The 68,115-nt window shown below is 45.1% G+C and overlaps 1 protein-coding gene across 7 annotated transcripts; it reads right to left on the bottom strand.

Annotated features, from left to right (window-relative positions):
* Window positions 1-7,920: 7,920 nt before the first annotated feature.
* LOC149329812 (uncharacterized) lies at window positions 7,921-50,871 on the bottom strand. Of its 7 annotated transcripts, none has more exons than XM_089560488.1 (10): window positions 50,788-50,871; window positions 38,710-38,870; window positions 37,081-37,193; window positions 35,836-35,880; window positions 26,431-26,475; window positions 24,686-24,724; window positions 16,287-16,334; window positions 14,268-14,406; window positions 14,100-14,158; window positions 7,921-9,855 (listed from the first exon to the last, which is right to left on the bottom strand). In XM_089560488.1, exons 2-10 carry the CDS (start codon window positions 38,771-38,773, stop codon window positions 9,601-9,603), a joined length of 807 nt encoding a protein of 268 aa, XP_089416614.1. In that variant the 5' UTR covers window positions 38,774-38,870; window positions 50,788-50,871; the 3' UTR covers window positions 7,921-9,600. The 7 variants fall into 7 exon arrangements, with proteins under 7 accessions (XP_089416614.1, XP_089416615.1, XP_089416617.1 ...); XM_089560489.1 differs by having other exon boundaries at window positions 16,287-16,328; XM_089560491.1 differs by lacking the exon at window positions 26,431-26,475.
* Between the last annotated feature and the right edge of the window lie 17,244 nt (window positions 50,872-68,115).

The following is a 68,115-nucleotide window of genomic DNA, read 5'->3' as shown; positions in this document are numbered from 1 at the left end:
GTAAATAAAGAAAACACAGATAACAATGCATTACACACATTTTCCAAGTTATCTCGCTATTTAGGGGCTGCTGAAAATACGGAGGTGCGATGGCTAGCGAATGAAAAACAGGGAGACAGAAAGGTGGGCTTGTTTTTAATTACCACCTGATACAACTGCATTGCAATTGGAGGAACGTGGTTTCAGTCTATGGTCAACAGCCGTGCCGACTTCTACACTAGCGCTAGAAATATTACCAAATAAAATTCATAGTGACAAACAAAAACAGACATAATGAAATGCAAACGACATCAGCGTTTTTGCGGGGTAATTGAAGCGTGACTATGACCCCCTGTGGACAAACAATAGGAAAAAAAAATAATCGAATGTCTGGCATTTTAAGCTCAGCCATCTGCAAATTTACAGCTGCGACCTTAGAGCGAAATCTTCTGCTGCACTGAAATTAGCCCTGGCTTGCACATGCCGCGATATCTTTGTTCCAGCACACTTTGAGACATTCCCTTCGGAATTTCTGCCCCTCGCACAAAAATCGCTCTCTTCTTTTTGTTACCTAAAGTCGGAGCACAATAGCCTCCCATTATCTATGCCCGACCGTCGGAGAGTAGAGTGAAGGATGCCAGTCGATGTTCTTGCAAACTGAGAAGCGGGTGCCTGATCGCAGCAAGAGGCGAAATTAGGTGCAGAAAATGCTCGCTCTGCACAATGAGTGTGGAGCTCACCGCGAGGAGGCGCTCTCATCGTAGATTGTCCGCTCCACGCATGGTGCTTGTATCTGCGTGGCGAGCCCAGACTTTCTGGGCTTTGCGCATTTTAGCGAGGAATATTACCTTACGTAACGGTACCCTAGTAACACTTCACCTGAGAGCCGTCGTATACTGTCTGATTGCAATATTCATTCATTAGCGGGTTGTGCTCGACTGCTCATGTACCTTCTATCATCTCTATCTTCTATCACCTACGACCTCCCACGCTTTTTTATATAGTTAACGTATTATTCTGCACTGCAGCTCAGGGCAAAGTGTTTAAATGAACCGGCAGCACGCGCCCATAGGCGCATGCTGAAACTCCCTCTGCTGAACTACCCGCGCCTCACCCGCTGGGTGATTAATTGATTACAAACTTTATTTAAGGATGGCAATGACAGGAGCCTTGGGTGGTCCACCTTATCCGGTAGCCCACTAGCTCGCATCCAACAATGGTAGACAAGAAAAATGTAAAGGCTAATTTGTAGCATATTACCGGGAGTGGATAGTATAGGATCCTATGGTAGCATCAACAAAAACGCGTCTATCAGCCGTTTGTAGAGCGTGGCTTGCCCAATTTAATGCGCTCCTACTGATTCCTGTACGAACATAACGTAAACATCTTACCGCGAGTGAGGTAGTGCGGAGACCCAGGGGGCCTGCGCGCCTCGAATTTCGTTGCAAAAAAAGTTTTTGCTACTCCTACTAATACAGTTCTGCAGAACTGCATTTATGACTAAGTTTTGTAGTTTTGTTTCGTTGCCCTTGTTAAAGTTTCACACGGCTCTCACGCCGCTCTTCTCTTTGTTTTGACCATGCAGATCACCTCTGCGAAAACTCTTGGCGAGAAAACTTGCGCCAGCTTCGCCACCTATCGTTGCGAATGCTAAGCACACCCAATGTGTAATTGCGACCCGTTTACAGGAAGAAATGTGCTTCGCTTCCCGGCCGTGAGGTGACGCAGTTTACAGCTTTCTCCAAAACCATTCTGAAGCTCGTTATGAGGACTTCGTATCAACTCTAGATCTTAATTGTTCGAAAGAATGGGATTAGCTGATAGCCACTCGCTCCATCGAGAGCGATGTATTGAGCGAGGCTCAGACGGTAGTTATGTCGATGTCCATTAAAATGTTCCATATAGCCACCATTAGCTAACTTCAAACCTGCAAAGGGGCGCTTCTGTCTCCTCACCCTTATAAACCTCGATATGATGGCACGCATTTATCCCGATATAAAATTCTAATCATTTGCAGCGTGTCAATGAGCGCATAATGCCCTCAAGTCAGCCGCACAGCTTACTACGCTCTAGGAGCGCTTCGTGCACGCCCTCGCATATTATCCATGCCTGGTTATCGTCGCGAGATTAAATGATTTCGGCTGTCCCACTTCAGTATGGGATGCGAGCGCCTCGTCGCGGCGAGCGCCAGAAATGGGCGCTTGCTGCGATTAGGTTCTGGCTGCGATGAGGCGCTCGCATCCAACACTACGAGATTACACACTCCGAGCGTTGCACTTGATCCACGCAGATGGCGCGGACAAAGTGTTTCAACTGCTCGAGCAAGCAGCACGCGCTCACAGGAGTCCGGTTAAACACACCCTCCTGATCTCCTAGCACCTAACATGCAATGGGCGCTCTCACTCTCAGTCCAGCAATGGTGATGGCCGGTCGCGAGGGGAGTGCGCGCGTTTTGATGGCAGATGAGATTATGTGAAACGGCCACTTGCGCGGTAGCTTTGACTCAGTTTTAAGACGAAAGCCTTTATTGGCTCATACCTTCGTCCGTTAGCAATGCGTGTCACACGGAAACTGAAAAAAAAGATAGAAGAAGAGAAATGGTTGCTTCAGATACAGAAGGAACAAATAAACCTAGAAGCTAGTTATGATGACTGCAAATTAATTAGTTAATTAATCATAGGCAAAAATGTTGAAATTGCGTTGAAATAGCGCGGACACCGATATAGCCATGGGAACGCTGTGACGTCACATCCACCGGAAGTCGTCACGGCATAGTAAAAACTGTCACAGGATGGTCAGAAAAACGTCGGATTTGTGTCAAATTACAGTGCGAATGTGTAATTAAGCGTAAGTAACACTTAAGATACCCGAAAAATGTACAATTTGGGTATCGATATAGCCATGGGAACGGTGTGACGACGCATTCACACGAAGTCTTTGTCACGGCGCAAATATGTCAGCTTTAGGTATGTGGAGCCACTGTAAGAGCGGCTGCGCTACCGATTTCTGCGACTGCTTGCTGCAGCTAGCAGTTGCTCAAGTTCGTGCAAGTTCCGTTGCAGGGCGGTACCTAGACAGCTCTCCCCCACACGCGTTGGGCAGGTGAGAAGGATAGCCGAGGTTACAGAGTATTAATGGAATAGACTAAAAGGCCTTGATCGGTCGGATGCGCCGTATATGGGCGGCGTTGAAAAAATTGGGGAGGCGCTGAGTGAGTACACGAGAAGGTTCTGAACGCGTCTAAAAAGTGCCGCTTGCTGCCCACGTTGCCAGGAAAGCTCGTCTCTAGGACGGAGTAGGCTTCTTTCAAGCCGGTGGTAAAGCTGCGCCAGCAAAGCGGTCCGCGCCAGTAAAGCGCCATCTTGCAACACATTACTGTGGCAGCAGTTTTTCCTGAATAAACCGTTGATGAAAAAAGCTTGAGTTTGAATCCCAAAACCTATGGCATAGAAAATAACTGTATGAAAGTCTTCTGTGCATTTTTTACGTATTTACTGATATTTCGTAATGTTGAGCATACTCATTATGGCCCTTTGTTTTAACATTGGACTACTGTGAGCAACGTTCACGAATGAACCAGTAAGCGGGCTTGGGCTCTAAATTTCCCTCTTCTGCTTTCGGGTGTGGTTTCGAATTTCTTAAGGGAATTAACTATATGATTAATGCACTTAAAGCACGGAACCAAATATGACAAAGAGCCAGCCACTCGCGCTTTCATGCACCGCGATGCCACATTCGTGCTTTGTATGCAAGGCAAAAGATCCAAAAAAGATAAGGCAGATCGCATCACCTGTGAGAAAACGTGCCACATGATACATGTGTACATTTCCCGATAGGTTTTTCCTTACATATCGAAACCTACATTAACTATGTACTGCAAGGCGCGTGAAATAAAATTTCCCGGACTTAGAACTCTTTCTAAATGGGGATGACTCCAACTGAATGAACATTGCTGCTGCTTGCTTCACTGTATTCGCTGTTCTAATGGCAACTACCTCAATCTGCTGCACAGAGTACATATTGGTGCTACTTATAAAATGCTAACGGGTGTCCTCAATACTGCCTAAATGCGTCTAGGATTGCGTTCTGCAGCACAAATGCATGGGGCAGGTAAAGGTAAGAACATTTCGTTTCGTGCATTTCTGCTTCCGCTAGCCTGCTGTTCAACGCATACCACCCTACTGCTGTTACTATCGTTCGTTATAATGCTGCCAGCGTTTCTGTGGGAGAGGAATCTCATAATCAGCTCGTCCCGAGCAAGAAAATACACGGCACGGGGTCCTCGGCGAAAGACAAAAATAAAAGATAAAAGAAAGATAAAAATTTGCAGTGGTTTAGCTCTCGTTAAACCTGGTAAATTGCGTTAGCAATGGCATCCTCGGTAATCCGCTGTATTTCGAGTCTTTGCGCGCGTTCTTCTGGCGTTTCTTCGGCGCGTTGCATTCGCCTGGTAGCAATGCGGCGTTCCTGAGCAGTCAGGTGTTGAGATTCATCGGTGACCGATGACGTGGAACCACTCTGCGAGGTAGAACGTTCTCGCCGAGCTGCATCCTTAGCACGACGCTTTGCAAGACGTTCTTCACGCTGTTCCTACGTCTCTTGTGCACGTTGTCGCTTTCTCGCTTCTTCCTGTCACTGCCACTTCTCCTTAGAGGACTGCATAGCAAAGCATTCACGCCAAGGCAAGTGCGCATTTATAGACGCTTAACAGCGCGCGAGCATGGGCGCCACCATATTGGGTTACGTGATCATTCCGCCATGCTGCCAGGGAGTCCATTTATGGCAGGGAATCGAACCCGCAGAGGCGGGACTAGATCAGCTTCGCAGGCAGCTGATGAGCTACCTGATGAGCTACCAAATGCTAAACGTACACACATACTATTTCACACGGCAGACGCACATTCTCGTGCCTTCGCGCCCTGCACTCCACATGGACGTCAAAATTGAGGGAGACATACACGTCCGCCAACAACGGGCAACCATTCAGGGGCAGGTCCTGCCCACCATAAACCCCTGACACCGAGGCTTAGTGTTCACTGAACAGAGACTCGATGAACGAGGTAGTTCTGCGTGTCGATCCATTATGTGGCTCTTCTAGAGGCTAAAGAGTCCAATTAGCATTAACAGATCGCACGGAAACCCGGCGTCTTTCAGGACAGGCAAAAACCTCATAGATTACAGTGGTATCTCAATGACCTTTTTGATTGTCCGCTGTATTATTTTCTAGAAATAGACCGCATCACGGCACCACACAAAAAATTACCGAGGGTCTCTGATTGGCAGCACTGGCGACAGTTCACCGATCGTAGCACAAAAGTTCCCTTGGCCCGAAGCCAAGCCTTGACGGGCATAGTCGAAGTGTGGATCTTAGAAAAAGTTTTTGCTGCTTGTTGAGTATACATTCGCGGAACTCGCTTCGATACACTTGAATTCATAAAGCCAAGGGAAGGCTGCCGATACGCGGGCATAGCCAAAAGAGATTCTATTAGTACTTTTTCATCTCCCTTTTTGACAGCTCGAATAAATATTGCAAAGAGAAGCGAACAGTCAGGAAATCAAACGTATGAGCAACGTCCCTCAGAAAACCACGCAAGCTCCGTCACGGCCATCACCAGTAAACACAAATAGATAACGCAGACGACAACTCAGTATCCTTCTAAGGACCACTAGGAGGAAGGGATGGCTTGCAGCTTTGAAGAAGAAAAACCGTGGAACCAGCCAATGAACAAACAAGTGAACAAAGCCATTGAGAGCCATTGAACGTTGAGAGCACCAAGCAAATGTCGCGAATGGTCTGTACGGCGCTTGTTCCTTCTTTTTTGCACAGTGTGCTTGCAACGCATAGACAAGCTTTGCTTCAAGGAAGATGTTGGAAACTTGGTCCCGAGCCAAAATCGAGAGCTACCAATCCATCTACGCCTGCACGCGACGCTTTACAGAACGAATAATTTTGTGATTCCCAGTAAACCCATTATTCATGAAGTGAAGAAGGGAAACCGCGACATACTGTAGGGAATCAGAGTCCCAGCCTATAGAGACAAACCGAATAGGTTTAGTAGTCCAGTAATGCAATCATAATTCTTTATATTTTTCCAAATCTACAGCCGCGCCAGAGATGTCACAGAACTGTGCTGGTAAACGCAAAGCTTCAAACGCACTCTTTCTCTCAGAACAGCGTCATCACCATAGGCTACAATCCGAATTTCCGACTGATAGAGTGAGACTCATCGCATAGCTTGGGATCTCATGATACTGAGGCACCAGGGTTCGACTTAAAAAGCAAGCAATAGAGGTGATAATAAGTAACCCTGCTGGACAGACGAGACTAGCGGAATCGGTTTGGCAAGTTCATGATTTGCGGTTAACCTTGTACGGGAGTGTTTTTAGCATAGTGTAATGCCCTCAAGCAATACATCCCCAATGTTTGCCCGTTCCGAGACTGCAAACAAAAAATCACGACGCACCTTTTCAAAGGCCTTCGTAAGATCAATTTTAATTAGAGCAACCTAACCGGCCTCATCTGCTACTGACTCCAACAGCGAACATGCTGGATACTGCAGCTTCGACTGCCACATGGTTGATATGGACCAATTAAATCCAGCGCCATGAGCTGCAAGCGGGAAGCAAAGGTTTTAGCAAATATTTTATAGTTGACATTGCACAGTGAAATAGGACGATACCCTTCGATATTTCTCAACCGGCTCTTATCAGCGCTTTCATCTGTACAAGGAAGGTTGCTACAAGTTGTAATCAAGGGTTCAACGGAATCCCTGTCTTTTGAAGGGTAAGCACAGTGGTTGAAGGAAACATAGAATCACCAAAAGTTAAGAGGTCTTAAAAAAAAGTTTCTGTACCGCTACGGGCCCTTATTCCGCAGTGAGGATGAAAGAAAAACGATCTTGAGAGCTCAGTGAGTGGGCCGCCGTTATCGGGGTGCATGCCCTTCATCTTGTTTGATAATATTTTTGGTAGTCTGATTGTAAAATGATTAGATTACAAAGGAAAACGGGGCAATAAAAATTTCTTTGTGTCCAAGATTGTGGTGTTTTTCTAGTCAATGGCCTCCTTATCATATTAGCGTGCTCTGCAAGATTGCAGAGCTCGGCTAGTTGGTACAGGGTTGGTCAAACGTTTCCAAGCACTTCTGGCTCTTCTGATAAGGATAAAGATGTCGGGGTTGTAAACTGTTAGAACGACGCTTATTTTACCCTCTAGAGATGTTGGAGCTTCCCGATTGTCGCAACGGCCTGACTATACTGCTCCAAAACAGACAGGGGGGGGGGGGGGGGGGGGCTTAAAAACTTTGAGCGACCCTGTACATATTTGGAACAACAAAAACAGCAGATAGGACGCGTCGTCAAGTGTGTTCATATTATGCGCACTTTCAACTGGATTTATTCTTCCAAATGTACTCTGCTAGGGCGTTGGAAGACATGTGGCCGTGGTTGACGTCGTTTGTTTGTTTTCTGAATCTTCTTACAAAATCGCCTGTCTCGCCAATATGAGAAGAAACACGGTTCTTACCGAAGATCTGATTTACAACTCCGGGGTAACATGGGTATTCCAGACGATCTTTCGCTTGACAGAGCTGTTGTTTCCGCTTGCTGGATGACACCGGTGCTATGCGAACGTGGTGTTTGGCAAACTTCATGCTTGAAAACCGTTTTTTTTGTTTTTTGGCGAGTGTATAGTTTCTTCAACCACCGAGATGACTACAGAAACGCAGAAGCGAATATACAAAACCAACAAAATGCGTCGTTGCCTCTAATAACGCTGACATTATAGTACACCTTCAGATGGAAGGAGCTGAGTACTTTGGAACCAGTACAAATTTGCCGCTCGCTAGCCTACAATGTTTATTTCGGCTTCGAGACTGTTTTTAGTACGCTTGCCGGTGAAAGTAGCTGCGTACTTTGGAACCAGCAAAAAATTATCACTCACTTGCCTACAACGTTTATTTTCTTCCATTTGCAAATAAAACAGCAATGATTAACTGCGACTCTTGAGCCGGTACCTAACAAGAAAATATTGTTTTTCTGTACCATACCTTAAGTCAAGCATGACAGCGTTTAACAGCGACATGCCTTTGAGGATTTTAATTGAGCGTTTGACGACTAACAACAATAGTGGAATCTCAGCCCTTCCGGCTTTCGCGCACCAATATATTCTACTACTTCTAGCGGCCCATGGCATGATACTAACGCGTTGTTTTTTTCACAAAGATGACCTAGGCGCCTAGTTGCAATTAGAGATTTGTAGCCGGTCGTCAGTAATAGCCATATGAGTTGTTTAGGATTTCAAAACGCGTTTACCCTTGGCGCCGTGGCTCGACAAAATTGAGCTTTTTCGAATAGTTGTGTGCCATGTAGGGGTCAGTTTGCCTCCATACTTTCCAAAGCGGAAGTACTTTCGCACGATGCAGCCAAATATTGTCAGGCCACAGCGACGAGGGTAATCGTGTATTCGAAGTTCTAAAAACTGATATGGCTATTACTAACGACCGGCTGCAAATCTCTAATTGCAACTAGGCGCCTAACTATGCTAGTTGAAAGCATATTGTTGTATGCTTTTACCATGTATTGTTGTATATATATTGCTCACAGCTGCAACACCTTCTGGGACAAGGGTGTTCTCCTACCGTTTCTTTCAGAATTTCTTTGAAAGCTCTGCAATTTGCAAATATAACTTCAATGTACCCCTCGGGGATTACAGAAGTTGTCTGTCCTCGAGCATTTAATTTACCGGTCCATGTAAGTTATATTGAATAACTGAGGGGCTCTAGAACGAAGGTCGGGATTTCCGAACCCGACTGCTTTACTTTTGCTACCAACGCACGTGACGCTACCAAGATGGCACTCATTTACGTGGCAAACTGCGTTCGCGTTCAGGTAGTTCCTCCGGAACAGGTAGCTGAACACGCGTCGTCTGACGCGCTGGGAAATAAAGTAAGGTTGGCCACCCACGCTCGTCGTCTAATTTACTTCTGCGGTGAAAGCAATCACTCATCGCCATCAGTCACTCAGGAAAAGTGACATTATTTTTCGACGTCACTCAGCGTGCTTGTCATGTGCACTGCTTTTTTCGCGGCAGATCTAGAGCTGCCCCTACTTTAAATGTTTTTCAATATGAATTGACACCGAAACGGTTACCTTTGCAGTCACCTGACATTTTTTCGTGTACCTCTTGGTGTTGGCGTCGTAAGCTGTTAATCCAGCACCGGTAAATTGCGTGAACGCCACAAAAACGGTGACTTTTAGGCATGACCAAGCACAAGGCGCGGAGTGGGTAGTGAAGGAAAACACAGCCGCACCACGGCGAGCGCCGTAACTAGGCTTAGTGTCTGCATCCTTTGATGTTGCCACCGACGACCAGTCATTAAATTATAGAAGGCTTTGGAGATAGTGCAAATTTCACTGAAGACTCTTCAGGAAAGCTAAGCAGATAAAGAGGCATAATTGCGCGCAAGGATCGCCACTTTCCTTCTTGTAGATTTTTTTAGGAGTATTCTACTTAATGCAAATAAGCAATTGAGGAGGTTCTTCGTTTCCTTCATTTGCCTTGCTTTCAGAGCGTAATTTGTCGGCAATATTTGCTGCAGCTGAGGTGCTAAGCTTCATTTTCCTACTTGCAACAGAACAGGCAGGCAAGTGTCTCGTAAATCAACCAGCCGGCGCATACAAATGGGCAACAAAATACAAGGCAGCACATTTTGCAGCACTTTTCGCAGTCTTCATCAGCGCCCTTATCAATATTTTGACTGGTGTTTTGGATGAAGCTGTCACTTCCTCGCTGGTATGCGCCGTATGGATCCTGGATTGATGAATAATTCCATGGAGGCATTTCATCAAGGCTGGTTCCGGGTGCTCTGGTTTCCTTCTGAAAGTAAAAGATCATCGTCATCATCATCAGCCCGACTAAGGCCTACTGCAGGGCAAAGGCCTCTCTCATGTCCCTCCAATTAACTCTGTCCTTCGTCAGTTTCGGCCACCCTATTCCCGCAAATTTCTTAATCAAATCCGCCCACCTAACTTTCCGCCGCCCCCTGCTACACTTGCCTTCTCTCGGAATACACTCCGTTACCCTTAAGGACCAGCGGTTATCTTGCCTTCCCATTACATGCCCTGCCCAAGCCCACATTTTCCTCTTGATTTCAACAAGGAAATCAGGAGGAAGAAGGATTAGGAGGAGGAGGAAGAATCACTTTTTTGATCCCCTTAATATGTCGGAACAAGGAACACTGGAAATTAATCTCAACAATGCTGTACTCCTATAGATTTAGTGGGTGCTACGAATCTGAAGAGCAAATTTGAAGAAATGCAGTCAGGAGAAAGGAAATAGCGAAACAGGAATGAGGAAAGTAAATTGCAAGTTCGCTCAATTATCATCACGCGCGTTAACAGCGCAAAGACATGTGGGCTCCACATGTCTTTCTTAGCCATCTTAGCTCAACGACGGAAGCTAGCTCATGCGCTACAGATATTCGGGTCCTCTGTGCACAATTACACAAAGTACTCTTTTGTCTCGCGCGTGTGTGTGCTGGGCGCTGGAATTTTAACACAAAGCGAGCAAGCGGAAAGTGGAGCTTACGTATTGGCGCTTCCGTGGGTTCGAATAGCACTGGAACGATTTTAACGCGTGGCGTTAAGGGCCCCATGTCGCGGAATGGACCGTGTCGGAGTTGCCGTCGCCGTGACAGAAGAATTAGGACTAACTGACAGATTCTTGACGTCACAACCGCATCACATCACGGGGTTCAAAGTCGCTGGAATATCCTTCCATCGCTAATTACCGTATATTGCCGATTATAAGTCGACCCCAACTCGCGGCCCCCTTTGAGCAAAAAAAGTTAGAGACCGAATTTAAGTCGACGCTGCCACATCGTGCGGTCCTTGCTCGCCCGAAAAGTTTTTCACAAGGCCGAGTCATAGAGAAACATTTATTTGTTCACGAGACATCTCTGACTCGTCGTCGCTTGTGAGGACACAGTCGCGATCATCATCTTATGAGCCACTGCTGCCGCTGGTTTGTCGATAAGAAGTTGCTATGGTATTAAAACAAACCTTTGGTGCATATCTCAATAAAATTCAAGGTTTTTTTTAAGCAGATCCACTTTCGCAACGTGTATGAGAACTATTATGGAATTACGAGTGCACGGGGCATGATATTATCCGCGATATGGCCGAAATTACTTTTGACGCCGCATATAGGCCGACTTTCAGACTCCACAAATACGTCGACTCCGATTATAAGTCGACACCCCCACCCCCCCCCCCCCCCCCCTTTGGAAGAACATTAAAAAAAAACGTCTGCTTATGCGCGGCAATCTACAGTATGAGTATGCTAACCATTAATTAGGAAATTCCACCCGACTATTTCAATTTCTGAGATAGTTCATTGCGCTTGAAGGATTTTATGCCTTTTTATTTGTTATGTATGATTGTGTAAGGTGTGATTCGGGCATTACTAATCGGGCAAAGAGAGAGTGGTAGAATCAAGACGCGGGGCCGCCAATGTGCCTGCGCGTGGTGATACGAAACTACTTTGACATTAGGTCTCGTATGTCTAGCGGAAAGTGTCCATCCGTAGTCGGGGAGTCCGCCGACAGGAGCGGTGATTCCGTTTTTCTGCAGAAAAAGAGGCACTATTGGTACTGACGAAAAAGGTGTACTATTGGTACACGGCTGCTCAACAGCTGAGGTCATACGAAAAATGCACTCCACTCCAATCATATCATATTTTCCTCGTTTTTTTTTAACACTCGACCCACAGATCTGCGCTAACTGCCTAACCAAGGTAGATGCATTATTTTACCATTGCCAGCGCTTCGCTACCTGTCGCAAACCGCTTTTCTCTACTGAGGTAGATCAACGCGCTAGTCTTAGTTTTTACTGGTGCTAATCAATGTCTTGTTAACTGGTCGCAGCCAGAAAAGCAACGGTGCATTTCGCCACGGAGATCCGAAAATGTCTCGCCGACGAAACTTCATGCCCTTCTCCACTGTGTTTCCTCTTGCAGCCGGAGAAGTCTCCGCACATGCTGCACCGTGCTGTGAGATACACGGAATTTCGCGGGTATTTTTCATAAATTTGTTCCCCTCCAGACAAACTGGTTACACTTGCAGCATAGGCATCGCGAAACGACTGTTACGGAGCTCGGTACTAGGTGTCAGCTTTCGTTTCTCTCACGGTACGTTTTGCAGTCTAAAGCTGGTGCTTGCGCTGGAGTAGTTCGAAATGCAAACAAAATACTGCAGCCCCATTCTAGGGCGTATAGCAGGAGTGGGTACTTAAAATGTGGAACCATTCCACACGCATACAAGGGTGCATGAAAAGCATTACAAATATAAACGCTGAAAACAACAACATACAATGCTTCGACTCAATTGCTGACACAAAATCAGAAATTGACAATGCACGATTGCTGCCGTGCAAAGAATTCCCACTCTCCGCAGTGCGCGGAAAAAAGCTATATTTGAAAATATTAGTGCGGGCAAAAAAAAGGTTGAATATTAAGATCGTGATGACTGCTGGTTGGAGACGGTTTTGAAAACGAGATATGCTTACCCTCTGAAAGGCAATTAGTAGAATGGACTATATAGTGAAGAAGTTTTAAGAACTAAGTTTTCCGGCGGGATGCGAGTGGGCTTAAGTTTAGGAAAGAAATCGCAGATGAGGGTGGAAAATGAAAGTCGTAGCGGCGGAAAATATATTTTACAGGTTTTCGTTGTACAGATTCTATTTGATCAATTTCGCATTTCATTTATGGACTCAAATTATTAGAAGAAAATTATGTAGAGAACGGTAACAAGTAAATATTTATGCAGTTGTGTGCACGTCTCTTTTTGCGCCCGTTCTCACGTTTGTACTCTTTTAGGCATTGGCAACCACCAACTTCCGCACTTACAAATTTAAACGTTTTATTCACTTCTTTGTTATATCCTTGCACGTCTTATGCTCTACACACCGAAACGGCAGCATGCTTTCTGTGCAGTCAAAATTATGGACTTTTTTTCTTAAATAAGAGTGTTCTAGAATTACATTCTTGCGGATTTTCTTTTATCGCTCAGTGTTATTGAAAGCAAAAGGAAGTCTAGGGACGCATGCAATGAACGCCGGTATTCCAAAGGAGCTAGCAGGGTATGTGACTTAGTCTACACCGGCGAAACACGAATACAGGTGGCGCAAGCAGTCACCTGTTTAAGTTTCTTATCAACTAACGCATATCTGCTTCGCTCTGCTGCGTGGGTTTAATAAATCGGCCGAAAAGATGCCACGAAAAGCCGGAAATATGGCTATAAGTGCGAAAGCACTATTCCAATGCGTAAACCCCGAGCAAGACGTTGCGATGTTTGTGGCTTTGTGTCAAGAGCAATAAAGAAATAAAAATAAATGAAATAAATATCCGTGACTCGAGTTACAACCGGAGGCGATGCGAACAGATCAGCTTCGTTGCTCATTGCGCGACAACACTAGGCTATCAGCGCAGCCGATCACCCCTCGTGTTAAACTGCAAGACACTCGCGCTGTGCGTTGCGCATCGTCTTCTCCATAAAGTAATACTACTCTCAAACTAATTATCGCGCTTTGAGCTATTTTGGTGGTAGTGATAGTGAGATGTGCGCCTCATGCGTTGGCGTGGACAACGCAGTGGCTTAAACACGACACTAGAGCAATACGCGCGCACCGAACCATGGGAGCAGGAGTACATAGGGTTAATTGGAATTGTCGATGAAAAAGTTGGAGGTGATCTTAACTGCCTTCCTGGATATGTGGACACCTCTTCATGCTTTCAAGTACCTGGCGATGGTGTCTGCCTCCAAAAATCTGTGCTTACGCAAAATATTTCGTGCTTAGTAATGCTAAATCGCCACACTTTTTTTTCAGGGTTACATCACTAGTTATTCGCGGATTCTTCGGCTTCGGTTCATATAGCGCCGAACAACTTCATATCCAAGCCCAGACCTGTTCATAGTGTTTCTCTTTGGATGATAAACTCTCTTTCTCTCTCGGATAATCTCTAATGAGCAAAGCCTGACAGCAGATGCCTTGGAAGTGGAGTGATACCCAGATATATTACAGTATTACAATAAGCCAGCATTTTCTAGGCTGATTCTTACATACCTTTCTTTCTTCCATCAGAGGCTGCCTCATAACCACGATATTCAATTCTCGGTGTACGACTACGAGGAAGGTAAAAAAAAAAAGAAAAAATAACAAGTTATGAGTGAACGGCTCGTTCCTTCTTTCCAGGCAGAGCCAGGGAGGCTACATGCATACCGGGATGCCTACCTCTCGTGGTCCTCGCGCCCAAGTTGATTGGTTTAGCAACGTTCTCCTGGCTGCTCTTGTTTCCGGAGGTTTCGAGTGGGCTTGACAGTGGTTTCGGCGCCGGTAACTTGCGTTTTTCTTCTTCTGAATTCATTTGCTTCTGGAATGCAGTGAGAACCAGAAAGATAAGACGTTTCGTTTTTGTATTTTACATCGATGGAACATATAAAGAAATAATCGAAAACAAAGCGTCCCGGCCCGTTTTAAACACAACATGCTGAGTGGTTTTAAGTCTTCATGTTCCTACTCCCCTCAGGTGCAGGGTCCAAGTTTGTGGACACCACCTGAGCGCTATGAAAACTCGAATATAAAAAGCGGATGATTCGCAACTGTAGATGAAAAATCTATGCTTACTTCTGAACAATCTTGTACAAAAGATATGAAGTTAGGGACGCGAAACGAGCACTTAATTCAGTTTTGCCTAATGCATGTCGCATCACGGCCTGTCGCGCTTTTTACTTTCTTCTTCGTTGGACCGCGTCTTTAGCTACAGCTCATGTCGCCCTGTACACAAGGTCCACTGTGGCTCCAGCGAGTGTACTGTAATGCTACAGCGTTAATGCTCCAGTTGATGATGATGATGATGATGTCAGCAGGCTTAAAGCGCATACCAACGGTGGAGGATCGGCCAGGGTGCATAGCGGATACAAACGCACTCATGTACAGGGAATGGAGTTTTTTTGAAAATTTTTGGCCGCAGAGCTAGAATTGCTCCAATTGGGCAGAGAACGCGTCGTCGTCGTCGGTGCTGTGAGCGAAAAATTTTCGGGGAAGCAACCTCCTAGGTCACGTGACTTTGTGGCATCGTCACAACCTGTCCACCGGATTGTAAGCAAGCTGACTACCGTTGAAGGTGGCAGCTAAATTATTGTCTGGTAGCAAGGGGTTTCTCGAGTCGTACCAGCAACACCTGTGGCAGCACCTACAAACCTGCAAATCTGCATAGGGTCATTCTCTTGAGGTGAAGCTTAAATGCCTCCTCGAATTTCTTCTTTTGGTTCTTATTGCAAGCACAGATTCTTACTAAAGTGCGCTGATTTTCCTAAACAACTAACTAATATGGAAAGAAAATGTAAATAAAAGTAGCCCGGTTCATTTGTAATTCGTACAGTTCACGTATCTCAGCTACTGCTCTCGTGGCGAAAGTTAGTTTAGAACCATTACAGCTGCGACGGTATCAGTAGCAAATTAAACGTACGCATTTGATCTACAATCTACCCGGGACAAGGACGAATTTTTCTTTACGATGTTTCTCAGGGAGCTGTACAGCTGTGCATAAATTTCTGAGGGTGCTGCCGAGTAATTTGCTCCTTTATTACAAATTTACTGCACCTTTGGGGAGTCGCCTAAATATTTGACCAATTGTAAATTCGGTAAACATATGAAAATTTATGTCGAGTCTTTTGCATGGCGAACTGCAAGCGAAAACGATTTTCAAAAAATTAGAAGAATTCGTGTGCAGAATAAAAGCCTTAAAGATTTCTTTCTACTGCGCTAGCACTTATTGAGGTTATTCCCTGCATTTAGCCGCTGTTTGTCTGTGAGAGAATGAGGTGAACGAAAGAGAAGGAGAGATGGAGAGGCAAGCTAGATGTGAGAGTGGAGAGAGAGGCCAAGTTAGCTATAGGCGACGAGTGGCGAGAAGGAAAATGCGGTTACAAATCAGAGACAGGAGGCAAAGTGGCGCGGCGGTACGGAGCAACTGTGCCCTTCAAGGAGGGAGCGCTAATGTGACACACAATCTGTCCTATGAATCTCATTGATCCATCCGTGAATTTTTGTACCTTTATTACCATGGCTGTGTGCCGGTAGTGATAGTGGTTTATTGCTTTGTCCGTTTCTCCTAGCCGGGAACTAATCAATCTTTTGTCTCTGGCATCCATGTGTTACTCGCTGGGTAATATCATGGGTCACGAATTGCATTAATGAAAGGCTTGGCGTTCAGTTTTTTCAGTGTAAAGAAATGATGTTATGACTCACCGGAGCGTGGGCTAGAGGTTTCATTGACTGCGCACTTTGTACCTGTACCTGCAAGGAAAGGTTTCATTTTAGGGCATGAGTTGCTCTTAGGTAATTGAGCAGTGTAATATGGCGTACAATATTTTTTCTCTGATATCGCGCCGGAAAAAAAAAGCAGGGTAGTTGTTGCGGCCTTCAGTTGAATGAGTCATAGGTTTGTGTCCTTTGGCATGGTTCACTGCACAAAGTGAGGGCTCACTGGTGCTTCGTTACAAATACGACGGGACATTATGTTGAGCGAACAAAGATAGCGCGAGTCTCGTTGGTTATTCTTCAGTTATCCATGTTACCACGGGTAATGACAACTAATTAGGAGTAATTATGAAGGCTTCTATTCGTGGCACTGCCAAAACAGGTTTAATAAAACCTATTTAAATTCATAGGGCCTAAACAGAAAACTGGGAATCGTGTTGTTCACTGCACACCGCTGTATATAAGTTACATTTCAGGATGACCAGATAAAAAACGCAAATATATTGTTACGGGGATGTTACGGTATTACCGTTACGGTAAGTCTATATTGGCGGCTGCTCTGAGATGGCCAGCACTCAGCTCAGACTCCAGGGCCCAGCTACCCACTGTCAACGTCGTCGTCGTCCAGCGCACCGCCACTTCTTCGTTCACGATTCGTTCACTTATTGAGTAACCAGTTCACCGGTAACACTATCCCCCTTGGCTGATGGCAACGTCCCGGTGCGTGTTAAGCGTGCGATGTCGAGGTTGGGTGATAGGGTTTGAGGCGAGATACATGAACGACTTGGGATGTCAGTGGAGCGGACGGGGACTTTGGGTGGAGCGGTGTGATCTCGTACGTTACGTCGGTCACTGCCCGTAATACACCATAAGGACCTGTGTAGCGCGGCAGAAGTTTTTCACATAACCCCCACGACGGGATGGGAGCCACAGCAAGACGAGAGATCCGGCAGGGTAGCGCACATCACGGTGCAGGCCATCGTAGCGGTGTTTTTGAGCCTCTTGAGAAGCGGAGAGCTTGTGACTAGCAACCTGGCGGGCGACGTCTGCTCCGGCGATAGGATCTCGCGCATATGTAGTGACATGGCCGGCTGTGGGCAGCAGAGTGTCGAAGGGCAGTAAAGGGTCTCGTCCAAAGAGAAGACAGAAGGGCGAGTAACCAGTGGTATCATGGCGCGAAGAGTTGTACGCGAAGGTGACAAAAGGCAAGCTGATGTCCCAGTCTCGGTGGTCGTCGCATACATACAAGGCGAGCATGTCTGTCAGCGTGCGGTTGAGACGCTCCGTAAGGCCGTTCGTCTGCGGATGATAAGCCGTCGTGAGCTTGTGACGAACGGAGCACGAACGAAGGATTTCGTCAACAACTCGGGAGAGGAAGCAGCGGCCACGGTCGGCAAGGAGTTGACGGGGAGCGCCATGGTGTAATATGACGTCGTGCAGAAGGAAGTCAGCGACGTCAGTGGCGCAGCTGGTTGGAATGGCGCGAGTGATCACGTACCGCGTGGCATAATCAATGGCGACGGCCATCCACTTGTTCCGTCAGGAGGACTCCGGGAAGGGCCCAAGTAAATCGAGCCCAACACGAGAAAACGGGTCGGTCGGGATGGGAATCGGCTGCAGGTGTCCAGATGGCAGAACTGCGGGTTTCTTTCGGCGCTGACAGAGGTCGCAAGCGGCCACGTAGCGTTGGACGGAGCGGTACAGACCAGGCCAGAACAAACGCCGGCGCACGCGGTCGTACGTACGGGAGACACCAAGATGACCAGCCGTAGCTGTGTCATGCAGTTGTTCGAGGATAGTGGAGCGGAGGTGTCGGGGAACAACTAGCAAGTGCTCAGCGCCATCAGGTCGCATGTAGCGGCGGTACAGCGTATTCCCGTTCAGCAAAAACCGGGTCAGAGAAGTGTCGCGCCGGTCTGTGCTGAGGCGGTCGGTGAGAGAGGTGAGGGTGAGATCCAAGCGCTGTTCGTCGGCAATGTGGGAGAGGTCGGAGATGGAGAGGACAAAGGCATCCGACTCACAGTCTGTAGAAGAAGGAGGATCCACGGGATAGCGTGACAGGCAGTCTGCAACTTGATGGAGGCGACCTCACTTGTCAACCACGGAAAAGGTGTATTCTTGCAATCGCAGTGCCCACCGGCCAAGACGGCCAGTAGGGTCCTTGAGAGAGGAGAGCCAACACAGGGCGTGGTGGTCGGTTATAAAAGTGAATGGTCGACCGAACAAGTATGTGCGAAATTTTCCAATGGCCCAAACAAGAGCCAGGCACTCGTGTTCTGTGATGGAGTAATTCTTGTCGGCGGAAGAAAGAAGACGGCTTGCGTACGCAATCACGCAGTGTTGGCCGCGTTGTCGCTGAGCAATGATGGCGCCAATTCCGTGACCACTTGCATCGGTGCGAAGTTCAGTCGGGGCAGACGGGTTGAAATGGGCCAATACAGGAGGGTTGGTGAGGACGGCGATAAGGCTGGAGAATGCAGTAGCCTGCTCTGGTCCCCAGGAAAAGGAACGCCTTTCTGCAACAGATTCGTGAGAGGGCGAGCAACGGCTGCGAAGTTCGGGACGAACCGGCGAAAGTAGGAACAGAGACCGATGAAACTGCGGACATCGCTGGGCGAGCGGAGACAGGGAAAAGCACTGACGGCACGAACTTTATCAGGGTCAGGTTGTATGCCACTCGCATTCACCAAATGGCCGAGGACTTTAAGTTCGCGGAAGCCGAAAGTGCATTTTTTGGAGTTGAGTTGAAGACCTGCGCGGCGGAAAAGTGACAAGATGGGTGACAGGCGAAGCAGGTGGGTTTCAAATTCAAAAATGGGCGAGAAAACAATTACATCATCTAAGTAACACAGACAGGTCGTCCACTTGAAGCCGCGGAGTAACGAGTCCATCATCCGTTAAAATGTGGCAGGGGCGTTACAAAGGCATGACCTTAAACTGGTAAAGGCCATCAGGGGTGACGAAAGCTGTTTTCTCGCGGTCTCTTGCGTCCACAGAGATTTGCCAATACCCGCTACGAAGGTCGATGGAAGAAAAGTAGCGGGCGCCATGTAAACAGTCCAGGGCATCATCTATGCGCGGAAGGGGATAAACGTCTTTCTTCGTGACCTTGTTGAGATGACGATAGTAGACGCAAAACCGCCAACTTTGGTCTTTCTTTTTCACGAGCACGACAGGAGATGCCCAAGGGCTGTTGGAAGGCTCGATGATATCGTTGGCCAACATCTTGTCGACCTCCCGCTAGATGACCTGGCGCTCTGGTAGCGACACACGATAAGGCCTCCGGTGTATAGGTCTTGCATCGCCGGTGTCAATGCGGTGAGTCACTACCGATGTTTGACCCAGAGGAGCAGAAGCAAAGTAAAAAATGTCGGAGTAGGACACCAAAAGGTTGTGAAGATCCTGCGCATGCTCGGGGTTCAGGTCAGAAGCAATCATCGCAGAAATGGATTGCGGAACGTTGGCCGGGATGTCGGGCGCTTGAGAAAGAGTAGAAGGCGGTCCAGGAGAGAGTGCAGTGACGGTACAGTCGGTGAGAGAAGACAAAGTAGCAAGCGATATGCCAGCAGGAAGAACTTGTGTTGACAAGCTGGAGTTGAAGACAGGAAGGCTGGTGCTATTCTTGGTGACACTCACAATGAGGTGCGGAAGAACAACATTGCGGGAGAGAACGACATCGGCGAGTGGGCAGGCAAGATAATCCCCATCTGGAACCGCAGGAAATGGTGACATAGGCAGATAAACGGCAGAGTCGGGGTGCAGGCGAGCGTACTCGGTGGAGCGAAGGCGGGGCGTGGAGCTTGAGGGTGTGTCGACTGAGCAGAGAGGCAGGTCCAATCGTAGAAGGCCGCTGGAGCAGTCGATAAGGGCAGAGTGAGCGGTGAGAAAGTCAAGACCAAGGATCACATTGTGAGGGCAGTGTTCGAGGACGGCGAACAAAACTGGGGGTGATGATCGTCAACAGTGACGCGGGCAGTTCACAGGCCAGTGACTGCAGCAGTGCTGCCATCGGCAACGCGAACTGTGGGCGATGCGGGAGGGGTCTGCACTTTTTTGAGGCGACGGCAAAAGGATGAGCTAAGAACCGCGACTTGGGCACCAGTGTCAATCAGGGCAGAAACAGGAACACCCTCCACAAAGACATCGAGGAGATTGCAGGGCGAAGGCTGGGTCGGTAGAGGATTTTCAGCTAGGGGCACCAATGCAGCAATATGCAGCCCTTCAAGACCTACGAAGCTAGAAAAAAATCTATACAATACAAGTGCGCAATAAGTGCAGTAATCTTCTACATAACTAAACGGAGCAACGTAGACGCTCCGAAGGAATAAATAAATTGTGTTTAGCGTGGCGGCTGTTCGAACGCTCGTTCTCTGTGCGACACCTATCCGATGGATTCGGTACAGAAAGGATAAAGGTGAATTTCTGCTGTCTTTGAAAGCATAGAAGATTTGCATTTAGTACCTTGGCCATCATTTGTTCCTGGAAATATTTGCATATCGGTATATCGGCAGGTAAGCGAAGGCGCTTGTAAGAAAAGAAGAAGGTGACTCCTGAAGCAGCCGCTACTTTTGATCGTTCAGTATATAGAACTTTATATTATTTTTTTTTATCTCAAGAGCGCATTTGGTTCTAAATAAAGGTGATGTCAAGTTTCAGATATCTTTACCGTTATAATATCTGGTGCAACCCATCCAGGATTCAGTAACTGCTTTCTCACAGTCTCGGTTACTTGTCCTGTCTTTACTGGCCTTGTTTCTGAAGCTAACTACTCCAAGTCCTTCATGATCGGGAGTTTTCCTAAAGTAAAGGTGAACATCGACGTCCCTGCTGCTGAAATATTCCAACGCTCAGCGACAACTGGCTACGCCTTAGTCTTTTTTTTTTTTCAGGAAAATTTGAACGCGCTTTGAATACAAAGTTAACTGTCCTGAAGCAAGCCGAGGCAACTATTTTTGAACTGGCTCTGGACTAACACCCCAGAGCATACAGACGCCTTGTGCGGTTCGCCTGCAACGAAACATGTACGCCGCTGCCTGAATACCCTCCACTTCAGCGGGTTCAGCAGCCGAGCATATCACCACGGAGCAACCACGGCGGGTGCGCTATTTTGAGGCAGGAGGCGAATATCTAAACAAAAAAGTATGATTTTTTTTTTAGTTTTTAAGGAAAAAGAAAGGTCGCGGTAAAATACCTTTGCACAAAAGGCTTTTATGAATCCTTAAGTCATCAAACCGACAAATACTCCTTTCTGGCATCACAAATTTATTCTAGGTGAAACTTCCAAAGCGACATTCGCATCGCGGCTCTTTATCGCGAGAAACCACCGCGCGCGGAACATAAATTCAGATTGCGTACGGCGGAAGCCCGAGATACAGGCCAGAAATGCACTACCGCACTAAAAACGTTCGTGGTTGACATTTCGCCCGATGGTCTAGAAGTGTGCTCGACAGTGTCTTTCCTCTGCAGATGACGCTAGCTTGCTGTTGAGCTTGCAACAGTCAGCTGAAGCGAAGCACGGCGCGCCGTTAAGCTAAGCCGATGCTTTGCACGTTGGCGGAAGCTCACACTGTTACCACTAGCGGTTGATGCGATCGCTATCGGTTTCACGTGCCATAGTGCTGAGCCTCGTGCGAAGAAGATCAATGAGAGGAGTGTTTTAGAAAGCTGTACAACAAGAGTAGCCTGAATGTATTCCGTCCGTCCGTCTTGTTGTCCGGAGCACCGGCCAATAAACTAAAGGAAGGAACCTTGCTAGGCACCGGTCATAAAAGGTAGATATGACCCCTCACCCACACTCACAGACGTGAGTGTGAGTGAGGCGATATGAGTGCACGTTCCAGATCCTGGCTCGAGCCGAGCAGAGTCAGCAAAACCCGAGTCCGCCAAGCGCAATACTTCACAATGCAGGGAGCCAACCACCATGTAGTAATATCTTGAAGGTCACTATAGTTCAGTACGAGGGAGAGTTGGCTCTGTTTTCGAAAATCACATTTATATCTTGGGGATTTCATCCCGCCGTGCATTTCAGCAGCTCATCGAAACTTTTCTGCTGCCTGAACAGCGGTATATCAACAATGGCGAGGACAACAATTTTCGCCATTTCCAAGTGGTCCTCGAACTGCAATGTCTTTTTCATTGGCCCTACAGTTCTATCGCTTGCAATAGTATTAGGTCAAGGTGCACAGAAAGAGGCGGACGGAGGTGTAAGCGGAGTAGCTTCGACACCACCACCAGCATCGGTGCGTAACTGTCGAGATAACAGGCTGTGCCTGCTACGAGAATCGAGCACTAAACCGAAAATACTTGGAATATGCGTGAGATAAATTTATACATGGATATTAAATACCACAAGACAGAACATCGTGGGAAGGTCGCAGGGCCGGCAGTAATGTGAGGTTTGGCGCAAAATGAACGACAGCGGATAGAAAGCCTTCGAAGTGTAGAATGGCAGGTCATGAACGAAAATTCAAGTAGTACGCTCTCCTACTAAAAGCGCGCGTGGGCATTTAGGCTATTATGAAACTCCCACGAAAGCTGTTTACGGCTCCTTAAAATGCCACCGTTGGAAATTGCAGGAAATTCGTGAGAAGTGGCGTGACCGGGTTACTCCGTGACAAAAAAAAAAAAAATTGAGCGGAAAGACGCGTATCACAGTTTCAAAGATCCAGTAGTTTTCTGTGCTCACAAATGGTGCTAACAGAACTATGTCCGCGGCGAATAGAAAGAGCGAACTGAATAGAATGCTAAGCATGGTTAAGGTAGAACCCTTGTTAAGGACTTCTCACGATTTTCATCTTGGGGGATTTTCGAATGCAAACATAAAAGTCATAATTTAAAGTATCTTTGTTGGCGAGAGCAAGTGAAAGGACCTGAGAATAACACAGTAGGCTTGATAACTCTCCACTGATTCGATTGGGAAAATGTGGGACCTATAAGTTGCCCTGTCTTGGTGCAAAACAATGTGGCTTTTTGCAATGCACACGTCAAATAAAAACTATGATAATCTCTAACCATGTTGTAAGTTCGGAACTTTTTACTACAAAAGCAAAGTATTCTGGCTAATGAAAGAGAAGCCTGTGAGGAATGCCTTCACTAATGGGCTTCCCCTTTGTCCGCTTTGGGTTTTTGGTGAAATAAACACTGTATGGTGCGGGAAGACTTCAATGTCACCTTCTTTTTTATATCTCCATGTTTTTGTTTTATTTTATATGCATTGCGCACCTACTCAAGATCATGAAGCAGTTGGCGACATCCTGTCGGTTGCTCTTCATTTTGAAGGGAAATAAAATCACAACGAGAACAAGGACGCTGGAAGAAGAAAGAGAAGTACGCAGTACGAGCACTGTCTCGTAGACTAAATTTTCATTAAATGATGTCGACAAAGGGCGTCGTGCAGCAGACGGTTAGTGTGAATAAGGACAAGGTCAGACTTCCCATACACTACATATGTTTTCATAGCCGAGGGTACCTGCCGTGATTTGGAGCCGAGATAAAAATTTGTAAACGTAGAGTGTGGGGCTTAGCTTCGCTATGCGACAAATGGAATATTAGGGACGCCGTAGTGGACGGCTCCAAGCTAATTTCGATCATCTGGGGCCCATTCACGAGCGGTGACATCTCACAGCACACGGGTGTTTTGTATTTCGCTACCATCGAACTGCGGCTGCCGGGGCGTGCTACGGATTGGTTTATGAGGTTTTAACGTCCCAAATAAACGCAGGTTGGGAGCGACGCCGTAGTGAAGGGCTCCGGCAATTTCGACCACCTGGGGTTCTTTAACGTTCACTATCATCACACAGTACACGGGTCTCTAGAATTTCGCTTTCACCGAAATTTGAACAACGCGGCCGGGATCGAACCCGCGTTTTTTAGGTTATCACTCGAGAGCCATAACAGGTGAGCCACCGCGGCGGCCTGGCGTGGTTCGAACTGGCAACTTTAGATCGAGGAGGTGAGCACAAAAGTCACCTAGTTACGGCGGTGAGTTCGACTGGAATGAAGTTCGACGGCTGTAGCTTTAAAATGCTCTTAAGTGAACACAATTTCCGGTTTTGTTTCCTGGAAACCAGCTACCATGCAATGAGCACGCGTGAAAACATTTATCTTGGACAGTATGCTGGAAAGAGACGATAAATTTATAAATAGTTAAAATAGCTAATCAAGAACTTTTAAAGCCATCCGACCTCACTGTTTTTCAGCTGTGGGAAAGCGGCAGTTTTCAAGCTTGCAATTTCGAACCAGTACAGAAGTAGCTAACCATCTACTGCCCTTCATGCAATTTCGGCTGACACAAATGGACGAATACGTAAGATTACGGCCTTTTGTGTTCGCGATATTACCCCGGTTCTCTGTCTTTTAAACTTAATGAAATAATTATTTCGCCTTACCGCAGCGAGTGTCTGATGCTCTTTCTGGTTTTTCTGTACCTGCAAATGCAAGGGAAGAGCTCATTAGAAATGAGAGAGATGCTTCAGCACTGTGCAACGTGAATGTATACAAACATGTTAAGCCTACAAAAGAAAACTGCTAGGACGCTCTGCACCGTGTGATAAAAAATAATTCAGCGAAAGCTCCGTGAGGTGGTGACTATATTTTTATTCATTTTTATTTCATTTCATTTTTGATAGATTGTGTGCTATGTTACTAAAAATATGCACGCGCCGTCACTAATTCGCTAGTGCCTAGCGTGCTGCGTTGTGTTGGACTTCTGTACTGACGTCACATTGGATGTTACCGCACGCTGAACAATGAACAAGGCTCGTTGCTGTGCTCTCTAGTGGGAGGGTGCTCCAAGCAGTGCATTTACCAGGGAGCGCTGTTACGCCGGCGCTGACGAACTGAGGAACGTTCTATTAAAAGCTAAGCCATGAAAGATTTGTTCTGGTGATGCCTTGTTATAAAAAGAAATTACCGAAGACACTTTGGAAATTCTGAAGTGTGAATGGCGAAAGCCTTGTGGTCAACCCACTGCATATACCATGTTGTACATGGCACCCCAGTGGAATGGCCACAGTCTTCGCCGATATCCTTTTGATTTACCCAAAGGTGCTTGTAGTAAACGAGAGACTCTCTGGGCCTCTTCGGAGCCATCCGTCTCACTCACTCGACTTCAACTAAACGTCTGGCGAATGAGCGGCGGTGCAGCTGCCACCGCCGACGCGCGCGCGCTCGTTCTACCGCACCTGTGTGACGTCACAGTTGCTATGCACAGCTGTGTCCCCCTCCCCCGGCGCGCAGGTTGCTAAGGAAGGGAGGAGGTGCGCCGCTGCGTGTAGGAGAGTCCACAGTTGGCACGATTACAGCGCACGGACGGACACCGCAAGCATGACCCATTAAACGCTTTCGCCTTAATATCCAGATAGCCGCGGTATGCGGTCTCAAGCAGCGATGTACATAAGTTGCTATAATAGTACTGTGTCACTTTAACGAACTTGTTTTTAAAGTATTTTACTTGACACCGAGTGAGGAGTAATCAATTGTGTCGCACTTTCTGACAAAGAAGTGCTGCTAGTCTGACAGTTAGATTGCCACGTCTGAAGAAAAGGATATACAGGCGAGGTGCTGATAAATGTAGAGGCCTGAAGCTGAAGCATGGCAGTGTTTAGTTCGCAGGAAACTACTGGAATACAACGAAATTATTTTAGATGGAGCGCTAGTATCTGCGGGAGCGCATCATCTAGGACAGAAAAAAAAACACAGTAAAGAATGATCTTCTAGAAACCTGTCACAGAAAATGCATGGAAATTATATCTACACTGAATAAACCATATACTCTCAACTAACGGAAGGAAAAATCAATGCAGTCGCGTCTAGGTGGCCCTCAGTTCTTCACGTAACATCTGACGATAAATTGGCTAAAAAAATGTAAAGATGGCTTCTTCTTCAACTAAATATGTAAGCTGGTTGTGACAACTGCTTTAAACAAATTTTAGAGCGCTATGTTATAGAATAGGCGAAATTTCTGCAATGTTAAAGTCTAAAATTTTATAGTAGTATGCAATAATTAAGACACTGGCAGTGCTCTATTTTTGCTTTCCCCTAAAACTGTCGCCACCATAAGCTATCCAGGCCTGCTGTCGGGTCCTCCAATGTGAGACAGTGGATTGTAGGCCAATTGAAAGCTCCTTATCACCTTGTCCTTTTTCTCGTGGTTGGATTGGCAACTGTTTCCGTGCATCTGCAAATAAAAAAAAAAAAAAACGTCTTATGGTGACTCATTAGCTTCAACCTCTCTTTAAAAAGGCTGACGCACTACACAGACAAACTTTTCTTCCCTACTCAAGCTGCCGCAGAGTAGCATGAATTGGAATCACATCTGTTGTAATACCTAATGATGCGCACTCAATCCGAAGGTAAATGTAGTTAGAGAAAATAACACCTGAGTTTATATGTATTGCAAGGTATGTTGAGGTACGGGGTTTAACTAGAGAATGAAATCAAGGTTCTTATCGTGTTTCTAGGAGCTTCAAACGCACACGACTTGCGCACTTATTTCGTCGATTACAACTCAAGAAAAAGCGGAGTTACCCCTTCGAAGAACCGCCTACCAACCAGTGCCGTCGGACGATTCTTATGAGCCTGCTAGTGGGTGTAGCCGGATAATGTTGGGAAGCTACTGTCTCTTTTCATCTACCACTATCTGCATTGTCACGCAGAAGGTTAATAGGAATCTGCCTACGCCATTGGCATGAAGGAGTCCTTTGACAGTTATAAGCCGCTTCTTTTCTTGCCCTGTATTAGAACATAGTTGGTTTGATGGGAAGATGACGCCTTCTCAGCGCATTTTAGCGTGACCCCTTGCTGAAGACTGCATTCCTTGCTCGGGCGTTGTTCATTTTGCTTGTTAATTTCTTGTTCGCTTGCTTGGACCAGATATATTGTGTATCAAGATTAGCGAAAAGATCAAGCAAGTCAAATGATAATTCGGTACCAGCCAATTGTTTTGTCCAAGAAATATATATTTCTGCTTTACGGCCGGCATGCATCCGCTCCCATCGACACAGTTCTCCTATACCTACCTTCCGCATCTGAGTGTACAACTGTCTCTGAGGCGGCCCAGCACTCCGGACATTGCCGCCAGAGCGTAAGGTCACTCACAACCGACACTCAAGGGCGCCACAAACATCGCCATGACGAAGCGCAGCTTGCACCGGCTTTTCCATCCGGTTCACTCGTGGCGCTGTGGATACCCTCCAGTACTCGCGACCTCTCCAAGAAACTTATTTCGAAATATTGCAACGGATATTCACAGAAGACGATGTGAAGGAAGTGCCTGTCTGGTGTGCGCGCTCTATTGTTCGTTGCCTCCTGTGTTGTTCGCTCTGCGCTCCGGTCGCCCTTGCTTGTGACTAGCCTTCGGGCAACGTAACAATATCATGGCCCCTGCCGCGTCCTGGAGCGCACATCGCCAGTTAACCACATCATTGAGTCACTCGTGCCGTCTACCGACCTCCGCCGCCGTGTCCGCGAGACTGCGCATATTTACGCCTCAAGCCGTTCTGCAACCCGGTTGTATTGTCGGCACCATGAGTCGCCATGATGGATGCTTTCCTCCCAGGGGCCATGGTGAACAAGAAGAAGGAGCTTAGACCAACGGAACTGCCTGCCAAGCCTGACCGACGGCGCGCAAGCACTGTATGCTGCACCACTGCTACCATCGTCCTCGGTGTGCCGAAGTATACCGCTCTTACAAAAGGCTTAACTCTAAATATACAAAAGACGCCGTAGTGGAGGGCTCCGGAAATTTCGACCACCTGGGGTTCTTTAACGTGCACTGACATCGCACAGCACACAGGCCTCGAATTTCTTTGGAGGAGAAATTCGAGGCCCGTGTGCTGTGCGATGTCAGTGCACGTTAAAGAACCCCAGGTGGTCGAAATTTCCGGAGCCCTCCACTACGGCGTCTCTCATAGCCTTGGTCGCTTTGGGACGTTAAACCCCATAAACCAAACCAAACCACAAAGGGCGTTCACTAAATATTTCCCCTGACTCACTTCTAATTATTGCAGGATGCTGAAACTGCGCATGTGTAATGACTTAAGTCATTATATAGGTTACGTGCCAATATGCAACTCGGAACTACTAACGGCCTTTCTTTTACAGGTGCTGAAGTGATGTGAGGTGTGATAATGGGTGCAATGGAATACAGAGCAGTTATCGAGTTCATGTACTTGAAAGGCCGCACTCTAAGGGAGACATTCGATGAGAGAAAAGAGGTTTATGGGGAGGATTCCCCGTCATATGATGTAGTGATGAATTGGCATCGTCAATTCAAATGTGGTCGCACTTGGTTGGAAACGGCTAAGATTGCAGGGCGACTCCACTCCGCTATCAATGAACACACCATCCAGCAAGTGGAGGTCGTCATTTTGAAAAATCGACACGTAACCATTCGGGACCTAGCCCAAAATGTCATGATTAGTGTGGGGTCCGTGAAAAAAAATGTTCAGGTCCATCTTCATATGCGTAAGGTATCCGCTTGCTGGGTTCCCCGGCTGCTCAAACCTTTCCAAAAGCAGGAACGAGTCGAAAGCCCCCAGGCTCTTTGACGATGTGCCATGGAAACCAGGAGGACTTTTTCAACAGACTGATTACACAAGATGAAAGCTGGGTCCATCACTGTGATCCGAGGACTAAAGTCAAGTCGATGCAATGGAACCACTAGCACTCACCGCCTCCAAAGAAGGCATGCGCCTAGCCCTCGGCCGGCAAGGTCATGCTCACAGTCTTTTGGGACCAACACGGAGTAGTCTTGATAGATTTCCTAACAAAAGTTGCCGCGATTACTGGGGCATACTATGCTTCCGTGCCGCGAAAACTGCGGGAGGCCATCAAAAGCAAGAGACGTGGCATGCTCACCAAAGGTGTCCACCTTCTGTAAGACAATGCCCCAGTTCGCAACTCACATGTTGCCCAGATGGAAGCACGCTGCTGTGGTATTGAAATTCTACCGCATCCCCCTTATTCACCCGACCTCGCATCATCGGACTTCCACCTCTTTGTAACAGTGAAGTCATATTTGAAAGACAAGCAGTGTCCAGTTGATGAGACTCTGATTTCTGAAGTCACAACATGGCTTTTGGAGCAACGTGTCGTCATCTACAAGCGAGGTGTTTACGGTTGCATAAAAAGATGGGAGAAGTGTGTGTCCCTGGGTTGTCCCTAGGTAGAGAAGGACTAATAAATATGCAAAGTTTCGTCGCTCTCCATCCACAGGAAGTGGGTAAGGGGGAATCCTTATTTAACGCCCCTCGTATAACTTGATTTGATGTGTTCACGTATCTGAATTTAAAGTGGAAATGACGTGCCTAGTTCAGGATTTCAGAGGTTTATGAATTGTCTGAGAAATCATTCAAGTATTGTCGCTGCTTTTGTCCTGGCTGTTCGCGCCACACTTTCTTCGCAAACTGCTGAAAGGTTTATGTAAAAGACGTTCACCCAGTGCTAGATAATGATTTATTAAGCCACCAATACTTGTTGTATTGGTAAAATAGATTATCGTGTAAAAACATTAGCGATCACTGCGGCGACCCGCATTGACAGAATGCGACAGCATTGACGCCTCCTCGGCAGTCGTCGCCTTTTTTGCCTCTTTTGATCATCTTCTTTTTGTTCGTGAACTTAGATACTGATGTAGCGCAGCTATCATATGCTTTAATCAAAAATAGATTAATTTACTCTGATGATCCCTTCTTTTATCTCAATCAACCATTTTGGTTTTTCAAATTTGGTGCAGTGGTCGCTTTCCCGTCCACTTACTATATCCCAGTCAAGCTTATCAAACCGTTCAGTGGTTTTTGCAAATAATTGTCTAATTAATTAATCTATGTCAATGAAAATTTTTGTTCGATTAATTATCACTCATCAAATAAATTTCATTTCATTTCAAACTCTATTTTAACTGTTTTGCCTATTTTTTCACCATTTTCGCGTCCACGCCTGTTGCCATGTCCACTCACTATATCGACATCCGCGCTGTTACGATGTATGTTCAATATTTTGGCTCTAATTAATTAACTAATCATTCTATCGGCATATTTTTTTTTTGCCCAGCATCCTCACATCATCCTCTATCGATTAGATCCACTCGTTTGATGCTACCTCTTTTGAGAACGCCACAACTGCTGCGGATACGTTTTTCGGACGTGCTTTGCAGGCATGTTTTCGTGAAACGACCCCGCGGACATAGCCTAAAATGTTTTCGCATTAATAAGCGGTTACTGCGGCATAAAATCAATCCTGAAAGTGACGCGTCACTTTTAAAACTTAACACCTCAAAACTCTTCAGGAGTGCTAAGCAGACTGGAAAATGAACTCCAAAAGTCATGTTTCGTAAATGGCAGCAGCAAAAATTCAGCGGCTGCTCTCACTGCCCTGAGCTGATCGACCGGCAAGACGGCAGAAGTCTAACGTGGTCCTGGACTGAGAACTTAAATGCTATTCTTCAAAAAAATTTTTTTTCGCATAAAATTTTTCTTTTCCGTCTTCTTGAGCACCAAGAGGCAGAATACGTACTACTCCGTTTGGATAAAGCGACCGCCGTAGAACGGACAAAAAGTTGCCTATGGGCGCTCGAGCTCGTTCGTGCAACTGCCGCTATCTTATCCGGGCATTGTTTTAGGTCCCATTGAAAGCTTGGAACGTGCGCTTGATCCCTGTACCAACGACTATCGAAATCCTGTATCCGATGCTTCTTCAGGCTATTAATATTAACTTCTCTCTTCTTGCAACTGTGTACGCTTCCCTTCCTACGGTACGCACAGGTTGGCAGATCAGTGCATGTTTGTTGTTCTCTTTGCAAGTTGTGCTACATTTCACAAGTTTGGCAGATGAGCCCACTGTATTCTCTTAATGCCATGCACGTGAATGGTAAAACAGTTCGTTAACCAAGGGCTTGATTTAAAGAGTTTGTTATAAGCAGGGATAAGTGTGCTTAAAGGGTCAGTCTACCGAATTTTATGGACCATATTTTTTTTGCGGCAACCGATAGCTCTTTACTCAAATTACCGTTTAGCCAGCTGTGGTGCCAAGAAGTCTGGTTGAACGTTTTAAAATAGAATTTATTGATGTGGGAACACATCTGTATGAGATGGTAGTCTCATCTGGCAACCATCTGGATTTCCGCAGCGCGGCGACAAACATGGCGGCGCCCGTCGAAGCCGGGCCTCTCGCTTCGGACTGAATTCTCGTTGTTGCTGCCTTTTTCAGTGCGTTCACTGGCCATAAATGGGGCGCCGGTCTTTCGCTTCGTCTCATCTCGCCTATAATAAAACATATAAGAGATAAATTTGCTTTATTTTAATAATTAGAGTGACGATTCTGCGCTCCTAGGCTTAAGTGGAGAGTCGGTTTGTTTACAGCAATGATTCCAGTCCTGACAACCAGATGGCGCCACTATAGGCTGAGTTTATTTTTGCGTCTCTGCTAGCATACGCTGAACTAAAAGTGGGAATGTGCCTGCGTTTTGCGTACGTGTAACTATAAATATTCATGTGATTTACAGAAAAAGCAAGCGGTACGCCTTCTACAGTTTACTAGAACAAAACGTGCGTTTCTCTGACATTGGGGCATACAAATGGTACGTAGTATATTCACTTATGCTTCTACAAAAAAAGACTACCACCTTCTTGAACAAAATGAACGTTTGGGGTCGCCACCATGCATTTTTACGCGACTTTTAACGCCAAAATAAAATATAAATTCCTGCCTAAACCGGGAGCAGTTCCCTCGTTATTGATGTTATAGGGTGCCAACTACCAGAATATCCCATTATTTATACACTCATCTCGGTGAGTAGACGGACCCTTTAATCTTTTTGATTCCTTCGTTACTATTTTTTCGCAGTAGGTGCAACATGCCGACGATTTAACACATCGGGTTTGATGTCGCATTCCGTGAGGGCGTTGTACTTTCCTATCACATAATAGGCATAACGCCACGCTCTCTGTGGTTGTTCGTTCGGCCGCTTTTGTCTGGAAATGAGAGGTACAAACTTAGTCGATATAAGTTTTACGTCTTGCAGGGCTGCGAGCGATGTGACCTGCATGTGTTTCAACGGAAGCCTCGCGTTCTAAGCGTCTTTCCAAATTTCCGCTTTAGATTCTTGCCCAAATGAACACGGTAAGGTGCCGAAAGACTTTGCTATCACCTCCTTTTTTACGTCTCCACCTTTTTTTTACCTTATACGCATTGCGCTCCTACTCACAGTCATGAATCAGCTGGTAACATTCAGTCTGTTACTTTTATTTTGAAGTAAAAATCACAAATCGAGCAAGGACGCAGGAAGAAGAATGAGAAGTAGTGGACATAGGTGCTGTTTTGCAGACCGTAATTTTGCTAATGTTTACAAAGGGCTCTTCGTACAGCAGACGGTGAATGTGAATATGAACGAGGTCAGAGTTTCCATACACAGCATATGCTTTAATACTCGATTGTTCCTGCCACTATTTGGAGACGAGTTGAATATTTCTAAAATGCAAAGCGTGTTGCTTAGCTATCCTAAGCGATACATGTAATATGAGAGACGCCATAGCGGAGGGATCCTGGTTAATTTCGACGACCTAGAGCTCATTCACGAGCGCTTCACATCGCATAGTACACTGGATTTTTGTTGCGAAAGCAAAACTACGCGAGTCGCCGAGCCATTTTTCGGAGCTGATCAAAGGCCACACTGCGCATGCCCTAGGAGCGGTTGCGTCACACGGCGCACAGCGGGGGCGCTGCCTCCGTCGCTGCGCGGGTGACTCAGAGGTGCCGCCACCGTGCTAGTATAGTGCCTAGAAGGAAAGGTACGTCTAGCCACTTTGGCGTGCCGGGGCCGCCGCCGTTGCAGCGCGCTCTCCATCGCCCCTCTCTCTCTCCTCGTTGCTTTCGCCATCCTTAAGGTTTAACCAGAGGTAAACCACATCCAATTTTTGTATTTAGCTTCCATCGAAATTCGCCTGCCGTGCGGTGGTAAGAACTAGCGATCTGTATTTAGCATGTGAGTGCCTAAGTAACCTAGTGGCCGGGGTGAGCTCGAGTCTAATGAATGTCGCACGGCTGCAAACTTTGAAATGCCGCTTAAGTCCTAACAACTTCCGGTTTTCTTTCATGGAAACAAGTTGACAAGAAATGGATGCTCGCAGAAACATTTATCATCTTGAACACTCTTCTGGTAACAGGAGCTAAATTTGGAAATAATGAAGCAAGAGCTAATCAAACCACCCGTCCTCAGTGTCGTTCATGCGCACAGAAAAGCGGTTTTCAAGATCGCAGTTCGCTACTAGGACGGAAGTAGCTAAATAGCAGGTGCCCACCGCGCAGTTTCGGCTGACAGAAATGGATGAATTCGTAATATTAAGTCATTTAATTTGCGCGATATTACTAGGGCTCACTGTGTTCTAAGTGCAGTGAAATAATTTACTGTGCCTTACCAGAGGGGGTGTTTGAGAATTCTCTGGCTGTTTTCTTTGTACTTGAGAATGCAAGTAAAGAGATTATTAGGAGCGAGAGAGAGGCTACAGCACTGTGCAACATAGTCAGAGGTATACAAACATATTAAGCTATAAAAAAACTGACAGGACGCCTAGCACTGTGCGATAAGCAAGAGTCTGCAAACGCTGCGTGCGGTGGTCAATATAATATTTTTAATTCATAGTTATTTCATTCAACTTCTGATAGATGAATGTGATGTTACTGTAAAAATACTCGTTCCCTCAGTGATTCGGGAGCGCCTATCGTGGTGTGTTGTTCCGGAGTGTTCTACTGACGTGGCGTACGTCGGATGATACCGCTTGCTGAACAATGAACGTCTTGTGGTAGTGCTGTCTTGTGGGACGGCACTGCAAGCAGTGCCTTCAGCAGGGGCAGTGTCATGCCGGCGCTAACGAATTAAGAATCTTTATATTAACAGCTGTCGCCTTCAAAATTTCGTTCTGGTTGTATTGTGCTATAAAATGCTATTCAGGTAGTCGCATCTCTGTGGTCTCAACCAGTTATGTTCTTATGTTCTTATTATAGTTCAGTGTCAATCTACAGACCTTAACTAGAAAAGCGTGTTTCGTTTGTTTTAGTGTACTTTTCTTGAGACCGGTTGACTAGCTATCCATTTTGTCGCATTTTCTGACAAGTAACTGCTGATAGTTATTCTGACAGGTTGCCAAGTCTAAACAAAACGTTGTACGGCCGCCGCGGTGGCTCAGTGGTTATGGTGCTCGGCTGCTGACCCGAAATACGCGGGTTCGATCCCGGCTGCGGCGGTGGAATTTCTTCGGAGGAGAAATTCTAGAGGCCCGTGTACTGTGCGATGTCAGTGCACGTAAAAGAACCCCAGGTGGTCGAAATTTCCGGAGCCCTCCACTACGGCGTCTCTCATAGCCCTAGTCGCTCTGGGACGTTAAACCTCATAAACCAACCAACCAAAAGGTTGTACGGGTGTATTGTCAAGAAATATAGAGGCCTGATGGTAAAGTATATCTTTGTTTAGCTACCACCATAAGACTTAAATTCAACGAGATTATTTTAGATAAAACATAAATATTTGCGTGCACGCATCCTTTACGAGATAAAACAGACCACGCAATCTTCACCTTCCAGAAACTTGTTGCTGAAATTCTTGACCATTATATATATATGAACACTAAATAAGCCATGCACTCACAGCTCCTGGAAAAAAAAAAACTCAAAACAGTGTCCCCTAGGCGGCTATCAGTTCCTCACTTAACATCTATGCAAAAAATTCGCTAAGAAACGTAAAGACGGCTTCTTCAACTGAGTGTGTCACCTGTCTATAAGGACTTCTTTACCCATTTTAGTGTGTTAAATCGTAGAGAATATGGAATTTCGACAATCATTCAATCCAAAAATTTTACAGTCGTATGTAACCTTTAAAAAAAAATGGCTGAGGCTTAGCTAAGGTTAAGCCTACTCAGATGCGAAGCATATTGATGGCTAGGCTTGGTAATACATGGCTTTCCTTGGTTGACGTTCATCCCGCTCTTCATCGGTCTCTGTGGCACGCTGAAGCTTTCGCTTCTCGTTCAAATCAGCCCTGCTTCTAGGCGGCATCCCAACACCTGGTCGCCTCGTAAGTGCCCGGAGAGCGAGGCAAGCTCAGCTTTATACCGCTGCTGTAGCGTTACGGGGTCAGCTGCAGCGCCTCTGATGCGGAGCCTCCACCGTCGCGGCCGACCGCGCGACCCGGCAGCTGATCTCTCCTCTGCTGTGACGTCAAGTTATCACGTGGTCAGCCGCCGCGCCTCTGATGTGGAGCCTCCACCGCCGCGGCCGACCGCGCGAGCCGGCAGCCCATCTCTCCTCTGCTGCGACGTCATGTTGTCACGTGTTGTCACGTGGTCACGCTAAAGGTCAATAGTAGCTCCACCGCCGCGCTCGACGGGCTGTAGTGTAGCTCTAGTAATATGCTTCGCATAAAACAAAAAGTGGTATATTTTTACTTCTCTCTAAAACTCTCGGCGTCATAAGATATCAAGACATATTTTCGGGATCTACAAAGTGAGACAGTGGATTTTCAGAAGAGTTAAAAGCTCCTTATTACCTTGTTCTTGCTCTGAGGGTTGGATTCACAACTTTCTTCGTGCATCTGCAAATTAAAAAAAATGACGCGACGAATATTTATAAGCACTGAAAAACCACATAGACAACGCTTTCTGGGGTATTCATGCTTTTGAAGAAGAGGCTGAACTAAAATCAACACTATTCTAAAACCTAATGATAAACGCTCAGTCCGAAGGTAAATGAATTTACGGCAAAATAATTCAGGAGTTTACAAGCCTCGCAAGATAAGTTTCAGTACGAGGTTAGCAATATTTTAACTGGAGATTAAAAACAACGCTCTTATCATGTATCCAGAAGCTTCAAACGTACACGACGTGCGCAGTTCTATAGTCAGTAAGAAGTCAAGAAAAAGCGGATTTACCCCTTCAAAGATCCCCCTTCAAGCCAATTCTCTCGGTCAGTTGTTATGAGCCTTCAAGTGGGTATAGCCTGATAATGCTGGTAGGAGACTGTCGCTTTTCGTCTACCACTCCGTGCATTGTCATGCAGCAGGTTAATAAGAACCTGCCGATGTGATTGGCTATAAAGGGTGCTTGGCGGAGAAAAGCTGCTTTTTTCTTAACTAGTACCCGACTATAGTTGGGTAGGTTGGAAGACGACGCCTTGACAGCAATGTGTGATACCGCGCCAAACACTTTTCGTTTTTTCCTTGGGCTCTGCTCGCTTTACGTGATCTATTGTTGTTCGCTTGCTTGGACCAGAAATATTTTGTGTTAAGATATTCGAAAAGTTAGAGCAAGTCACGCGATGATGCAGTAGCGGCGGCTACTTTAGTCAAATATAGATATGTTTGAGATTAAATATGTCTTAATTCATGCGTTCACGTACCTAAGTTTATAGCTGAACTGATGTGCCCAATGTAGAATTTGTAGACGTCTAGGAATTCTTTGGAAAAGTAACTCAAGTCATGTCGTTGCAATTTGTCCTGACTGTTCGCGTCACACTGTTTTCAGAAACTATTGGAAGATTAGCATATAAGACATTCACGCAGTGTTAGGGAATGAATTACTAAACCATCAGTATTTGTTTTGTTAGTAAAAAATACGATCACGTATAATAGGCGGTAAGAACATAGAAGCTCTCCTGCAAACAACGCACTCTTTTTGAAACTCAAGACCTTGAAGCCTTTCAAGGTAGATAAAGTAAAGCGCAAGATCCACTTGAGAAGTCATGTTCTCTCAACGAGAGCAAAGTAAACTTATTTGGCTGATTTCTCTGCACTGACCTGATTGACCACCAAGATTGCAGCAAAATATGCCGTAGCCCTGCACGGAGGAATCCACCCAGTGAACCACACTAAAATGTTTTCTGGGCATGAAAGTGTTCCTTCTTCATTTCCTGAGCACCAAGAGACAGGTTATATTTTACGCCGTATGGATAAAACGACCACCGTATATCGGATGGAAAACGAAAATGCGTATAGTTGGTTGAGCTCGTCCGTGCAACAGACGCTATCTTATTCTGGCCATTACTTTTCAGACCCAATAAAAACATGGAAATGACAGGCTCTCAAAAGACGTTGTCTCAAGGCAACAACAATCTGCGTTGGTCGAATAAAGAAAGACGCATTTGTCTCACAGCGCTAAAATTTAATGGCACAGAGAATTAAGAAGAATGCACTCAGAGAGCCTGCGGGGGTAACGAGAACCAGTAAAAGGCGACAATGTGCTTGAGAGCGCCCAGCTGTCTTCACAGCCGTCTAATGTACCGGCTCCTGCGGTGGCCATGGTCGACTGCCTTCCTCAGATGCCCGCCTGGCCTTCGGGCTCGGACCTCTCTCTCTATGCCCAAAAGAACTGGAAAGCCGACCGTGATCACCCGAGCTACCTAGAGTTACAGCTCAATGTTACACCACCTCCGGCGCCCGGCCTTTAGCGGTTTCTGTGCTACTTCAGTCTGCACTCCGACAAAGGTGGTATAGAGACGGAGAATGCGCTTTGGGAGTTTTTATTGAATGGTGGTAACAATAATCGCCTTTTGTGCTTTCGAGCTAAAGCTTCACTACGAGACCTCGGGCTTCAAGCGCGGACCGTGTAAATTTGACCTTCTGCTGAGTTATAGGTGAAACCATGAAGAAGAGAAAAAGAAATTGAATCAATATTTATGACTGGGAGTCAAACCCGCGGCTGCTCGAACAGATCTCGTTTAAGGGTCACTCAGCGAGACAAGGCAATCGCCGCCCCCTACACGCCTCGTGTTAAACTGCACCACACTCTCGCTTGGAGCTTTGGAGAGTGTCGTCATCATCAACTCCATCTCCTCCGTCCCGCGGCACTGCCTGCTCACCGTCTTCTACGTAGAAAAAATCCGTGCTGCCAATCCGATTCGAACGTAGTAAACATTCTCTAGTTTTATTCAGCGTGTCGTACAGGGGCGTCTAGTGTTGATTTGTAGTGTGTGTGTGTGTGTGTGTGTGTGCGTTTTATACATCTTGGAATGCCTAGGTTACGCAGACGGCCTAGCGTCTGTGCTCTTCTGTGGAAATACAGTGTGAATATCCCTAAAACTATTGATCCACTTGCTAAGTGCACGCAATCTCTATTGGCTTGCGTCCTGCACCATGCTCTCAACCTGTGGCAACAAATATCAAAATTCTGTATCAAATGCTTCTTAAGGGTTTCAGTAATAACTTCTCTCCTAATGCTACTGTCTACTCTTCCCTTCATATGGTTTCTACAGTTGGGCAGATCTATACACTTTTGTGGTTCGCATGTCATGTTGTGCCAAACTTCACATGTTATGCATATCTTCCCACTATCCTGTCTTAATGTCACGCGCACCAACGTTAAAAGAGTTCGTTATCCAAGGGAGCGATTTTGAAGAGGTTGTTATGAGCTGGGATAGGTGGGCTTACCCTTATAGTTCCCTTCTTCACGTTTTCTCCGCCGTAGGCGCAAGATGCCGACGATTTCACACATACAGCTTCATGTCGCATTAAGTTAGAGCGGCGCACTGTCCTTTCACAGAATGGGCAGGTTGTCAAGCTCTCCGTGGCTGTTGGTTCGGTCGTCATGTCTGGAAATGAGAGGCACAAACCCCTAGGGCTATAAGTCTGAAAGCGGATGTCTTACAGGGCTGCGAGCGAAGTGACCCGTATACAATTGAGTGTGTTGAGTGTGATTTCATCCCAGGCTTAGACAAAGTTTTTATTTTCAAATGTTCTTATTGTCATGGTTTCATTTCATAGTTCTTGCTGTTACAGTGCACTGTTATGTTTTATGTGCTTTCACGATCCTCTGATTACGTCGTGAGCTGGTGTTTTCCTTTTTCCTATTCCAAGGAATAAACCTGCAGTTGGTAGATTGCGCTTAACCTCAGCGTTTGTCCAGTTTCTTTGTCCGTGTACAACTAAGCAGCACAGCATTTATGAAAAGATGTTCCAACTAGCCCAGTCCCAAGCACTTCTTAACCAAATCAAATGGTAATGCTGTAGCAACGACTATCTTTGTGCAATATAGATACGTTTAACTTTAAATATATATCTTAAGTTTATGCGTTCACGTACGTAAATTTAAAACTGAAGTCATACGCCTAATTTAAGATTGAAGAGGTTCAAGGATTGCTTCGAGATATCATTCGAGCCCTTTCATTGCTATCTGCCTTGGCAGTTCGCGCTACACTTCATTCCCGAACTGCTGAAAGGGTTACTTAAAAGACGGCCACCTAGTGTTAGGTAAGAGTTACTAACCCATCAGTCTCTGTTTTGTTGGTAATGAAGACGATTACTTAAAATGGGTGGTATATACGACATAAATGCTCTCCTGAAAGCAACGCGCTGTATTTGAAACTTCATATCTCGAAATACTTCAAGGTAGGCAAAGTAGACTGCAAAAGTACCGCGAGAAGTCGTGTTCTGTCAATGGAAGCAAATGAATCTCCTTTGGCTAATTTCCTTGGTTAGAGCTGATCGACCAGCAAGATAGCAGCAAAATATGCCGTATCCCTGAACTGACGAATCGACCCACTAAACAAGTCTAACAAAATTCAGGGGGCACTTTGTTGACATAAAGTACGGTGAGGCGAAAGCCTTAAGCGCAGTGTTGCTGCTTGTGTCACTGATGTGTGGTTGAGGGGTTAAGCTTCGCCTCTAAGAGTGCAACGCGACAGCACCTTGCAACGCTGCCAGGGAGTCCACAGAACGCCATCGCCCGTTCGGTTTTACGCCTTGCTCGTCGGTAAATTGGTTTTTGAGGAAAGGGAATGTATCTGTCTCGCACACCTCGGTGGACACCTGAACCTCGCCGTAACGGGAAGGGAGGAAGATGGGAGTAAACGAAGACACCGTATTCACAAGACGCGCCTTTGTTCATTCCAAACCATCGAACTGGCATGGCGGAATGGCAGCGTGCTCGTCTCGCACTCCGCACTCGCACTCGACCAGTTTCCTACTCAGTTTTATTTATTTATCTGACCTGACTAGAACGATTAATTAGGCTAATTAGGTCATTAAGCAATTAACTCATTCCCACTTACTTGGAGCATCACTATACGATGCCTGTAATTGGTTGCATGGTTACTAGCCAAAGTACAATTGGCCCCGTTTGAAATTCGCGCGCTGTGACCTCACGACCATTTCGACCAATTGAAAAGCGTGACATTTCTGTCGACAACTTCTGCTTACAACGATGAGACATTAAAGGATTTGGCCTTAAAACATTTTCTTTGCATGAATGTGTTCCTCCTCGTATCCCCAGCATCAAGAGAGAGGTTATATTTTACCCCGTGTGAATAAAACGACCACCGTAAATCGGATGGAAAACGAAGTTGCGTATGGTTGGTCGAGCTCCCCTGCGCAACTGACGCTATCTTATTCTGGTCTTTTCTTTTCGGTCTCATTAAAAGCATGCAACTGACGTGCTGTAAACAGACATTGTGTCGCGACCATAACACAATATATGCCGGTTGAATAAACGAAAAAGACGCAATTGGTTGCAGAGCTAAAAATGAAGGGTACAGAAAACTGAGAAGGATGCGCTCACAGAGCCCGCGGCGGTAACGAGCAGTAGTAAAAGGCAGGACAATGTGCTTGAAAGCGCCCAGCCTTCTTCACAGCCGTCTAATGTACCGGCTCCTGCGGTGGCCATGGTCGACTGCCTTCCTCTGTTGCCCGTCTGGCCTTCGAGGTCGGACCTCTCTCTCTATGCCCACGAGAATTCGAAGGCCGACCGTGATCATAATGAGGCACCTAGAGTTACAGCTTCCCTCCGCTTCCCCATTCCAAAAAGTAATCCCTTTTTTAAGAAAGAAGTAATAATTAGTAACGTTTAGCCATTTCCTGCCTTCTTTCAGTTCATACAACTGAATATGAATGGGTGTGAGACCTTTTGGTGTAAGGTGCCGTCATAATCATCACTAATTATCTTTTGAAGAACGGTACACTGTATGCAACTGCGAAAGCTATATAGAAAGACTTGAGTGAGAGTGACTGCCAGTTGGGAGCATCAAAGCCCATCAAAATTCAACACATTCATAACATCAAGGTATTATAAAGAACTGAATTTACAGTTCATTAAGCATTCAGTATGAGTTAATTCAAACATGTATGGGAATAAAACAGTTTTGGACGTGTTTCTGAGGAAAGACCAAAGATAACGTAGTTTCTGCCTTCTATGTGCGACTGTTAACACTCGGAATTTCTATTTTTTCCCCTCGAAACGCAACTACTTTACTTGTTTGGTCACTTTTTCTGCCCACTTGGCAAACACAACTTCGGCAGGAGATCAAATGCATAGTAAAGAACTACAGAAATACGACGCAAAAACGTCGCTCCAATGAAGGTATAGGCCAGCTCCTAAAACTGCGAATTCCTTACATTAAGTTTGTGGCTAGTACGTCAAGCGAGCGACTAGAGCGACTAGATCACTAATTTCAGCCAGATATGGCTCTGAACTCAGCTGGATTCACATTTTTTTATAGCTTTCACGTTCATGCAATTTTCATTTGCATTTTCTATCCTTCGATTAAGGTAGTAAATTGTTTTGTTTCCTTTAGAACAACACAGACCTTTTGTGAGTCTGTCTAGGGCCGTTTTAAAACGCTTAAAATGAATGGTTGTGATTTAAATAGGTTTGTAAGCATTTTAGAAGAAACAGTAATGCGAGTAACAGATTTATCAATTTCAGTACACAGGTTGTATTTTATGGTAGTGCAACTTTTATTTAAAGAGATCTACCAATCAGCATGCCAATTTTTTTCAGCAAATATCTTAAACTAAAACGACTTTTTGACACGCCTCTTGTCTCTCATGTTTGAGATCTTCAAGACATAACGACTGTAGATCGTAATTAAATACTTGAAATATCTAAGTCCAAGGAACTGATACGTAATAATTGCTCCTTCGATTTAGATAGTAAACTGTTTTGTTTCCTTTAGAACAACACAGACCTTTTGTGAGTCTCTCTAGGGCCGTTTTAAAATGCTTAAAATGAGTGGTTGTGATTTAAATAGGTTTGTAAGCATTTTAGAAGAAACAGTAATGCGAGTAACAGATTTATCCATTTCAGTACACAGGTTGTATTTTGTGGTAGTGCAACTTTTATTTAAAGAGATCTACCAATCAGCATGCCAAATTTTTTCAGCAAATATCTTAAACTAAAACGACTTTTTGACACGCCTATTGTCTCTCATGTTTGAGATCTTCAAGACATAAAGACTGTGGATCGTAATTAAATACCTGAAATATCTAAGTCCGAGGAACTGATACGTAATAATTGCTCCTTCGAGTTAGGTAGTAAACTGTTTTGTTTCCTTTAGAACAACACAGACCTTTTGTGAGTGTCTCTAGGGCCGTTTTAAAACGCTGAAAATGAGTGGTTGTGATTTAAATAGGTTTGTAAGCATTTTAGAAGAAATTAATGCGAGTAACAGATTTATCAATTTCAGTACACAGGTTGTATTTTGTGGTAGTGCAACTTTTATTTAAAGAGATCTACCAATCAGCATGCCAATTTTTTTCAGCAAATATCTTAAACTAAAACCACTTTTTCACACGCCTCTTGTCTCTCATGTTTGAGATCTTCAAGACATAAAGACTGTGGATCGTAATTAAATAATTAAATATCTAAGTCCGAGGAAGTGATACGTAATAATTGCTCCTTCGATTTAGGTAGTAAACTGTTTTGTTTCCTTTAGAACAACGCAGACCTTTTGTGAGTCTGTCTAGGGCCGTATTAAAACGCTTAAAATGAGTGGTTGTGATTTAAATAGGTTTGTAAGCATTTTAGAAGAAACAGTAATGCGAGCAACAGATTTATCAATTTCAGTACACAGGTTGTATTTTGAGGTAGTACAACTTTTATTTAAAGAGATCTACCAATCAGCATGTCAAATTTTTTCAGCAAATATCTTAAACTAAAACGACATTTTGACACGCCTCTTGTCTCTCATGTTTGAGATCTTCATGACATAAAGACTGTGGATCGTAATTAAATACCTGAAATATCTAAGTCCGAGGAGCTGATACGTAATAATTGCTCCTTCGATTTAGGTAGTAAACTCTTTTGTTTCCTTTAGAACAACACAGACCTTTTGTGAGTCTCTCTAGGGCCGTTTTAAAACGCTTAAATGAGTGGTTGTGATTTAAATAGGTTTGTAAGCATTTTAGAAGAAACAGTAATGCGAGTAACAGATTTATCAATTTCAGTACACAGGTTGTATTTTGTGGTAGTGCAACTTTTTTTTAAAGACATCTACCAATCAGCATGCCAAATTTTTTCAGCAAATATCTTAAACTAATACGACTTTTTGACACGCCTCTTGTCTCTGATGTTTGAGATCTTCAAGACATAAAGACTGTGGATCGTAAATAAATACCTGGAATATCTAAGTCCAAGGAACTGATACGCAATAATTGCTCCTTAGATTTAGGTAGTAAACTGTTTTGTTTCCTTTAGAAGAACACAGACCTTTTGTGAGTCTCTCTAGGGCCGTTTTAAAACGCTTAAAATGAATGGTTGTGATTTAAATAGGTTTGTAAGCATTTTAGAAGAAAAAGTAATGCGAGTAACAGATTTATCAATTTCAGTATACAGGTTGTATTTTGTGGTGGTGCAACTTTTATTTAAAGAGATCTACCAATCAGCATGCCAATTTTTTTCAGCAAATATCTTAAACTAAAACCACTTTTTCACACGCCTCTTGTCTCTCATGTTTGAGATCTTCAAGACATAAAGACTGTGGATCGTAATTAAATAATTAAATATCTAAGTCCGAGGAAGTGATACGTAATAATTGCTCCTTCGATTTAGGTAGTAAACTGTTTTGTTTCCTTTAGAACAACGCAGACCTTTTGTGAGTCTGTCTAGGGCCGTATTAAAACGCTTAAAATGAGTGGTTGTGATTTAAATAGGTTTGTAAGCATTTTAGAAGAAACAGTAATGCGAGCAACAGATTTATCAATTTCAGTACACAGGTTGTATTTTGAGGTAGTACAACTTTTATTTAAAGAGATCTACCAATCAGCATGTCAAATTTTTTCAGCAAATATCTTAAACTAAAACGACATTTTGACACGCCTCTTGTCTCTCATGTTTGAGATCTTCATGACATAAAGACTGTGGATCGTAATTAAATACCTGAAATATCTAAGTCCGAGGAGCTGATACGTAATAATTGCTCCTTCGATTTAGGTAGTAAACTCTTTTGTTTCCTTTAGAACAACACAGACCTTTTGTGAGTCTCTCTAGGGCCGTTTTAAAACGCTTAAATGAGTGGTTGTGATTTAAATAGGTTTGTAAGCATTTTAGAAGAAACAGTAATGCGAGTAACAGATTTATCAATTTCAGTACACAGGTTGTATTTTGTGGTAGTGCAACTTTTTTTTAAAGACATCTACCAATCAGCATGCCAAATTTTTTCAGCAAATATCTTAAACTAATACGACTTTTTGACACGCCTCTTGTCTCTGATGTTTGAGATCTTCAAGACATAAAGACTGTGGATCGTAAATAAATACCTGGAATATCTAAGTCCAAGGAACTGATACGCAATAATTGCTCCTTAGATTTAGGTAGTAAACTGTTTTGTTTCCTTTAGAAGAACACAGACCTTTTGTGAGTCTCTCTAGGGCCGTTTTAAAACGCTTAAAATGAATGGTTGTGATTTAAATAGGTTTGTAAGCATTTTAGAAGAAAAAGTAATGCGAGTAACAGATTTATCAATTTCAGTATACAGGTTGTATTTTGTGGTGGTGCAACTTTTATTTAAAGAGATCTACCAATCAGCATGCCAAATTTTTTCAGCAAATATCTTAAACTAAAACGACTTTTTGACACGCCTCTTGTCTCTCATGTTTGAGATCTTCAAGACATAAAGACTGTGGATCGTAATTAAATACCTGAAATATCTAAGTCCGAGGAACTGATACGTAATAATTGCTCCTTCGATTTAGGTAGTAAACTGTTTTGTTTCCTTTAGAACAACGCAGACCTTTTGTGAGTCTGTCTAGGGCCGTATTAAAACGCTTAAAATGAGTGGTTGTGATTTAAATAGGTTTGTAAGCATTTTAGAAGAAACAGTAATGCGATTAACAGATTTATCAATTTCAGTACACAGGTCGTATTTTGTGGTAGTGCAACTTTTATTTAAAGAGATCTACCAATCAGCATGCCAAATTTTTTCAGCAAATATCTTAAACTAAAACGACTTTTTGACACGCCTATTGTCTCTCATGTTTGAGATCTTCAAGACATAAAGACTGTGGATCGTAATTAAATACCTGAAATATCTAAGTCCGAGGAACTGATACGTAATAATTGCTCCTTCGAGTTAGGTAGTAAACTGTTTTGTTTCCTTTAGAACAACACAGACCTTTTGTGAGTGTCTCTAGGGCCGTTTTAAAACGCTGAAAATGAGTGGTTGTGATTTAAATAGGTTTGTAAGCATTTTAGAAGAAATTAATGCGAGTAACAGATTTATCAATTTCAGTACACAGGTTGTATTTTGTGGTAGTGCAACTTTTATTTAAAGAGATCTACCAATCAGCATGCCAAATTTTTTCAGCAAATATCTTAAACTAAAACCACTTTTTCACACGCCTCTTGTCTCTCATGTTTGAGATCTTCAAGACATAAAGACTGTGGATCGTAATTAAATACTTAAATATCTAAGTCCGAGGAAGTGATACGTAATAATTGCTCCTTCGATTTAGGTAGTAAACTGTTTTGTTTCCTTTAGAACAACGCAGACCTTTTGTGAGTCTGTCTAGGGCCGTATTAAAACGCTTAAAATGAGTGGTTGTGATTTAAATAGGTTTGTAAGCATTTTAGAAGAAACAGTAATGCGAGCAACAGATTTATCAATTTCAGTACACAGGTTGTATTTTGAGGTAGTACAACTTTTATTTAAAGAGATCTACCAATCAGCATGTCAAATTTTTTCAGCAAATATCTTAAACTAAAACGACTTTTTGACACGCCTCTTGTCTCTCATGTTTGAGATCTTCATGACATAAAGACTGTGGATCGTAATTAAATACCTGAAATATCTAAGTCCGAGGAGCTGATACGTAATAATTGCTCCTTCGATTTAGGTAGTAAACTCTTTTGTTTCCTTTAGAACAACACAGACCTTTTGTGAGTCTCTCTAGGGCCGTTTTAAAACGCTTAAATGAGTGGTTGTGATTTAAATAGGTTTGTAAGCATTTTAGAAGAAACAGTAATGCGAGTAACAGATTTATCAATTTCAGTACACAGGTTGTATTTTGTGGTAGTGCAACTTTTTTTTAAAGACATCTACCAATCAGCATGCCAAATTTTTTCAGCAAATATCTTAAACTAATACGACTTTTTGACACACCTCTTGTCTCTGATGTTTGAGATCTTCAAGACATAAAGACTGTGGATCGTAAATAAATACCTGGAATATCTAAGTCCAAGGAACTGATACGCAATAATTGCTCCTTAGATTTAGGTAGTAAACTGTTTTGTTTCCTTTAGAAGAACACAGACCTTTTGTGAGTCTCTCTAGGGCCGTTTTAAAACGCTTAAAATGAATGGTTGTGATTTAAATAGGTTTGTAAGCATTTTAGAAGAAAAAGTAATGCGAGTAACAGATTTATCAATTTCAGTATACAGGTTGTATTTTGTGGTGGTGCAACTTTTATTTAAAGAGATCTACCAATCAGCATGCCAAATTTTTTCAGCAAATATATTAAACTAAAACGACTTTTTGACACGCTTCTTGTCTCTTATGTTTGAGATCTTCAAGACATAAAGACTGTGGATCGTAATTAAATACCTGAAATATCTAAGTCCGAGGAACTGATGCGTAATAATTCCTCCTTCGATTTATGTAGTAAACTGTTTTGTTTCCTTTAGAACAGCACAGACCTTTTGTGAGTCTCTCTAGGGCCGTTTTAAAACGCTTAAAATGAGTGGTTGTGAATTAAATAGGTTTGTAAGCATTTTAGAAGAAACAGTAATGCGAGTAACAGATTTATCAATTTCAGTACACAGGTTGTATTTTGCGGTAGTGCAACTTTTATTTAAAGAGATCTACCAATCAGCATGCCAAATTTTTTCAGCAAATATCTTAAACTAAAACGACTTTTTGACACGCCTCTTGTCTCTTATGTTTGAGATCTTCAAGACATAAAGACTGTGGATCGTAATTAAATACCTGAAATATCTAAGTCCGAGGAACTGATACGTAATAATTGCTCCTTCGATTTAGATAGTAAACTGTTTTGTTTCCTTTAGAACAACACAGACCTTTTGTGAGTCTTTCTAGGGCCGTTTTAAAACGCTTAAAATGGTTGTGATTTAAATAGGTTTGTAAGCATTTGAGAAGAAACAGTAACGCGAGTAACAGATTTATCAATTTCAGTACACAGGTCGTATTTTGTGGTAGTGCAACTTTTATTTAAAGAGATCTACCAATCAGCATGCCAAATTTTTTCAGCAAATATCTTAAACTAAAACGACTTTTTGACACGCCTCTTGTCTCTTATGTTTGAGATCTTCAAGACATAAAGACTGTTGATCGTAATTAAATACCTGAAATATCTGTGTCCGAGGAACTGATACGTAATAATTGCTCCTTCGATTTAGATAGTAAACTGTTTTGTTTCCTTTAAAACAACACAGAACTTTTGTGAGTCTCTCTAGGGCCGTTTTAAAACGGTTAAAATGAGTGGTTGTGATTTAAATAGTTTTGTAAGCATTTTAGAAGAAACAGTAATGCGAGTAACAGATTTATCAATTTCAGTACACAGGTTGTATTTTGTCGTAGTGCAACTTTTATTTAAAGAGATCTACCAATCAGCATGCCAAATTTTTTCAGCAAATATCTTAAACTAAAACGACTTTTTGACACGCCTCTTGTCTCTCATGTTTGAGATCTTCAAGACATAAAGACTGTGGATCGTAATTAAATACCTGAAATATCTAAGTCCGAGGAACTGATACGTAATAATTGCTCCTTCGATTTAGATAGTAAACTGTTTTGTTTCCTTTAAAACAACACAGAACTTTTGTGAGTCTCTCTAGGGCCGTTTTAAAACGGTTAAAATGAGTGGTTGTGATTTAAATAGTTTTGTAAGCATTTTAGAAGAAACAGTAATGCGAGTAACAGATTTATCAATTTCAGTACACAGGTTGTATTTTGTCGTAGTGCAACTTTTATTTAAAGAGATCTACCAATCAGCATTCCAAATTTTTTCAGCAAATATCTTAAACTAATACGACTTTTTGACACGCCTCTTGTCTCTCATGTTTGAGATCTTCAAGATAAAGACTGTGGATCGTAATTAAATACCTGAAATATCTAAGTCCGAGGAGCTGATACGTAATAATTGCTGGAATGTGCAAGTAAATGTGTTAGAGTAGGGAACATGTATACGTTTCAGAAAGTTCTTAAAACTTTCTTGCTATAAGCGGCAAAGAGGTGCTGAATTCTCCATCATTTGCCAGATATAGGGTATGTTATATCGCCTGCTACAAATATAATCTCTTTTCGTTTGGGTTTAGCCTCCTCAGGTTTTTTTCTAGCTCGTTACCAAATTTAAAGCGCGAACAATGGCGAACAATAGAAGTATCTAATTATTGTGCTACCCTTTGAGAGCAGGCACCACGAAAGCTATAGCCATGCAGCAATGCGTTTCCAGTTAGAAAATAAAATGCCGGTATGGTTATGTTATATTTCGTGACTTGATGCAAAAACTGTGGATTGTCAATAAAGGATTCTGATGTAATAAGGATATTTAGCATTGTGCCGTGCGATTTTAAATATCTTAGCCTCAAATTCCCTACACTAAGAACCGCCTGTGTGCAAACGAAATAAATTAGCGAGAAAGCCTTGAGCACCATTCGTGCTTTGCTAGCCCGACGTGCAGTAAGTGAGCGAATACTGTTTTTCGCGTACCAGAAGTCGCTCACTCCGCCGACGGCTCCTGTGTTCAAGCCGCGAAATTAAAAGCTGGGGTCGGCTTTTGTGCAATCGGAACAGACTAGCAAAAACATTGCCAGATATTTCGCAACTTTATTCAGACCACAGGATTCGGAGTACACCACACATAGGTGATTATTTCAATGATTTAAAAAAATAGGAACGTCATTATGCTCGTTCGACGTGGAACGTATTTTAAAGTGAACGCATTTTAAACATTAGAAAAGCTGTGGCACAGCACGGAGAGAGTGCCATTCTGGATCGATCTCGTTCTGGGCATACAGTTCATTCAGGTGTACAATAATTCTGCTAAAGTGGCCTTTTGCAGAAACAATAGACTCACAATGCCGTTCCATCAAGCCAGTTTTGCAGAGGCTGTGTCATCCGAATTGAAAGGACATGCCTAAGGTGTTATCAACAAAAGGCGGTAAGATATCGTATATAATGCTGCGCCAATTAAAGTATCTTTTGCCAATTACTGTTGCATGATATCCCAGAAGAGTATTGCGTCTTCGCAATTGATGAAACAATACTCAATTATTTCAGGAGCATTACAAAGGTGGCAATTTGCCATAGCCACAAAAGCACCGTTTTTCGCCGAAGTTCGGACGGGTAATGTTTCTAAGTGTAGGTTATAGAGAAATGCAATTTTACATTGCGAGAAGGGAATATTACATATTCTCATGAGTATGTCATCTTCCAGCAAAACAAAAGGCACAGAACTGTGCATGAGCGGTGAGAACACACTGGCGACATGAACTCAAGAGAAAAACTAACAATTAAGAGAAGAACATCCAAATACACCGCGCGCATTGATCCTCGCAAGCATGGACGATCAAAAACATTACAAATCCCTGTTGCGTCTTTGTGAACAAAGGTAAACATAGTATGTGCATTGAATAGCGACTGTAGGCTAATCAGTAGGAGTGTGATTAGGAAAAATAAATACCAACAAAAAATCAAATGCAAAAACTCTCAGAAAAATTATGATGCTCCTTATTTCGAAATTTTATGGGAGCTCTGTCGGTGTCTCAGGCTCTCTATGGTCGATGTTTTACTTGCTGGGTCGTCGGCATATCTTGCGACAGTATCTGGCATCAACGACTTCTGGCGTCGAACGTACATCTAGTTTTTCGATGCCGTTTGCGCTGCTCGACACCGTATGCGTTCCTATGAAACCGGTATAGCCGGTTTTTATGCGGATATCATTTCTGAAGCACCCTACAATATAAATACAAAAGTCGACAACAGTCGTTTCAGTTATCTCCACGTTAGTTACTGGATGAAACTTCTGCTGCTGTTCACCACGGTGGCAGTCCAGACGTTAATTGGTGTCAATTAAATGAACGGGGACCTTACCCGCACACTAAAAAATAGCTATCTTTGCTGCATGGACTACAGGACTGCTGAGCTCGTTTGCACGGGGCTTTACTCCCTGATTTCATTGCTCAAAAACTCCCCCTAGGAATGACCAGCCTTTTGATGAGGTGATCGGATCTCATGCCCACTGGTCTGCTCTGAATTTCGCTATTTTCAACGAATCACTTACTCAGTTCCTTTCGACAGGCAGCAAGGACGACGGAATCGAAAGCCAACAAGCACCGACGGTTCGCAAACAGGCAACTGATTGTCGGTACGGGAAATGTGCCTTGTTGATAAGAGTTGCTCTCTGTGCGCGCTCTCGCCGGAGCGACAGCGAAGGAAACAGATAGGCATGCCAAGGGGAAGCTGCTGGACACTACCCCCATCTAGCCTTCTATTCAGATTACTCAGTCAGTTGTGAGGCCGCTTTGAGGCCTCCTCCTATCACTTGTTCATCGCATTGTGGCCCATGTCATGGGCTCGGTGGCTCACCTTATGTACATGACCTGTTGGTAGTGCTGTGAAATCTCGTTATACTGCTAGGAAAGAAGGACAAGAGAAGCTTCGCAACAGCTTCGCAACAAACATGCTTGTCGTGTAAATTGCGAAATTGGGCGAGAGTTACCCCAAACATGATTCATTCTTTTGTTTCTACTCGGTCTACCTCATCTTAATACCTGCATTGGCGGTGTATTACAAGTACCTATCCAACCTGAGACTGCTACCACCCTTTTCTTTAAAACGATTTGTAACTCTATCGCGAATTGGCACTCTTGGGCTGCCTTAGATAGGAGCAGCTCGCGCCTCGAGCTTGTTTTGAAGCAGTCGTGAAGCGTTACCAGTGCGCACAGGAGATATGGGGATATCCTTGAGTTTGCATGATACCTCAGAATAGCTTAAACGTTATCAGTTTCGTTGTAAAGGTGATTGCGAGTCCCGCCGCCCGCACAACAAGGCTGTCGCTGAAAGCGAAGGTGGCGCTTTGCTTGCGGCTATACGGGTGTCAGCCAGCTACAACAACACTATGACGTTGGTACGCAAGAACACTACAATAGCTGGAGGAGGATCTCAGCTTAATAGTCAATGAAGTAGTATGATAGCTACATCTGGTTCTCGAACTACCGGCGCTGAAATATCGATCAACGACCAATTTCAGTGATCAAAATTGTTCTTCCTGCATGTAGAAGCAACACTGTGAAATGAAACAAGGCACGGTACGTAAATGTAGTGGCACTACCACCATCAGCAGGGCTGCCGCCTCGGCTCGTGACATGCGCTCGTGCTGGCTACGTGGGGGCAACGTGCGGAGTGGAATAAATACAACTAATACCTGGTTCCCAGCCTGTTTGCTTCGTCCGCGTCACGCTCCGTTTAATTTGCAGGGGAATAAGTCTCTGTCCCTCTACAGTGGTGGCCCGGACATGATGGACGCGGATAACGCCGCCACGGTTCAGGCGCCCAGGTCCCGGCTCATATACCGGCAGCAGAGGACATCGCCAGCGTCCACGTTAAGCTGCCGTCATTTTGGCCTCGGAATCCGGCGGTTTGGTTCGCGCAAGTGGGGGCTGTGTTACTCCTCCGCCTCATCATTTCACATCGCGTGAAGAATCTCCATGTCGTGTCGACTCTCTTCCCTGAGGTAATAGTCGAGTTTGACGACGTTTTGAAGACGCCCGGCTCGTACTCCCCCATGATAACTTCAACTTCGGTCCTGGCGCGGAAGACCATTTCGTAGCGCAGCCGCCTGCAGCAGTTTTCAGCACTGAGGACCTTGGTGACCGTCGACCATCTCAGCTCCTCCATCTCATGAGACAGCTGCTCGGTGACCGCCCACAGGACGTCAACAGCGCGCTACTCCGCGAGCTGTTCTTTCAGCGCCTGCCCCAGAACCTCGTGATTGCCCTGGCTGCAGCAGGTGATGTTAGCTTGGATAAGCTCGCGGAGTTGGCTGACCATGTCTCGGACTACTCTGGCCCGCGTTCTGTGCCTGAAATTCCTTCCGCCGCGTTGCCCGCTCTCGTCGACCGGCAGTCAAGCCTCGAGGCTAAAATACCAGCTCGCGAACACCGCTGCTGCTCTACGAGCCTCGATTCCTCGTCGCTGCCAGCGTTCCTCTCACCGTTGCGTCATCGTTCCAGTCCGGGTCATCGATCGAGCCCAGCCCGTGATTGGTTCTGCTGGTACCACCGCATGTTCGGCGCCGCTCGAGTCACTGATTGCGGCCGGTGACTCTACATCCGGCCTCCTACTATAAGTCACCGACAGGATCTCGGGCTGCCGCTTCCTCGTGCACACCGCTGCACAAGTTAGCGTCGTGCCTGCCTCCTGCCTCGGTCAGCAGCACGCTGTGCAAGGAACGCCTTTGCAGGTGGTCAACACCTCCCAAATGGCTACCTACGGACTGCGATTAGTCACCCTCAATTTCGGCTTTCGCCGCACATTCCGATGGATGTTCATTATCGCGGGCGTGCGAATTGACGTCCTCGGTGTAGAATTTCTCGCCACTTTTAGCCTCGCTGACGCCCTTCGAACTCGTCGACTGTTGGACCACACGAGACTCTTGTCTGTGAACGGCATCCTCACCCCGCCCCCCCCCCCCCTTCCCCTCTCCAAGCTGCTCCACAACTGCCGTCATCCGGCTTTGTTGCGATTCTGACCGATTTTCCTGCCATCACGCGGTCCAGCAACCTTGAGCTGCCCGTCCGACACACCGTCACGCACTACATAGTCACTTCAGGCCCACCAGTGTTCTGCTGATCGCGCCGACTTGCCTGGCGACCGCCTCCTCAATGGCTGCCGTGGATTCGACCATATGCTGCAATTGGGCATCATTCGGCCGTCATCCAGCAGCAACGTTACTAGATAACCTGGGAAGTTTGTAAGCTCCGCTGCAGTGCGGCGGCCAAACGTGGCCCCATTCGGCTCCCTTTCGTGAGGTGGCGCTTTCGACGCTGTTGGCGCGCTCCGGCCGGTCTGTCGTCACACAAACTATCGCTATGAGACAAGCGCGCTGTGCTTCACGTCTCTTTACGCCGGTAATTCCTGTTTAACGAAGATATTTCCAATATAGGGCACAAATATCATTCTGAATGTGCAACAACAGTGGCATTAAGGCTGCGCGAACGGTCCTGGGCGGCAGAGGTATGATCGGGATGCCTGAATCATGATGAGGAAGTTAGAGCGCAAAAAAACAAAGACAAAGTGGAGACATGGACGGGACAAGCGCTATCTTTCAACAACTGCTTTATTGAAGTGCGGGAAGGGAACCTAGCGGGGCCGCCGCGCATGCGCTAAACCTCTTGTCTCCCAAACTTGCTGTTGTTAAACCCTGAGGCGAGTGTGCAGAAGGTGGTGAAGGCATACATGGTTCAAAATAGTTAAGATTATACACATTATGATAACAAAAATCGATGTTCTTTTGGAGTAATGTGCACTGAGGGCGTGTTGATGCATAGATAGTTCTGAGCGATCTTAGCGGCTTCAAACAGCTCACGTTCGAGCCTACCTTGATGCCTCCCGATTACCGAGGTGCTTTTCAGCAGTGGTAGACATTTCCAGTCCTTACAATGGGGTGCGAGGTTCGAGCCGTAGCCTTTATCTAGTGAATTGGCATGCTCCCTCAATCTGTCGTTTAAACATCGACCTGTCTGATCGATATAGACTTGACCACAGCTCAGAGGGATATGATAAATAACGCCTTCTTTACAGGGAACAAATCTTTCTTCGTGCTTCTTATTGCACCCAGGATTCTTTTGACGCTCACCAGTCACCATGGGACATAGCTTGGATAGCTTGCATGGCGCCATGAAGATAAAATTAACCTGTAATTTAGCCGCAATTCTCTTCAGATTATGCGACACGCGGTGCACGTAAGGCATGACAGCGAAGCTTTTGCTCATTTGTTCCTTCGTGCGCCTTTGCAAGGGCGTTTTCATCTTCTGTATAACGTTTCCGCCACAGCTACGATCATTTCGGCGGGGTAGCCAGCACTATCTAAACGCTCCACTTGGGTGTGGAAACTTTCACGAGCTGCGTCGCTCGAAACGCACTTATAAATCTGGCAAGGACACAGAGGAGCAGCAGTCAAATTGCAGCGCAGTTTAACCCAACAAAGGAACGCCTGGCACAAAAACGCTTCGCTGCAGTCTTCGCTGACGCGGTCAGCGCGGCTACAGTATCGAAAAGCCGGTCAAACAGCGAGGAGGCCGCCCTCGCTCGGCGGTACAGGCAAGTTCGACATCCGCGGTGTCGCAGTTTGCAAACTGAAAAAGTAATCTGGTAACGTTGGTCCAGTAGTTGGTCTTCGGCGCTGCATACGGTACCGAAACGTTACCCCGGCGATTGGCGCCCCTGCGGCGACTATCGCTCTCTCAACGCCCACACTATCCCGGATCGATATCCTCCCCCTCATATTCACAACTTTGCAGCCGACCTGCATAGCATGACCTTATTTTCCAAAATTGATCTAGTGAAAGCCTGCTACCATCAGATCCCGGTGGAGCTTGCAGACATCCCTTAGACTGCTACTGTAACACCGTTTGGCCTCTTCGAGTACGTCCGAATGACCTGTGGTCTAGAAACCCTGCTCAGACATTCCAACGCTTCATCAACGAGGTCACTCGTGGTCTGCGTTTTGTGTTCACGTATCTCGATGGTCAGGTGCCGAAACCGCCTTCCAAGCCGCCAAAAGCACCCTTGCCGACGCTACTCTGCTCATGCACCCGCTGTCCCACGCCCCTTTGCGTCTCTTCAGCAATGCCTCTAGTGCAGCTGTAGGCGCCGTCCTGCAACAGCTACAGGTGCGCGCTGCGTTTCTTTTCCGAGAAACTCAAGCCTGCAGAAACACGCTACAGTACTTTCTGCCATGAGTTCTAGCGGTCTATCTCACCATTCGACGCTTCCGTCACATCTTGGAAGGAGCCGTTTTTTATGTGCTCACGGACCACAAGCACTTACCTTTTGCTTTTCGTGTGAATCAAAGCTCATACACTGCATAAGAGATACGGCACCCGAATTTTATTTCTTAATTTACGGTGGATATCAGACACATCGAAGGAGCCGTGAACAGTGCCACAGATACGCTCTCCCGTGTCACTGCTCCTGCATAAAGCGCGCTTGACTTCGCAGCGCTGGCAGCCGCACAGGCGTTAGACAGTGAGCTTCAAGCCTTCCAGGCCAACCCTGGCTCTGTGACCGTGCCGCCAGTGCCCTTGCCGTTTTGCTCCGACACCATCGTGTGCGACGTTTCCAGTCGTTCGCCACGGCGTTTTGTACCCATGGCGTTCCGCCGCCAAGTCTTCGAAGAGCTGCACAGCGCAAGCCATCCTGGCATTCACGCTACGCAGCGACTGGTGACGTCTAGGTTTGTCTGGCCAAACGTCAACCGAGATGTGCGTCGCTGGGCTCGTGAGTGCTTGCAATGTCAGCGTGCAAAAACAACGCGCCCCACGTGGTCACATTACCACCATTCCCGGCCCCCTGACTGTGGTTTTGACCATGTCCGCGTCGACATTGTTGGCCCTCTTCCTTCATCCCGAGGTTCCCAACACATCCTTACGTGTGTTTACTGCTACACATGGTGGACCGAAGCTTTTTCGCTGGCCGATGTCACGGCGTGCACAGTAGCGTCTACTTTTGTCTGTATATGGATTTGCCGTTTCGGCTGCCCCATTGTAGTGACGACAGATCGTGGCCGCCAGTTTGAGTGCGCCTTGTTTCGCGCCCTGATATCTCTGCTTGGCTTTCCCCATGTAATCGCGCCAAAGTAATCGCACGTAATCGTGAATGAAAATGCCATGAACAAGGTAGCATGCCTACAAAAGGGGAGGTATAAAGACGAATGGCCCGTTGTGTGATGGCAAGAAGAGTTATGCGCGAAGGTTACATAAAGCATCGCGATGTACAGATCTCGATTGTGTGGTTATACGTAACTAGTTAACCTGTCTGTCAACGTTCGGTTGAGCCTCTCTGCAAGCCCATTGGTTTGTAGACGGCACGCTGCCGCGAGCTTATGACCTGTGGAAGATCACTGCAGGATGGTGTCGTAGATTCGGGACAACAATAACGGCCGCAGCAGGTGACAAGCTGGCGAGGAGCACCGTGAAGTAGAATGACGTTTTGTAAGAGAAAATTCGAGACACTGGTAGCACCGTTTGTAGGTAAATCATACATGACGGTGTACCAGTTCGGTGGCGCAGCCATGTGTACTTCGTGGGCACACCGAGGCGCCCGGCAACGGCAGATCGTGGAGTTATTCAGGGAGAGTGGAACGCAGCCGTTGGGGAATGTCGAGCAATAGCAGATGCCTACCGGGCGAAGACTGCGGAGGCAGAGAACGCCACTCTGTAGAGCGTAGAATGCATAGTTTTAAGAAGGAATCTGAGTTTGCGGAGCTGATGCCATCAATGCTGGGTCGTAAGGAATGATCTTGGCGCCATTCATCGACGACAATGTTGAGGGGATCAGACGTAGCTAGGAGCAAAAACAGGCAGTCAGCTCTGTGATGGAGGCGCTCTGATTGGTAGACGATGGTGTACAAATAATCATGGAGGCGCAGCACCCAGCGACCCAGGCTCTAGGTGTGGTCATTCAGTGAAGGTAGCATACAAAGTGCCTGGTGTTTAGTGAGAACCGACGAAGAGAGTGTGCCTGAATAGATTATTCTCTAATGTGGCGACTAATTTTACAAGGACAAAACAGTCACACACATTGACTGAATTGTCATGCTCGGCGGTGAAAAGGCAGCTGGTTTAAACAATGACACGGTCTTCACTCTAGTAATGTTGAGCGAGCACTATAGCATCCCGTACCCCAAGGTGTCTTTGCCTATTACACTAGGAGCAGACGGATCGAAGAGGGCAAAAAAGGCGGAATCGTGATCAACTGGTCAATGGCCGAAAATGATTCTCCTATGCAGTGCCCTAAGTAATGGATGTGTCGTTCTTACGAAGACCAGTGAGAGGAGAAGCGATGCCGGCGAAAGCTTTCATGAAACGGCGCAAGTAAAAGCAAACGCCGACAAATCTTCCCTCATCCTTGGATGACCGCTGAATTGGAAAGTGTTTAATGGTTTAAACTTCAGTGAAATCTGGTGAAAAACTAGAGGCGTCAACCAAGTGGCCAACAACAGTGAACTGTTGGCGACCGTTCTGACACTTAGTCTTTGAAATCATCTAAACTTTAACTAAGAGGAATTCGAAGATTTAAAAATAAGAATTTCTTGATTATTCGGCTATTAGCAATGCTTTTATGGGGACATTGTATGGACCGTGAAAAATTTAAGCTTGGCTACGTCTCAGTGTTTTTTTATAAGCGCGCGCTAAATATTACCTTCGGCAAATTTCATCAACACGCGCTGCAAATTACAGAGGTAATGAAACTGATGCTGGTAATGTATGTCCTGTTGCGGGAGCTCAGACTAAGCTGCAGTAGTTTTTGCGAGTGAGAAAGAAACTATAACTCTTTAGAGCTTTGCTTCTATAACCAGTGGGATTTCGCAGCTAGATACCGTGCCACAAGCATCAGAAAGCATTTTCCAACTCCGACGTAATCGTTCGAGGTGCAATCACGGCAGCTTTTGTATTTACACCTTACACTTCCAGTTGCACATATTAACGTAAAGAGCCGTGACTCAACTCTCACACTTTTTTCACTCGCATGCATCAATAAATTTTTTCGACACTTAATTAAATAGTGACCGCTATGTGAGTGGGCTCCTGGGGTCGACGATGAAGCCTTTTGTCTTTGCGCACCCGGGGTTCAAGACCAGCGGCCGCCGCGGTGGCTCAGTGGTTATGGCACTCGGCTGCTGACCTGAGAGCCGCGGGTTCGATCCCGACCACGGCGGTCGAATTTCTGCCAAAATAAAATAAACCCACGCGCTCTGTAATACTTAGAAACTATTCCCTCAAATTTTCTTCAGCTCTTGCTATGAAAGACCGTTTTGATGAATGGGATGCTGATGTTTCTCGACCAAAATAACCGTACGTGTATTGCACAAAAGCTTTACTAGGGGAGCTACCAATCACCATAAAAACAGGGGCTGGGATTTGGGAAAGAACATTTTTGGTTCCAACAAAATTTTATGTTTGGACTTTTGCATTACCAACGAGCAAAATATTTTTGTTGGCAGCGGCTTATATGCGTTTCAGGCAGGATAAGTAGCCTTTCTACTCCCGACACTGCCACACAAAAGCGAATTGCACAGCGTGCGTGTGAATGTATACTAGCTATATCTATATTGAGTGAAATTTAAAAAAATATATCTACGCGTAAAATTAAACGGGCAACCTAAAGTGCGCTCTAAAATACCACTCATTGCCAAGCATGTGTTATTTTGAATGCTCTGCGCATGGCTTTCATGACGGCTACCTTAAAGCAGTGTCTGAAGAAATGTACCTTAAGTAAATGTTAGGATGTTTGCGGTTCGTCGGAACGTCGCTCTGAATATTTTTTTACGATGTACACTCGTTTTAATAAAACTTAGTTCGTAATTGCCCCAAAATATCTTTATGCAATGTTATTTTTTCTTTGCCCTTTTGACAAGTGATACTTTGTGATCGAATGTTTTATAAATGTTTTTTTTAATTTTACACAATTGCGCGCAATTAAAACAGTCATGTTGTGACCCATATATTGTTAAATATTGAATGTATTCATGTTCGTTTTGTTGCCGACCAGCTCGCACAAATCTACGAGAGTTTTTGTTGTTTCCAGACGAATTCTGGCGCCCGAGCCTGAAGTGGATATCCCTTTTTTACTACTGAAATAAAACTGTAGCATACCGCAATCAGACTCATTCTACTAAAAAAAATCTTGTGCATTTCTGCGACATCTGCAAAAGAAATTTAACAGTATCAGCCTATTAATAGTTGCAAGAAAAATAAATTGTAAATGTTTTCCTGCCTTCAGGAAAGGAAGCAACCAAATGCTCACCGTTCGGCTAGAACATGTTGTGTTTCCCTTCCTGAGGTACGCCTCCAGAGAAAGCGTCTACTGGCGAAATACTGGTCCACCTTGAACGCATTTTCCTGGTATGTCTCGTCTAGGGTGCTTGTTATGCAACAGTGGGACCAGCGCAGAGGTTAAACAAGAAAGACGCAGTGATGAAGCTGTAGCATGTTGCCCCCACGGAGAGGCTGCCAAGCGAAGGTGTTAATAGAGAGTTTTAGTATTGCGGGCTTTGCGTAATTGCGTGCATAGCGGAATAGCGGGTCCAGAGTGCGCATGCGCAGAACGCTAACGGGGAAATAGCGTTAGCGTACTCACGCAATTTTCAGAATTTAGCGTTGCGGCAGTTGCGGATTTTGCGCCCTTAGCGTGAAAACATGGCGGCGTCCTTTCAAGCGACAGCCGCCCGCTTCAGCCGATTCAGCAGCTCTTGCGATTCCGGTCGGCATGTTTACCGGCAACTACTGGTGTTGTTGCTTTTCGCTATGACTTACCTTGCTTCGACGATAAAGTTTAAGCTGCAATTCAGCCAAGTTTTTGAGATACGCTCTCGATTCTGGAGTGCGCAAGCCTAATGGAACCTCAAGCTGCACTGCTACCGTCTGCAACGGCCCGAAACGCAGCAGGCACCAACGTTTCTAGATAAAGAAAGTTGGGAAACTGCGCCGGCGAGCCATGGAGCGGAGCGGCCCCACGCGATCGCAGTCTAGGCGGTGGCGCTGCGGTCGCTTTAGGATGAACGCGTCGTCTGCTACTCCCAGCTTGAGGAGCGTCGGAAGGAGATGGCTCGCGTCCGTTAAAAAAAGCAACGTATTTAAGGAATATTACCCACCCGAGGAATATTATCAACATAAACTACGAGGAGGCAAGCGGTACGTCATGTTTCTCTAAACCGCGGAAAGAGGGGCTTCCAGTTTTTTCCGATATTTACAGCCAAAAGCTCAACCTCGAGCATCCTGCCCTCACGTACCCAAGACGTGGAGCGCACGCGGACTTCGCAATTCGTAGATGAGCGCGGCTAGAAGCAGCCGCCCCCGGCGCAGACGATGCGAGGCGCGAACTAACGTTAATCATTCGCACAGCAAACAGTGACCAAGCGCAGTCAATGAACGCCGCGGCGGTGAAGAGAAATCGTGGCCTCTGAGATTAAGCGCGGTTTTAAAGGACCGATGCTGGAGCTGGTCACGGAGGCCATGGAAAACAAACGCGGTACTCCCACCACCCAAGAGATGGCGCTCGCATCTCTTTGAGATGAAATCGGCGACAGAAAGGGGCCGCATACCCGGAGAGAGTTTTCCAACTGTCTTTATCTAGAAACGTTGGCAGGCACCGAGCAAAAACGTCTGGAACGAGACAAATATAGATTTGGAGGTTTTTCGCGGTGTTTTATGGACTTAAATTATGTAAAGAGAGTTTATAATAAATTTACAAAAGTTTTTTGAACATTATACATCATGTGATGGCAAATATTCTTGCTCCAACGGCTTGTAGTCAACATTGCCTTTACTAGATGGCGCCACTATTTTACGTTTTTATTTCATTTTATTTTAGTTTCGGGGTCATTTTGCAGAAGAAAATGAACGCTGCACTATTAATTCATATAAAAAACTTGGAGATATTATACTTTGGCAAGTTAGCGGCTGTGTCGACCATTTTAGAAGGACCGTTCGCATCCATGTCAAGCAGATGGCGTTTAACGTTTTCAAAACGCTATACTAAAACTCTCTGTGGAGATAAGTTCCTTGCGGCACGCTAACGTAATTTCCCTTAGGTCAGCTATCACGCTAACGCTATACTAAAACTCTCTAACATGATAGTTATACATAGTGAAATTTTACGCCCCGGTTAGCAACGAACGAAAAGACTTAATTTCTTGTCATTCGTTCTTTGCGTTTCTTTCCCCTTGCATCAAAGCTTTGTGTGCAAAGAAAGCGCATGCTAACAGCAAGCCCTTGAAACCAATCTGTTTCTCATATTTTGGTCCTCATCGTCACAGCCAGCTCCTTTCTTTCAGGGCCCCGCCGCGGTGGCTCAGTAGTTACGCCGCTTGGCTGCTGACCCAAAAGACGCGGGTTCGATTCCGGCCGCGGCGGCTGAATTTCGATGGAGGTGATATCTTAGAGTCCCGTGTGCTGTGGGATGGCAGTGCACATTAAAGAACCCCAGGCGGTCGAAATTTCCGCAGCCCTTCACTACGGCGTCCCTCATAGCCTGAGTTGCTTCGGGACGTTAAACTCCAACAAACCAAACCTTTCTTTTAGGGAGAACTGCCACTTTATCCTTGTCTACAAACACAGGCTTGAAAAACACTCCACTCAAGCAAAAAAATGGCCACATGGTTTTTGCCACTTTGCGATGAGTACTGAAAGGCACTAAAACCCTTTAGTTGCGATGAATTTAATTTTTTCGACATGCCCCAATAATGGGTGCTACTGTCTTTAGCATAGTTTGAAAATTCATTTAAGTATGGTAATGCCGAAATTTCATATAATTACTAAGGTAACCTGGAGAATCGATAACAAAAACGGCGATAAGTTCAAACATACCATACGAATGAAAGTGTATTGAGTCAATTACTCGCCTCAGAAACAGAAGAAAAGCTGGAAAACCTTCTAAATTTAGTCCTATGTCGATTACTAGATGTCCTGAGACGTCGACAGTTCTGTGGCAAGTACGGCATGTGTTACTTTAAGACTGTCCGACAAAATATGTGCTTCCAAAGCCAAATCGTAACAAATAGTACGCGATTTGATAACACGTAGCTCTTGCTGGCCTTTCATGCCTGGTAAATATTACAATTTGGCCTGTTTCTCAACTCTATATGAATACACAGAGCATGAAAAACATCTGCATAATGGAGCATTCAAACGCTGTTGGCACACTGTATAGTAAGTGCTCTGCCGCCACTGCCATATATTTTTTTAAAGCCTGCATATCTTCTTCTTCTTTCCTGCTTCGACTCTTTTCTTGAACACTGTATCATAATGTTTCGAGCCTATAATAGATTACGCGGCAGCGAAACAGTTACGTGCGGCAACTCACGTAGCTGCGTCGTTGTATCAGAAATTTTAGACACCCAACCAACCTTTCCAACCGGAACCTGCCTGCCTTTCCCCTCTCTCTGTATCTACCTAGACACCTTTCCGAACGACAGCTCCTCGTCTTCTTCAGTGGCGCTTCGGACGTGGATGTTGTATGTTGTCTCAGGGGTGAGGCCCTTAAGGAGATGTCACCAATAGTCGGTGTACGCGTGAACACAAACTCCTCTGTTGGTGGGGCGTGCATCGATGTCAAAGCGGGAGACGGAGAAGTTTGCGGCCGACGCCCAACTCAGTTTAATGGATGTGTATTGCACCTATTCCACTCGAAGGTCCCCAACATTTGCAGCTGCTGTGCTGAGGAAAGGCACGTTGTGAATAGTGAAAATAGCAATAGTTCCGATTCACGTCATCTCACCGAGCATGCCGAATAACACTATCGCTGTACAAAGAAAAAATTAAAGCCGAAGGTACCAATTTCGATCCCCTTCGCTCCACCACGGGAGGCACGCCACAATACCACGAGAGGCATGCACGCCTAATGCCGTATACACACAAAAAAACACATTGTACTTAATTAAGCCAGATCAGAATGCGATGAAGCGCAAAGTCGTTTGCTCGGCACGACGCCTCATCTTTCCTCGCAGCTTACACTAAGCTGAGGAGAGACCGGAATGATACCCCTCTTCCTTACATCTCCATCGTCCTGCGCTGTCGAAGAAAACATGGCGGGCTAAAATGATCCATGAGGGCATACGGTAGCCGGTGTTCTCGGAAAGTCAGCCATGTTGACAGGAGCATGAAATCTACATTTTTAGGAGTGGGTCCGAGGTTAAAAGCGTAGGAAACACCGCGACGTTACAAAGATTTCGCCCCTTGATTTTGAGGCTGCGAACACTATCAACCAGGTGTGGTCGCAGAGAGATTTAGGCCGCTTTCTCGTCCCACTAGCTCATTGGATCGGTCTGCTGGCTCGCCGAATACAGCGAATTCAGACTTAGAGTTCACAAGACTTTTTTTTTTTTTGTAACGGCACTGTACCAATCAAATTTTTGTTTTTCTTGCATCCTGCTGTGAAGCTCAGTACTTGGCACTTAACATCACTGGCACGCATCTGTCCAAATTATTAGGAATTGTTGCGGTGTGTTTGCTGATGTCAACTGTACGAAAACCAGATTGCCGGGGGCAACTATTTATATGATTATATATTTATTTACCATGGAAACCACTAGTATATTTCCATTCTGATATCGCAATCATAAGCTGCGCTTTTCGAGGCAATAAAAGAGTGGCGCCGAACTAAGTAAAGTTAAAGCTATGACCGCTAACTTAATCTAACAGAAGATATTGCGATCACTTCAGCAGCATTTTGTTGAGACGCTGACGGCTGAGATCTACTATCACCTGGTTTTTCCTGTCTCTAGCTTCCATCTTCACACAGAAGAATGGAAGAAAAAAGTATTTCAAATTGTACCTGATGTGTAGAATTATATACTTGTCGCGATCTGTTCCGGAAATATCTAAAAACGATAGAAGCCTAAACTGGGCGGGGGAACTTTTTCCTATGGATTTTTGCTGCTGCATTCCAGTAATCACCTCAGATTTCTTCATGACCCATGGTAATATAAGAGATAGTCCTAGCATTAAAAAAAATACATCTCATAAATTGCGCCTCCCAGAAAGGAAGATTGCGCAACGAAGTTGTTCATTTCGGCTTTAGTGCAGAACTCACGATAAATTCACCGAAAAAATCCTATATTCTAAATTTCGCGTTTTAACGTCTCGAAGATATACACGAGCAATGCGGGATATCACAGTATAGGGCTGCGTAATATTTTGTCCACTGGAAGTTCTTTACGAGCTGGATGAAAGAGCACAGCAAAACTTTCATCCTTTCCATTTTGTCTCCATCTGAGCGTGACGACCGCCCCCGCATAAAAACCGGTGTTATCGTGGGCTAAGCACCCGAACGGCGTAGTTGACGTTTCGACGGTGAAAGCGAGTTTAGATGGCACACGTATGGCGCTGACACCAGCCTACCCGCATAAAATGCAATTTGTTGGACTCAGTTGTTGGCAACAACCTCCGTAATGTCGATTCATCCAATATAACGCCACATAGCGGTTTTGTTGAGGATATTGTGTGTCGTGAGTTAAAAAATTACAAGACAGCTGGCGACATCTATTCTGCTAGCGTGGCTTGCGTGCCGCACAGCTTATGCGTGAGCTTGCCACTTCTCATCTTGCACCACTCTTTCTTTCAGGATACTGCAAGCAGTAAGGATTTTTTTTTAGCCCACACGGACGCTAGCCTTGTTGAAGTCTCATAAGTTTACCTAACCGCTCTTGTTAGTAAACCAGAATCATACAGCAAGGACGCGCACAAACGAAATGCTTGGGAATGCACAAGAGCGTTGCTGCTTCCCTTCTGTTAACCAGCATTAAGTAACACCATTGATAACTCAGTGTGTTGGACGTTAAACCTTGGCGCTTTGTGTTCGTGCGTCCCAGGCACATTCGATGAGGCTGTACACATACGAGCTTAGTGTGGCCAGTATAATTGATGGTAACAGATTAAAGACGTTAGATATATTGCGCGGCTAAAAATACCCTTTTTCAATCAAATACGCTCTAGGTAAACCTACTTAACTTTATTCCACTTTTCACGTCTTGCACTTCGGACTGCTATAATGTTTTTTTTTTATTGCAGCGACGAGCACACTTTGCTAGAGCGCAGCCACAGCCTGTGGTCAAAAGAGCTAAATCTTGGCTAAGCAACTTTCTCTACTGTGCGGCGCACATACCAGCGAAAATTGTATGTCTGTGGGTCTGAGCCTGAAGGTGAAGTGTAAACTTCAGAGTAGGTACCCGCTTTAAAATTTTTCTAGCTTTCAGTTAAAAAGACCAGCCCAACCGCTCTCAACCAGCCTCCTCATTCCGGCATACGTGGTCACTAAAGAAGTATTCCCTCCGTTTCTGGCAACAGCGAAAACCTGAACCGTTGGCGCTTTAAAAACAAGGTAGAAAATGCTCCTCGGCGACAGAAATTGCTGGCGAAAGTCATTTTTGTCAGTTTCAGTATTTGCCCGGAAATTATTAAGTTTTCAGGTGCGCAACATTACCTTGCTGCCTTGCACTTGCACCACGCGAACTTTGCAGTTACAGCACGAAGCATGGCGATTGCTCTACAGTTTGTATTTTCCGGGAGCAAGAATAGGGATCTAAATAAAATTGGACGTCCAGCTCAAAATACCGTCGCCATTACCCCAATTCCGTTGTGCCAACAGTGTTTAGCAGACAATAGAGACGCCTTAGCTTCCCCGAGAAGAGAAATTTTGTGCCCATAGCGAGAGTTTACTTCATGCGTAGGCAGCATCCAGTGCTGTATAGCATTAGCGAAAAAGACACCAAATTGTTGCAAATAAGTATTTTATATTCACAAAATGCAAATAGGTTTCCAAAACGCACACATGATTTCAATGAAACCTGAAATAATTCTGTTTATATGTGCACTTTGCGTTCGACAACGCAAAGAATTGTCTCCTCCGCGAAATGTCTAGCCAAAAATGAAAGATGGAATGCTCTTGTGTTGTCATCAGTGCTAAAGAGCATGAGGAAAAATTTAACATAAAGCGAGTTTTCCGTCAATACCTGATAAATTTACGGCATTCTTCTGCGGCAAGAAAATTTTGTACGCAGGCGTTCATGTATTCTCTTGTGTTGGTAGCTCGGCCTATCTATTTTGTTTTAATTTCATCTAAGAATAATTTGTGATAAAGGCTTACTTGAGTAGAAAGTACTGCAAGACTTTCTGATGAGTGGTACAGAGCATTCTTTGTCTGAATGTTTGTTTTTTCGAGATTTATTTTGTATTTTACTCAAAAAAATTTAATTATTTGCATTAATTTTCCTCTTGTTGCAACAGAATCCAAGCAGACCAATCTTTGCTCATCTGGGTTGCTTGTAAAACTCGCAAGTTTGTTCCGACCCGGAAAAAAAAACGGCAGGTTTCTTCGGCTAAATATCGGGAAAGTCAAAAATAATAATGAAAAAATCATCGCAACATCTTGTGCGATCTTTCAGTGAAGTGTTCAATGTGGCGTTCTTTTTGTGCAAGGCCTTCATGCCTCCAACTGTCGCACTGTAGTACGGTTATACTCCAGGAAGGAAATACTGTATTGATGGCCAACGCATGGGTAACATTCTGCACGGTATTTAAGACAAATTACAACTTATTTTGACACCGAATTACACTCTTAGCGAATAGTGGTTACATTAGGCGAACAAAATTAGTAGACTGCAGCCACGTTTCAACGCTGCTGCAATCTACTAAAGACAACGTATTTCAGGGCCTGCTAGGACTTCATATCTCAGCAATCGACACAATGCACCGGCTTGGAAAACCAGACATTGATGATCCAACAAAATGCAGACCGGTAATCAGGAAACTTACCGCGATAAGGTCAGCATGTTCAAGCAATGCTCGAAATCGAAAGGCTCTCGTTTTTCTGAGTGAAAATTTTTAATGTGCTTTCCGTGATATCAGAAAAAAAATCTGGGACCGAACAAAAAAAAATCCCGAACACAAAGAAAAAGTATTGTTAACCTACGATAAAGTGCGAGTAATTGGACAACTGTTTGCTTGGGATAACGACCGAAACGACATTGTCGAAATGGAAACAAAAAAACAAAACACCGCAACCAGAATCCCGAACGACCAGAAGCAAAACCCGATTACCTTCCTCAACCTGAATACCCACAGTATTGTTGATAAAGTACCAGAACTGGAAGCTCCTTTGCTGGCTGTTGAGCCTGACGCCATGATAATGAGGCATGGTTGCATCGTGGCATTTCAGACTGTGAATTTGTTCCACTTGGATATACGGTTATTCGCAGGAATAGACATTGTAAAGGGGGGGGGCGTGGCAATTCTTCTTAAAAAAGCAATAGTATACTCCATCGTGTCGGAAGTGGCAGGTTTGAGGCTGTATGGTGCAAGATCCATTTCACCCATGGCGTTGTTCACGTTGCAGCTGTCTACAGGCCTCCAAATGCCGATGCAATGTATCTAGACCCGTTGTTCGACTACATGCTTAGACATACCTCCGGCGGGAAAATTGTCATGGCTGGGGACTTTAATCTACCAGATATTAACTTGAAATTTCTTAACCCCGGAAATGCAGCAAATAACCTGATGATAGACTTCTTGTTCACGTTCAACCTTGCGCAAATTGTTGAGACGCCGACTCACGTTCATAACCAAACCAGTTCTATTTTAGACCTATTCTTCGTTAGCGACCACTTTCCAAGCAGTGCCATAAAATTAGAAACACTTCAAGGGTTACCAGACCATGAATTAATACTGTGTAAGTTGCCTATAACAAACCTTGTTAGCCCTCATCGCACTGAAAAAATGTGTTTTTGCATCTAATAGAGCCAATGACGATGCTGTTATGACTTATCTCGTCCATGAATACGAGAACTTTTCCCATTTATGTCTTGATAAGCAGTCAAGTGTTGAAAGCGTCT

Source organism: Amblyomma mixtum, chromosome 9, assembly GCF_055824585.1.
Source record: "Amblyomma mixtum isolate Tamu chromosome 9, ASM5582458v1, whole genome shotgun sequence".
NCBI lineage: Eukaryota > Metazoa > Arthropoda > Arachnida > Ixodida > Ixodidae > Amblyomma > Amblyomma mixtum.
This window is presented reverse-complemented; position numbering and strand designations above follow the sequence as displayed.

Bases quoted from the DNA above. Each gene is read 5' to 3' on its own strand.
- LOC149329812 (XM_089560488.1), bottom strand. From the start codon at position 38,773: ATGTGTGAAATCGTCGGCATCTTGCGCCTACGGCGGAGAAAACGTGAA. The intron at 37,194-38,709 runs GTAAGCCCACCT...CTTGGTGCTCAG, and splicing joins TGAAGAAGGGAACTATAAGG to GAAATGAAGAAGGAACACTT. The intron at 24,725-26,430 runs GTGATAAGGAGC...TTGCATTTGCAG, and splicing joins ACCACGAGAAAAAGGACAAG to GTACAGAAAAACCAGAAAGA.